The sequence below is a fragment of the Cibotium barometz genome, unplaced genomic scaffold (genome assembly GCF_041138505.1).
Source record: "Cibotium barometz isolate CiBa-2024 unplaced genomic scaffold, ASM4113850v1 ctg461, whole genome shotgun sequence".
Lineage (NCBI taxonomy): Eukaryota > Viridiplantae > Streptophyta > Polypodiopsida > Cyatheales > Cibotiaceae > Cibotium > Cibotium barometz.
Genome location: NW_028229443.1, coordinates 145,119 through 217,207, shown reverse-complemented (window position 1 = coordinate 217,207; position 72,089 = coordinate 145,119). Strand labels below are relative to the sequence as shown.

The window sequence follows — 72,089 nt, the reverse complement described above, 5'->3', positions numbered from 1 at the left end:
TAACTTCCAAGTTCCAAGGTCTAGGGCCTAGGCTCTCACCTCTCACCTCTCCCTCAAGCCTCTTGAGTCTTCCAACTTCCAAGCCTCTAGGCTCTCTCTCTCTCTCTCTCTCTCTCTCTCTCTCTCTCATTCCTCAAGGCTCAAGAGTCAAGCGGCAAGCCATCTTCAACCATGGCATCCTCCTCACGTGCCGGGGCTTCTCGTAGAAGGACAACGGGATGGACATGGTGGGAGGAGGTAAACTACACCACATCCGTTCATGGAGGCGGTTCTCGGCCATGGGTATGCAAGCTTTGCCCGTACCGGCGAACGGGTGGCGTCGACAAAGTGCGAGCCCACCTCTTACATGAGAGTGGGCATGAGGTGAGGTTTTGCATGAATGTCACGCCCGAGAAGAGACGGAAACTTCTTGACAAGCTTAGCGTCTACGAAGCGGTTGAAGCGACAAGAAGGACACCACGAGTGGCCGTGGATCCCGCGATGATGGGGAGAGGAACTCAAGCCTCTACCATGGAGTCATGTGGTGGATCAGGATCATGCACACCATCACCTTCGCCATTAAGTCGGAATGTTACTCCATCCACGACACCGGCACCCTCCATCTCCACGGCCTCTCAATCATTACGTGGCCCACGGCGACAATCTACACTTGGGGAGAATTGGAACCCCAAGTTGAAGGAGGAGGTGGATATGGCGGTGGCCCGCTTCTTCTTCCACGACCACATTGCCTTTCAAGCGGCTAGGTAAGTGCAATCGATCATTGCCAATTCATCATTCATGTTTTCATCATCCTAGTCTCCTTCTCATTAGTAAATTACTTTCTTGAATAGGTCGGAATACTTCAAGGTAATGGTTAAGAAGATTGGGGAGTATGGCTCAACCTATACGCCCCCCTCATCCGAGAGCTTGCGCACTACATTGCTCGACAAGGAGAAGCACATTGTAGAGCAAGCGGCCGACAACACAAAGCGGCAATGGGAGAGGAACGGAGTCTCCCTCATTGTGGATGGATGGAGTGACACCCGCAAGAGGAGTATTCATGGCATGGTTGCATATTCCCGTGGAGAGATGTACTTCATCTCATCTCATGATGCATCCGGCACTGGGAAGAGCGCGGATGTGCTTGCGGCGGAGTGGGCTACCACCATGGAGATCGTTGGCCCCGAGCATGTAGTGGGCTTTGTTGCGGATGGGGAGCCTTCCAATAGGGCGGCGGGAGCTATTCTCCAAAGTATGTATGGACATGTCACGGTGTCCTTTTGTATGGCTCATTGCCTAAACAACCTCCTCAAGGACATCGGGGCATTACCATGGATCAGCCCGCTCATTGAGGAGGCCAACACCATGGTCTCCTTTGTCCTCAACCACCAAAGACTTCGGCATGAGTTCAACAAGAGGTCGTGTCTCTCTCTCCTCAAATATTCTGACACCCGGTTTGCCTACAACTTTCTCATGTTGGGCCGGTTGAAGGATTGTAGTGGTGCTTTGAGGGGGCTTTTCCTTAGCGACGAGTTTGTCGCCATGCAAGAGTCCCATACAAACACTGGCCAAGAGTGTAGGCTACGGGCGGATGACGCCTCTTGGTGGGAGCGTGTGAAGACCACAGATGCTATGGTGAGGCCCATAGTCCACCTGTTGAGGATTGTAGACGCTATGCAGCCATGCATAGGCAAGGTCTACGAGGCCATGGATCGCATGATAGAGAAGTTGAAAGACTTCGTGCCTGATGAAGACAGATACGAGGAGATCCATGCCTTGTGTCTAGGAAGGTGGAATTCCTACTACTCTCCATTGCATGCAGCAGCTTATGTGGTGGACCCAGAATTCCAAGGCAACAAGCAGGAGAGCGACCGGGAGGTGAGCGTTGCATGGAGGATCATCTTGGATCGTCTTGTGCCTGATGCATGTTAGGCGCAAGATCAGGGACCAGCTTTCGATGTACAGGTCATTTCATGGCTCCTATGGCTGTCATGATGCACAGGTTGACCGCTCCAAAGTTGGTGCTGCTCTATGGTGGGAGGACTTTGGTTCAGATGGACCGAAGCTGCAGCAGCTTGCCATCCGCATACTTAGCCAGGCCGTCAGCTCCTCTTGCTTGGAGCAACTTTGGAGTACCTACAGCCACATTGCCTCTAGGAAGAGGAACCGACTCGGGGTAGAGCGTGCCAATGACCTTGTCTTCGTCAGCGCGAACTTGCGAATGCTTTGCAAGAGCGTGACCAAGAAGGCAGATTTCTTCACCGAGTGGGAGATGAGTCAACAAGAAGAGCAACGGGAGGATGAGGTGCAGGAGCAGCATGCCAGTGAGGATGAGACTGAGGATGAGCTTGATGCTTCTTTGGCAGCCGCACAAGCTACCCATGACCATGAGGCGAGCACTTCACGTGGATGATCATTCATGGATCATGATTCATGGGCCTTACTACTTAGCTCTAGCCTCTAGCCTCTAGTCTTCAGCACTTTTTTGTCATTGACTCATTTGAGTCCGTCCTTGTATTTTGCCTCCTTAAGGCTTAGTCCTGACTCCTGAGTCCTGACTCTTGAGTCATGACTCATTTTGTATCTACTTAATTATTAATATGACTCAAAATCTTAGCATTTTAGTGTAAATTTGTGCTCATTTGTAGAATAAGTGCAGAGTAGAAAAATTTAAAAAAAAAGTATTTTTTGAGTGCCGTTCCCTCCCCCGTCCCCGTTCCCTACTTATGGGCGTCCCCCGTCCCCGTCCCCGTCCCCCGTCACCGTCACCGTCACCGTCCCCCGTCCCTTGTGACTATGAACACAGCATTCATAAGCATTTACAGCATTCTAACATAGCTTGGAACAGTCCACCATCTCCTTTTCTCAGCCTTAGGTGTGCAACCCTTCCTCATGCCCTTGGGAAGAGTGCATAGGCTCGAGATCAGGTCATCGAGGTGTTTCTACAGCCGTGTACGGTTCAGCCAATCTTCGATCCTACGAGATCTTGCGTTTGGCTTATCTACAGTCCACAGTCATTCTCTCTAAAGAAATAAAGCAAATACTATCTCGTTATCGGGATAGGGGGCCCTTCAGTGGGTAATTCGAGACCCAATCTGGTGTACGGTTCTCATGTCTCTCTCTCATATCTCTTTAAAGTTTGAAGTATTAAAGTGGATTGCTAAACTCACGAAACTTAGGATTCAGAAGAGGGTGTGAGTTGTGTGACAGGATCTTCCAATGCAAAGACTTCCGCTGCATATCACATTGTGTCTCTTGTTGTGGACATGGCATATTGCAAATAGTCCTATGGGTAGGCACTGGTGGTATGGGACGCCAGTGCTGAGTGGCATGCATCTATGGAGTGGAACCTTATCCCTTGGCTCGGGGGAGGATCAAAGTACTAATCCTTTGGTTGGGTGGTGAGCATTCCTGCACGCCTTTTATTTGATTTCTCTAATCTTGTTTGGAATGTGTTTAAGAGATCTTAGTTAGACTAGCATGGGAGCCTCTTACAATTGGTATCCTAGCAACCTAGATGCGGAGTCTACAAATGCTTTCGTGTCTTTCATGGTTTATTTCATGTTGAGATTCCCAGGTATTTCGCTCAGCACCACAGTTAGTTTTTTGTCTCATAAGAGGTATGCTTTCTAGGGTCACCAGCGTGGACATTTCCAAGTATGAAAGGGGTCTACTAGATTGCAGGACGTCTAAATATTTGGAAAGTCCAAGCTTTGGGAATGGGGGATTATCCTGGAATACAAAGGACCACACTCCTAAAATTCAAGAGAGTTACTATTTTTGGCTTGACTCCGATGGAAATTCTGTTCGCGTCATTACGTCTGGAATTGATCATATCCTAATAGTTGCCAAAGTACCTATGACAAATGGGCTACCAGTTGGGATATTTTTAGAGATAAAGTTTAGGGAAGGACCCATCTCTTAGATTGGGACATGTGGCAAGAAAGTGGACAAGTAGCCTGACACTTGTTAGAAAGTGGATCAAAGTGAGACAAGAGGCCTCACACTTGTCACTTCAGCTATTGTTGGCTCTCCACCTGTCATTATAGCCTTCTCTTGCCATATTAGCTCATGGGAGTCCCAAATCTATAAATTGGAGCCCTCTCTCTTTATTAAAGGAGGCTTTCTGTTACATGCGGAAGCTCTGAGAGTCTTCTTTCAGCCCTAAACACCACTTAGAACATGCTGATGCAAAAATGTAGACAGAAGAGAGAGAGATGGCTGGAAATTCAGTATCTTCATATGGTACAAAAAGGTACATAGGTTCTTGCAGCCATGGGCTGCCTTCCATGAAAAGGTGGAAACACCCAAAACAGTCCTCAATCCTAGACCCACTCCATAAGGAAGTGAATGAATCTAACCATGAGCATTAGTGCCTAGAAGTGACTAGAGAGCTGGCCGACTACTGGTCGGCCAGCTGACTAGACATCATCATAATAAATGCAGATCCCGACCTTTTCTCCATGCAGCCGACGGCAGCTTCTTGCACTTCTACGCAGACGACAGGTCTTCCTTGTCCTTCTCCTAGTCCAACACTTGCCAAATCTGCACTTCATGCTCCAAAATCCCTGGTTCTAATCACTTTTTCTGGCTGCCCCTTCTGGACTAGCTTCAGAGAATGTCCATGGCAAATCTTGCACATGACATCCCCCTCTGCTAAACTTGATGATGGGATTCCAACGTGTTCTTGGATGATTGTCATCATCCCATTCTGTTCCCGGAGTCCCTCTGTCATCCAATCCATCTCTGGCAACCCTTTTCATTGAAAACCCGGCCTGGTCTCCAAAACCACTCAAACTCTGAATAAGATCTATGCATCTGTCCCATCCAGTCCCCAATTCGTTCTTGCCCTGTCTCTGAACATCGTCTTGGTCTTCATTCCTGAGAAATGAGTTTGCCACTCTCACTCCACCCCTTGGAGGATCATCCTCCCTTGGAACCCTTGCCCGAGAGCCTTTCCTAGCTCATAGGACTACCATCCCCTTCGGGCTTTGTGGAACACCACCAACCAACCTCCTGGGAGCTCTTCCCAGTCTTGTGTTCCTTGCCTTGGGCTTCGTACCTGCGCACTTTCCTGTACCTTGGACCTGTACACCTTCATATGGGACTGAATCAGTAACATAGTTGCTATGAACTGCGTTTCAAACTTTAGCAGACCCGGTTGAAACGTTTCAAACGTCTGGGAGTTTGAAACGCGTTTCAAACTTGGCTTTTTATTTTTTAATGTACATACTTATTACTAAATCCTGATACATCATACAAGCATGCATATATTCAACATATTATCATTTTATCAATGCTATCAATGATCCCATATATTCTGGCATATAAATATCATATATGGTATTGATTTTTCACATGCCAAGATGGGAAAGTTTGAAACGCGTTTCAAACTTCTGGGAAAGGTTTGAAACGTTTCCAAAACGTTTCAAACGCGTTTTTGAAACGCGTTTTTTGAAACGTGTCGCTACTATGATCAGTAATTAGCCTTGTTGAGCTTGATGCTCTGATACCAATGTTACATGCGGAAGCCCTGAGAGTCTTCTTTCAGCCCTAAACACCACTTACTTAGAACATGTTGATGCAAAAACGCAAACAGAAGAGAGAGAAGAGATGGCTGGAAATTCAGTATCTTCATATGGTACAAAAAGGTACATAGTTCTTGCAGCCATGGGCTGCCTTTCCATGAAAAAGTGGAAACACCTGTGACCGCTCCCTACAGGAGGCCTACAGTTCGGAAGACAATACACATATTTAGAACACTTAATTGAAGTGTTATTAAACAATGGAAACAACATCAGCAACACAAATACTAGAAATACTGAAAATACAAATGACATCAGCACTGGGGCCGGAAAGGGCCCCCCCCCCTCAATACTTCTTGTATTTCTTGGACAAGAACTATGTACAAGTATCACGGGTCAGACAGGCCAGATTTCTCCACAAGGGAGTGAAAACAACCAAATAAAATTGGTTCAAGTCGATGAAGAGGTGTTGGGCGGAGTAGCCCCAAATCACAGGCTCATTCCCACCTTCACTAGGTGGACACCTGCCTTTCACTGGTCTTCCGGGACCGTGCACCAACAGGCACGCATGTACTAACGCAGGCCAAGGGTACACCGCGGAGGGAACGTGGCCTGGTTCTCCCCAATGAGCTTTGCTCCCAAATTCCCTGGTGAGTCTAACCTTCACTGGCTCTCGGAAGCTCTGAGAGTGCGGTTAACAACACACAGGGAAATATACTAGCCACACTAGGAAGAATTTCTTGAACATGGTCAGCATATACATGCCATGCTCCTGCACTACACAACTTAAAGCATTTTCTGAATTTAAATTAGCAAATTTGAGATTTATTCAATTGAGAAAAAGAATATGAGAGCACCTGGTACGATGAGTACAATCCAGATACAACCGGTACAATTTGTAGCAGGTACAATCAAGCACATTAGGTACTTCATACGTGTGTAGGTACAACCAGCTAGGTACTATGCACGTACCTGTACTTGCAGCAGGTACAACAGGAACACAAGGGCAGCCAGCAGGTACAGCAAGTACACCAAGGCAGCCAGCAGGTACAGCAAGTACTCCAAGGCAGCCAGCAGGTACACGTGGGCAGCTTCAGGCGGGTACAACAACTGGTACAAGCGTGTACAGCAGGCGGGTACCACAGCAACGCTTACAAGCAGCGATGGAGAGTAGGCGGGTACAGCTAGCAAATTCAGGCGGGGGCAGCCGTAAGGAGGCAATAGAGAAAGACAGCAGGTGATGGAGAGAAAAGACCACCAACTTCACACGTGGGCAGTTTCCAATAATGTTCCATGCAAAAAGGCTTATCAAAGGTTATAATACCTTAATACATAATTAACATTTATGAGCACCCACATTAGAAAGTAAATGTCTAGCCCAACTTTAAATGTGTGTGAACACATTAGCTTATAAAAAATTAAGGTTTACTTTAGTTTATAGATTTTACCTTTTAAAAAGGGAAAAATGAAAATACTTACCACCTGTTCACACACCACACCACCAAGTCAGCAAATAGCATTCCACGGTACACTGGGGGCGTCCCCGTCCAGTGCACTGGCACGGCATAGCAGGCAGACACACGCAAACAAGTCATGCAAAAACAAATTTATGCATGCAGGCATAAATGCATGTGCACAAATAGTGGACGAAATCTCCCTTTCATGAAACTTGTACAAGAGGTTTCTGTCGAGCACAAAATTGGCGCAACAAATATAAATAAATATGTCCTGGTCTTCCTATGGAGTGACAGTCCCATAGGTAAGACACCATCCTGGCTATACACGGGTGGCACCAACAGGCTCCCGTCCATACAACACGAAGCAAATCACACACGGGTGACACGAAACTGGTTCCCGTCCATGTGACGCAGCACTGGTCGCACACGGGTGGCATTGATCTGACTCCCGTCCATGTGACACTATAAAACTAGCCCTTTCACATGGGACACTGGCCTGGCCCCATGTGAACATGGCACAAATCTGGCCGCTCTATTCAGTGACAGTCCCGTTGAAGTGGCTCCAGAAATGGAAATGGACCAAATGGTGACATCCCCCCGGGCTTCCAAACAGTTGACCTCAACTAAAAAGCCTCAAGATATGCTTGTAGAAGTTGAGGGTAGTCAGCAGAATAATCCTCATCTACCCACTTTGCATCAACTGGTAAATAATTTTTAAATTTCACAAGGTATCTCCTGGAAAGCTTCCCGTGTGGTAACTTTCTCTCCTTGTGAAATACAATCTGCTCTGGCTGAAGGATCTCCTCAAGCTCATCAACTTCTGGCGGATCTTCTGTGAGAGGCTCCTTTGGATCTAGCCCCATATACTTCCGCAAAAGACTCACATGAAAAGCCATGTGAATCTCCCAATGGCAGTGACCAGCCATCAAATCAGTCCATAGATGGCAAAAATCAGTATCCAACTGTCACAAATCTTACATGGCAGATAAATCCCCATGAGAGGCCACTGAAATTGCAGCCACATAAGGCCTCCTGGATAATGCATCTGCCACCACATTTTTCTTTCCCGAAGTATGTACAATCTGAAAATGAAACATGGAAAGGAAGTTTGCCATTCTCATCTTTTTCTCCGAAAGCTTTGTTTGAGATAGAAAGTATCTCAAGCTTTGATGATCTATCTTGACTACAAATTCAGCCCCAAGAAGATAATGTTTCCATATCTTTAAGGCATGAATTACAGCCAAGAGCTCTTTCTCATAGATGTCCATATGAAGCTTGGCATCATGCAATCGACGGCTCTCATATGCAACTGCATGACCTTCTTGATTTAGGACAGTCCCTATACAATCGCCACAAGCATCACATTCCACTATGAATGACCTTTGCAAGTCGGGAACAATCAATACGGGTCCACATATGATAGCATTGTTGAGTTGCAAGAAGGCATCCTGCTCCTTTGGAGTCCATTTAAAAGTGGCTTTCTTCTTCATGAGATCATGTAGAGGGGTGGCAATCATAGCAAAATGCCTTATGAAGCGCCTGTAATATGAACATAACCCCAGAAAACTACGTACTTGATGTACATTTTGTAAGTCTGGCCAATTCCGAATGGTTTCAATCTTGGCAGGATCCATTCTTACACCATCCTTGGATACAATGTGACCCAAATAATGTATCTCTGAAAGGAAGAACTCACTTTTCTTGGCATTAATGAAGAGTTTATGCTTTCGCAACTCTTCAAACACTGTGGCCAAATGAGTCCTATGCTCCTGCTCATTCTTGGAGAAAACCAAGATGTCATCAAAGAATACGCCTGTGAATTTTCGATGGGGTTGGAATATTCTATCCATCATACGATTGAATGTGGCTGGGGCATTGGTGAGGCCAAAAGGCATCACCAAAAATTCATACAATCGAAAAGCTGTCTTGAATGCAGTTTTGTGGACATCCTGTGGCACCACTCGTATCTGGTGATAACCACTCTTCAAATCAATACGGCTGAAACAAGCCGAGCCATCAAGCTTATCCAAAATGTCATCAATATGCGGGATTGGAAATCTATTCTTGATGGTGAGCTTATTTAGAGCTCTATAATCCACACACATGCGGAATGATCCATCTTTCTTTGAACAAGAAGCACGGGAGAGCAATAAGGTGAGGGACTTGGCTGAACCAAACCTTTTTCCAAAAGCTCATTAACCTGCTTCATGATCTCTTCTTGTTGTGTGGCACTCACACGATATGCGGGTTTGCTAGGTGGAGAACTACCTGGCACAAGATCTATGCGATGATCCTTGGGCCTTTGAGGAGGTAGTTCACCTGGCAATGCATCAGCAAAACAATCTTTATATGCATGAAGAAAATTCAGCCTATCTTGAGTCAAAACATCCACATTTTGATGACTTGGTTCAATGCTATCACGAACAAAAACCAAGTACGCAGAAAGACTCTTTTTCATTGCTTTATTAATCTGGATGTGAGATACAACTGGGATAGAATCCCCTTCCTTGCCAGCATCAATAACATGCATGCGGCCTCTATGCATAAAGGAAATCCTGTTTGTCTTGTACTCTTTGCAGGGCTCAAGCCTATGATGCCATGGCTTGCCAAGCAATACATCACATCCATTAAGTGGTGCAACCAAGAAATGCTCATGATCAAGGTAACCCTGGATATGTATGCGCAACTTCCCAATAAGTGGGGTAACCTGCACCTCTTTACCAACAAAGGCAGCTTCTGCTTCAATTTGAGGCCCCATGTCCTCTCAATACCCAAGGTGGCTGCCATATGAATAGAGATGAAGTTATCTGTTGCACAATCATCAAACATGAATAGAGCGGGTTGATCCTTGATTTGATCCCATGCTTTGCATACCATCCTCTCTTTTCCATCATGCTTTGTGTTTCCCTGCACATTGGGAACTGCATGCACATTTGCCTTGGTTTGCTTGTCCTCATGCTTTGGTTTGCGGTTAGGGCATTGTCTAAACGTATGCTCTTTGCTGCCACAAGAAAAGCATTTCCCCTCCTTTGCATATTGCTCCCTTTGTTCAGGGGTCAAGCCAAATTTGTTCTTCTTTGGCCCATGATCCTTGGATGAGGTATTTTCAGCTTTACCTCCCTTCTGGACCTCCCGGAAGCTCTTTTTAGGTGGCTGTCCACCTTTTTGCAAGTTTGGGACAGCCTTCTCTTTTCCCTTAGAACCCCCTTGATCTTGCTTAATTTTGAGCACCAATTGCTCTGTAGCAAGAGCAGAGGCTATAAGCTGTTGCAGAGTGTGTTTCGGGTGCAATTCAATGCCCGAACGATAAGCTGGTTGCAATCCAGAGCGAAACTTCCTCTTTCTTTCATCCTCGGAGATTTGAATAAAGGGAGTTACCTCAAGCAACACTTTCCAAATCTTATTGACATACTGGTGCACACTTTCATTATCTTTTTGCTCAAGTCTATCCCACTTTTGGGTGAGAGTTTACTCCGCATTAGGAGGCAAGAATTGGGCATAAAATCTGTCCTTAAACTCTTTCCAAGTGCAAATGGGGGCTTTGGTGGTCTTTTCAGTGATCCACCAATGGGCAGCTGTCCCCTTCAAGAACATGCTTGCATGACGAATTTTGGACTTCTCAGTGAAGTCCTCATCACTAAAAGCAATATCAAACTGTGCCACAAAAGCTAGCACCTTAGAGGCATCATACTCCCCATGAAAGGCATCAAATTTCACGGTCTTGTCCCTTGCCTTGAACTCCTTGAGCTTCTTGGGATGTGGTACATGTTCTTCTCTTTTTCTCTTCCCCTTATCCAATGGGGCAGCTCTCTTTGCAGGAGCTTCATGGGCAATGATGGGTGTTCCACTAGCCAAAGTGACATGGGTCTTTGATTCTTGTGGCCCCACTGCATGTGACCTTACTGAGAAATGCCTTGTCTCGCCACGAGACAACTCAATAGGCAAGGTCTTTTGGCTTGCATGCCGACCATTGTCTCCATGATGTACATATCTAGAATCCAAATGGCCTTGAGCATGCATAAATCTGTTTCCTCCTGTGCCATGAGGAGTGGATGCATGGCGAGGGGTGACCGATACTTCTTCTTTATGCAAGTATGATCTCAACCTTTGAGAGGCTGGGTCTCCATGTTGCAAACGGGGTGGATTCTTGAACATAAGTTGTCCATCCTCTCCCTCTTTAAGGTCATCCTTGCGGATAAGATAAGAGAGTGCCATCTCCCTTTGCTTCTTACCCACTTCTCGAGCCATAGACTCAAAAGTCATGTCCACCATAGCATTAGCTTTCCTGGCTTCTATGACACTTTGTACATGGGGGTCCTCATGCAAGAATTTCAATGCATTGGGCTCTTCCTCGTGCATGGGTTCTTTACCACGTGATGGCTGTCCCATGTAAGTATGATCTCAACCTTTGAGAGGCTGGGTCTCCATGTTGCAAACGGGGTGGATTCTTGAACATAAGTTGTCCATCCTCTCCCTCTTTAAGGTCATCCTTGCGGATAAGATAAGAGAGTGCCATCTCCCTTGGCTTCTTACCCACTTCTCGAGCCATAGACTCAAAAGTCATGTCCACCATAGCATTAGCTTTCCTGGCTTCTATGACACTTTGTACATGGGGGTCCTCATGCAAGAATTTCAGCTCTTGCTCTTTTGCCTGCAAGAGCCACTTCATGTGCTCCAACTCAGCCCTCAATGCATTGGGCTCTTCCTCGTGCATGGGTTCTTTACCACGTGATGGCTGTCCCATGTATGCACTGTCATAGACTCTCTCAGGAGGCTTATGCCTTCCATGCAATGCATGGGAATCCCGTGAAGCACTTGATTGGCCCCTCGAATTCGGCACTTCCAATGGGTGTTCGTGCTTGCTTCCGATCTAAAAACTCCGTGTCTCCTCTTGAGAAAGAGAGACGACCAAGCTCTGATACCAATGTGACCGCTCCCTACAGGAGGCCTACAGATCGGAAGACAATATACACATATTTAGAACACTTAATTTAACCATTATTAAACAATGGAAACAACATTAGCAACACAAATATTGGAAATACTAAAAATACAAATGACACCAGCACTGGGGCCGGAAAGGCTCCCCCCCCTCCTCCCCCTCCCAATACTTTTTTGTATTTCTTGGAGTATTTATATTTGTACAAGTGTCACGGGCCAGACAGGCCAGATTTCTCCACAAGGGAGTGAAAACAACCAAATAAAACTGGTTCAAGTCGATGAAGAGGTGTTGGGCGGAGTAGCCCCAAATCAGAGTCTCATTCCCACCTTCACTGGGTGGACACCTGTCTTTCACTGGTCTTCCGGGACCGTGCAACAATAGGCACGCCCGTACTAACGCAGGCCAAGGGTACACCGCGAAGGGAACGTGGCCTGGTTCTCCCCAATGAGCTTTGCTCCCAAATTCCCTAGTGAGTCTAACCTTCACTGGCTCTCGGAAGCTCTGAGAGCGTGGTTAACAACACCACACAGGGAAATATACTAGCCACACCAGGAAGAATTTCTTGAACATGGTCAGCATATACATGCCATGCTCCTGCACTACACAACTTAAAGCATTTTCTGAATTTAAATTAGCAAATTTGAGATTTATTCAAATGAGAAAAAGAATATGATAGCACCTGGTACGGTGAGTACAATCCAGATACAACTGGTACAATTTGTAGCCGGTACAATCAAGCACATTAGGTACTTCACACGTGTGCAGGTACAACTAGCTAGGTACTATGCAGGTACCTGTACTTGCAGCAGGTACAACAGGAACACAAGGGCAGCCAGCAGGTATAGCAAGTACACGAGGGCAGCCCGCAGGTACAGCAAGTACTACAAGGCAGCCAACAGGTACACGTGGGCAACTTCAGGCGGGTACAACAGCTGGTACAAGCGTGTACAGCAGACGGGTACAGCAGGCGGGTACCACAACAACGCTTACAACAAGCGATGGAGAGTAGGCGGGTACAGCTAGCAAATTCAGGCGGGGGCAGCCGTAAGGAGGCAATAGAGAAAGACAGCAGGTGATGGAGAGAAAAGACCACCAACTTCACACGTGGGCAGTTTCCAATAATGTTCCATGTAAAAAGGCTTATCAAAGGTTATAATACCTTAATACATAATTAACATTTATGGGCACCCACATTAGAAACTAAATGTCTAGCCCAACTTTAAATGTGTGTGAACACATTAGCTTATAAAAAATTAAGGTTTACTCTAGTTTATAGATTTTACCTTTTAAAAAGGGAAAAATGAAAATACTTACCACTTGTTCACACACCACACCACCAAGTCAGCAAACAACATTCCACGGTACACTAGGGCGTCCTCGTCTAGTGTACTGGCATGGCATAATAGGCAGACACGCAAACAAGTCATGCAAAAACAAATTTATGCATGCAGGCATAAATGTATGTGCACAAATAGTGGACGAAATCTCCCTTTCATGAAACTTGTACAAGAGGTTCCTGTCGGGCACAAAGCTGGCGCGACAAATATAAATAAATATGTCCTGGTCTTTCTATGGAGTGACAGTCCCATAGGTAAGACACCATCTTGGCTATACACGGGTGGCACCAACAGGCTCCTGTCCATACAGCACGAAACAAATCACACACGAGTGACACGAAACTGGTTCCCGTCCATGTGACGTAGCATTGGTCGCACACGGGTGGCACTGATCTGGCTCTCGTCCACATAAAACTAGCCCTTTCACATGGGACACTGGCGTGGCCCCATGTGAACATGGCACAAATCTGGCCACTCTATGGAGTGATAGTCCCATAGAAGTGGCTCTAGAAATGGAGATGGACCAAATGGTGACATCCCAAAACAGTCCTCAATCCTAGACCCACTCCATAAGGGAGTGAATGAATCTAACCATGAGCATTAGTGCCTTTATATAGGCCCTTGAAGTGACTAGAGAGCTGGCTGACTGCTGGTTGGCCAGCCGACTGGACATTCATAATAAATGTTGATCCCCGACTTGTTCTCCATCATAGCCACAAGGGACGGAGGACGGTGACGGGGGATGGCCATAAATAGGGAACGGGGACGGGGGAGGGAACGGCACTCAGAAAATACTTTTTTTAAAAAAGTTTTTCTACTCTACACTTATTCTACTTTGGAAGTACATCAAAATGAGCACAAATTTACACTAAAATGGTAAGCTAGAAGAAGCTTGAAAGTTGAGGGAGAGAGACTAGAGAGAGTAGATACACTCATAGAGTGTGGCTTGAGGCTTGAAAGTTGAGAGAGAGAGCTGCTTGAACTTTGAGGCCTTGAAGCCTTGAAAGTTGAAGGGGTGTGTGTGTGCTTGTAGCCGTGTAGAGGCTTGTTCTTATATAGATATTACATAGGCAAGAGAGAGAGGCAAGCCTCAAGGGCAAGAGAGAGAGAGAGTGTCACATGCACTCTGCACTCAGTGCATGGTGACAAACTGGCTCATCATCAGCAGTGCAACATTTGTACATTATTAGAACCCAATAGGATGATATTAGTCGAACGCCGTGACCCCATTCTACATCCTCAATCCAGGATAAGTCAGGCATGAGCTACGTAGGTCATTCCTCAGCCTTAGCGGGTCAGTCAGTCAATCAAGTCCCTTAACCGACTTGGAGAGAATCATTCATGCATATAGAGTCAGGAGAAGCCTTAGGGTTTGCATCAGAAAGCACTCTGCATCTTGCATAACATGCATTCATATGCCTGTGCATCATTTAGAACATCATAGAAGCCTTACGAAATTTCCTAGGATTTATCTGGTATTTTTCAATATTTTATGGTATTTATTTAGCATTTAATGTCATTTATAAATATAAACTTTATTAAATAAATGACCAGCCAACTTGACCAGCCCCTAGTTAGTATAAATAGGCTTGCATAGGGCTTAGTTCTCCCATTCAGTCTTCAGTAAGCTAGGCGCCTCATATCCTCAGCCCTCGGAGCATCCCCGCCTGCAGCCATAGTCTCATCCAACCCTTGGAGTACTTGCGTTTTTCTTCAGCCAACCCTAGTTCTCCAACGCAGCAGTTCAGCAGTCCCTACAACCATCAGGCGTAGCCATTCAGTACTTCCATAGGCCCCAAATCAGCAAACACATCTGCGTTTTCTGCATATATCACAGCCGGCCTGTGTACAGTTCACTACAGCTCTGCGTTTTCAGTCCTACAGCAGTCCAGGGCTGCGTTTTCAGTCCTACAGCAGTCCTACAGCAGTCTACATCCTTCTATGCATCATCCACACATGCTCCAGCCATCTGGTGAAGGTAACACAGCATTCATAAGCATTTTCAGCATACTTTCATAGCTTAGAACAATCCACCGCAGTCTTTTCTCAGCCTGAGGTGTGCAGCCCTTCCTCATGCCCTTGGGAAGAGTGCATAGGCTCGAGATCAGTTCGTTGAGGTGTTTCTACAGGCGTGTACAGTTCAGCCAGGCTTCAGATCCTCCCAGATCTTGCGTTTGGCTTATCTACAGTCCACAGTCATTCTCTCTAAAGTAATAAAGCAAATACTATCTCGTTATCGGGATAGGGGACCCTTCAGTGGGTAATTCGGGACCCAATGTGGTGTACAGTTCTCATATCTCTCTCTCATATCTCTTTAGAGTTTGAAGTATTAAAGTGGATCGCTAAACTCACGAAACTCAGGATACAGAAGACGGTGTGAGGCTTGAGCAGTTGTGTGACAGGATCCTTCCAATACAAAGACTTCCGCTGCATATCACATTGGTATGAGATTCAGCTTGTCCACACACACCGTATCCTAGCGTGGAGGCATCCTTGGATGGTTGGATTGCGTTCCGGCACAACCACCGATTTCAGCATCATGTCTACAGAAGAGAGTACTCATCAGCCGGAAGACGACTCCCCCGAAGGAGAGGAGCAAAGATAGTATCAGTCAGAAAAAAGATGTTTTTTCTGTCACATCGTAGGGCATGGTAAGAAGGATTGTCCAAAAAGGCAAGCGGAGCAAGCCTCCAGAGAGCCTTTTGCCACAGTTGCCGCAGTATCCCCCGCTCCTCCAGTCCCGCCTGCTACCACCAATGCGGTTCAGATCTTACCTTCTATGCATTCCATGCCATCCGTGGTACTTGATGCTAAGCAGGAGGGTGAGGCAACAACCACATAGAAAAGCCTAATCCGAGCTTATGGCTCTGCTAAGAGCCGACAGTTCATAATCCTTTTTGACATGGGTAGTTCTGAGGACGCCATCTCTCCCCAGTTGGCTACCAACATGAGATGTACCTTAGTGCCCTATCATTTGGAGGTAGACGGGTTTACACCTGGTCTCTGCACCCACATTTCCCAGAAGGCACAACAATTTGCCTTTGAAGTTCAAAAGGCCTCATCTCATTGAGATGTCATTGTTGCTCCTCTTTTGGGATGTGACATGATCTTAGGAATCCAGTGGTTTCGTCAGTATGAACCTATTCCCAATTGGGGGCAGGACACCTTTATCATCTCTAAAGGTTTTTTTGAGCCTGTCATGATTCAGGGAGATAGGAGCATTCTTGGCGTTCCTATGATTTCTCATCTCCAGGCCCGACAAGCTATGTGCAAGGGAGCAGAAGAAGCATTGATTTATGCTCAGACAGCTTCTATCTCATTGATAATCGTTGTCTCATCATCTTCAGTCCCTCAGTTGGCAGATCTCCTTTCTCATTCAGACATTTTTAAGGATGATCTCCCACCCAGTATTCCACAGTTAGCAGAACCTCCTAGTTTCCCTCTTGTCTCTCCAAGACTTTCAAGGGCAAGCTAGAACAGTAGTCAGTTCTCAAACATTTGAAACATGTTCCTTATGGACACATTTTCACAGTCACCACAGACTACCAAGCACTTAAGTGGCTCCTGATGATGCGAAGTGCTCAGCACACTAGACAAGGTCAGCTCTTCCAACAGGTTGGAGGAATGATCAAGTACATCCCTGGTCAGCATAACCCAGTAGCAGATGTTCTTAGTAGAAAGACCTGTATCCAGACCAGTCAGGAGTCTACCATTCTCAACATCTCTAGAAAAGACTTAGAAGATCAGTATGTCGATTCCACAGAGTTTGGTACTCAACCCAGTTTGGCCCTCAATATTAAGCTTGGCCTTTATTCAGTTCACAGACAGGTAAAAAAGTTTAGACGAGATATCCACTTCAAGAAAGGGGACTGGGTCTATTTGCGTATCATGAAACAGAGATTGAAACAAGTGGGCAAACATTGTCCCAAGCTTTCATTCCATAGTTTTGGCCCTTTTCCAATAGTCTAAAAGTTAAGAGATGTATCCATGAAGTTAAAATTGCCTACCAATTGGACAATGCATGATGTTTTCCATGTTTCTTGGCTAAAACCATATGTTGGTCTAGAAGTGTTTGATGTTATAATAGTCCATATAGCATCATTTCCATGTGCCGATTTCGGAAGATCCATAATGAAATCTATAGCAATGCTTTCCCATGATTCCTGTGGAGTGGGTAAAGGCTGAAGCAAACCAGGTGTCTTGTGTCTGTCAAACTTGACTTTCTGACACACTATGCACTCTCGCACATAAGCTTCAATATCCTTGCGTAGAGCTGGCCAAAAGAAATATCTTTCCAAAGCCTGAAAACCCATCTCTAATCGAATAAGATGGGACAGTAGTACCATGATTCAAATCAGCCCAAATAAGCTGAAAATCAGTGTCCAAAGGATACATATCTGGCATCCCTAATAAGTCCTGGTGGTAGGCGGTAGTTACGGCATGCACTTGTGGCCTACTGTCCATACTTGGTTCATGTCACCATTTGGTCTTTCACTGTCACGTGCATCCCGCACTTGGATGCCACGTAGACATTTCTGTACAGAAGGTGCAGGGCCTGGGATGGTGAACTGGTCCCATGTGAGCCCAGTCCGGGACGAGTCAGCCAGGGATCCATCTCAGTCGTCCGAGGTCAGGTGTGCATTGTCCTGCACGAGTCCAAGGTCAGGTGTGCACTGTCCTGCACATGAAACAGTGCCAGTCCGCGCTGTGAGTCTCCCTCTGGAATGATGTCAGATGTTCTGTGTATCTAGTTTGCAACTGGATGCCAGACCTCTGTGGGCATGTAGGTTTGCATATAGAGATGGGGCTACAGACATGTTCCAGCAGATGATGCGAGCAATCGCAGACCAGACAACCAAGTTGGATGAGCAGAAGGCGCGGATTTTGGCTCTGGAGGAGCGTTCTCGCTCTCCAGCGTCGCGTTTTCCATCTCCTCCTCCCTCTCCTTCTGTATCCCAGATACCAGATCCTCGTCACAGGGACCCTCTCGCGGGGTCACAGCCGCAACCAAGCTCCTTGCTTGAGATGCAGATGCGTGCATTGGAGATTTGACAACGAGAAGACGACGCCATGCGACGAGTGGAACACGAGCGTTACCTCAGAGCTTTGGACGCCAGATTGACACCGGCAGCGCCCTCGAATCATTTTCCCGAGAAAATGAATTTCACTAAGTATAATGGTAAACTCGATCCCACTACTCTTTATTCATGGTTACATCAATTTGAAGCTAACTTTGCCGCAGTTAGGAAAACAGATACTAACAAAGTGATCTTAGCTAGTTGGTACTTGGAAGGTGAGGCCATTCCTTGGTGGACTCAGTGGGCTCATGCCCACACCAGAGCAGGTATGGCAGCTTATGTGTGGGACGAGTTCGTCCGCGACCTTAAGCAGCGGTTTCTACCGCCCCACTACCTTGAGCGAAGACGAGTTCAGGGGAGCGCGTCAGAACGCGCAAGCAGTCCTTCAGTTTGCCAATAAAATTTCGACCTTGTGTCTGCAATTAGGCTTATCTGATACGGACAAGAGAGGGCAGTTTTTGTATGGCCTGGACACGCAAATCCAATGGGAGGTGCGTATGTTTAGGCCAGCCACCTTTGAGGACGCACTCTCGCTTGCGCAGAGTGCAGAAATGAAACACAATGGTGGCAAGCCCAAGACTTCCCAGCCGGCTTCTCCCAAGGCTAACGCCTCGGGGGGCAAAAGCCAGAACCAGACGGGGTCTTCCCCAGGACAGAGCCCGGGAGCCTCTGGCTCCAAGAATTCGAACAATGCGTCTAAGCTTACTCCAGACCAGAAAGCGGAGGCAAGCAAGACAGGTGGCAAGTTGAGTGCTGAGGAGCTTTCTCAGTACAAGGAGGGTAGATGTTTCTTTTGTCACACAAAAGGACATACTTCTCGGGATTGTCCGAAGAAGCCTCCAAAGGCCGCCGCCGCCTCCACAGCTTCCGTGGTGAGCACAGCTCCCACACAGACCCCAGCGGCTACCCCTAGTTCTTCAACCCCCGATGCTTCAGAAGGAGCAATTATTAGCCGGGAGCTCGAAGATAAGCAGAAGGGCGCCCATGACCAGGAGTATGAGCGCAACGAATTGCTCAAGTTCTTTGGCTACATAGGTGGCCAGAGAGTCGTTGTCTTGTTTGACAGCGGCAGCACGGAGGATGTGATCACGGAACAGGCCGCTAGGCGTGCCCATTTCGAGCTGACTCCGGTGGACAAACAAGTTGAGGGTTTTAGCACAGGTATGACAACGAGCGTCAAGTATGAAGCTCTAGGTGCTAAGTTAGTGATTCAGGGCATAGAGTTTGTGCGTGACTTTATGGTTGCCCCTCTTGTAGGAGCAGACATAATTTTGGGTATCCAGTGGTTTCACAAGTTTCTTCCTGATGTCAAGTGGGACAAGCACACGTTCCAGATCGATCGGAATGTGTCAAACACCCCGGTGACCATTAAGTGTGAGCCAGGTATTCCAAACTTCCCGCTCATAAGCCACTTGCAGGCTAAGCGAGCAGTCAGGAAAGGCGCACAGTGTGCGATGATTTACATCCAGACAGCCCAGACGGTGGCCAGTGCTTCCGAGAAGTACTCGGTTCTCCATGAAAAGTTCCAGAAGATTTTTCTTCGGGACAGTCTCCCTCCCCAGCTCCCCCCGTCCAGACCGGAGGATCACAAGATTGACCTCCTCCCAGGCTCGGAACCCCCGAGCAAGTTTCCGTATCGCCTTTCTAAGGCAATGGAATCGGAGTTGGACCGCCAACTCCAAGAATTGTTGCAAGCTGGCTTCATCCGCCCCAGCGTGTCGCCATTTGCAGCACCGATCTTGTTTGTCAAGAAGAAAGATGGGTCTTCTCGGTTGTGTGTCGATTATCGTGCACTCAACAAGCTGACTATCAAGAGCAGATTCCCGATGCCTCGAATTGACTATATTCTCGAGAGGCTGAATGGAGCTAAGGTGTTCTCCAAACTGGATTTAAAGAGTGGGTACCACCAGGTACGGATTGTAGAGGGGGACATCCCCAAGACAGCCTTCCGTACAGAACGGGCCCACTATGAATTTGTGGTTATGCCATTTGGATTGACGAACGCCCCAGCTACTTTTAACCGCATGATGATGCGTATTTTCCGGGAGTTGATTGGAGAGTGTGTGTTCATATTTCTGGACGATATACTCATATTTTCAGCTACAGTTGAGCAGCATGACATTGATGTGGAGAAAGTCCTTAAGTTGCTGGAAAGCAACAAGCTCTATGTCAATGAAAAGAAGTCAGAATTTTATCTGTTCCAGGTACATTACTTGGGATATATAATTAGTGCTGAAGGCATTTGACTTGATCCGGCTAAAGTGGCCGAGATTGTTATCTGGGAAGTACCTCAGACCGCTTATGACATTAGATCATTTGTGGGTATATGCCAGGCATATTCCACCCACATTGACAAGCTTTCTGATCTCTCGGCAGACCTCACCGATCTGCTAAAGGGAGTGAAAACAAGAAGGCAAAAGATTCGAATGACTCCACGAGCGTTGGAGGCATTCCAGAACCTCAAGGTGGCTTTGTTAGAAGCGCCTTGTTTAGCCCTTGCCTCGTGGGACAAACCATTTCAAGTGATCACCGATGCGAGTAACATCGCAATTGGAGGTGTATTGCAACAGAATGGTCATCCGGTAGCTTACATGTCTCGTAAGTTACTGCCCGCCGAAAAGAACTACTCAGTCTATGATCGTGAACTCCTAGCAGTTATACAGGCCTTGAAACATTGGAAACATTTCCTGTATGGCCGTGACTTCGAGGTTCGCACTGACCATCAGGCATTGCGCTGGATTCAGACGATGCCAAGTGCACAGTGGAGTGATCGACAACACCGCTGGAGTCAGATATTCCAGCAGTTCGGTGGTATGATTGAGTACCTTCCAGGAAAGGCCAATCCAGTGGCCGATGCTTTGAGCAGGAAGGGACAAGTATCTGCGATTCAGACCACTAGACTTGACCTTGTTGGTACAGGACTAGAAGACATGAAGCACACGTACGCGGATTCCGAGGAATTCGGTACACAGTGGGAACAAGCATTGGATGCCACAGGACCATGCCATTTTCTGATACGTGATGGTTGGCTTTTCTACAAAGGCCGACTATGTGTCATGAAGTCATTCCGGGCAGCTCTTCTCCATGATGCCCATGACGCCATTACAGGTGGTCATAGGGGCATGAATTCGACTCTGGAGAAATTAGAACGGCAATACTATTGGCCAAAGATGAGGCGTGATGTGTTTACATATGTACAACGCTGTGACATTTGTCAGAAGGTGAAAGCGCCTTGTGGAAAGAAGATAGGGTTGTTACAGCCCTTGCCAATTCCTGAGGGTCCTTTCCAAGACATTTCGATGGACTTTGTCACGAATTTGCCTCCCAGTCCGAGTAAGCGTAATACGCAGTGCTTAACTATTGTTGATAGGTTTAGCAAATTTGTTATGCTTATTCCTTGCAGGGCCAATGTGACCGCCGAGGATGTTGCCCAGTTGTTCATTCGGCATTGGTACCCGATTGGCGGGATTTCTAGGACCATAGTGTCAGACCGAGATGCCAAGTTTACCAGTCATTTTTGGAGGGCATTGTTTGATAATTTTGGTACTAAGTTGAATTTTTCCAGTGGATTCCACCCACAGACGGATGGCCAGACAGAGATATACAACCAGTTGGCCTTTGATGTGCTGAAGTGTTATGTCCACGATCAGCAAGGTAAGTGGAAATCGTATTTACCTTTAGTTCAAGCTGTTTTGAATGACTCTTTTTCTTCAGCTATTGGCAGGACTCCATATGAGGCAGCGTTTGGAAGACCTTTCCACTTGTTTGTTAACCAGGACTTTGTCTTCAATACCGGAGGCAAACAGGGTGACGGAGTCTTACCAGGAGATTTTAGAGTCAGTAAAAGATAGATTGGCTAAAGCGCAAGAGGCCTACACTTGACAGGCCAACAAAGACTGAAGGGATATGAAGTTTTCAGAAGGGGATTGGGTGTATCTTCGGATTATGAAGCAAAGATTGAAAAACAGGTGGGCAAATGATGCCCAAAGTTGTCTTTCAGGAGCTTCAGACCTTTTCCCATCAAGAAAAAGATTAACGAGGTGTCTATGCACTTAAAGCTACCTCCGAGTTGGACTATGCACGATGTATTTCATGTCAGTTGGTTAAATCCATATGCAGGTCAACCCCTTCAAAGGTCAAAGACGATACCCAAAGTTGTCTTTCAGGAGCTTCGGACCATTTACCATCCGGAAAAAGATTAAAGCTAACATCTTTTTTTATGAGCATAGACTAGAAAGAGAAAGAGAGGACGCCCTCCTCTAGTGGTGGATAAGGAGCGGCTCGCTTTGGAAGAGAGAAACTGTGAGATTTGTAACCGGTATGTATGTTATGTATTTATATGTATGCTACACTTAATGAATTCCAAAAAGCTAAATAACATTGTGAGATTGGGAATTGTAGGTTTTTAGACTGTAAACCATGGAAAAAATTTATCAAGGGGTTCCATGAACAGAAGTTGGAGTTGCACAGAAACGTGGATTGGTCCCTTGTGGACATTGAATAGGAAATGTCCTGGGAGGTGTTTCAGGCTTCAGCTGGGTTTGGAGTAAGTACTTGTGAACTTGTGTGTGGAATGGGTGTGACGGTTTTCCTAACTTCTTCATGTGTTGAATGGTTGCAGATTCAGTTTACTAGAGTATGACAAAGCTTTTGCAAATAGCATTTCCTATGGCAGCCTGTACATTTGGGGCTTGTCCGCGGACAGATTCAGAAAATCAAAAGTTTTGAATACGTTGTTTTACAATAGGAATTGGGATATCGTCGATATATTTTTAGTGCCTGTTCTCTATGAGTATGACCATTTACTTCTATTGAAAGTGCAGATGTAGAATATACAAATGTATTTAATGTTGCGAGTCATAAACATACAGGAAACATTTCAGCTTAGTGCTGGTGACTGGCTTGCTGTCAAAGAAAATATGTGTCTATCACTTGGATTCTACTTCAATGCACACAAGAAATAAAACCCTTAAGGAGTGAGTTTGTTTTATCATGATTTACTCTCTATTTAGCAACAATTGTTTCGGGAATAAAATGTTTTTTGTAATGGCAGATTGATTTTGATGATATTCAGTTCGACTGACCACTGCTCTTTGAAAAATGTGCCCTCTAAGTGGAGAAACGTAAAAGTGCCACAACAAAAAGATGGTGTCTCATGCGGATGGCATACACTCGCCAATTTGAATACATGCCTCACAGCGTTGCATGATGGAAAACGGGTATAATTGGCCTATCTTGCTACACTGTTGAGTTTGTCTTTAAAGTGTTTTAGTTGCCTAGTTTAGGAGTTAAGATAATGTAAGATTCTCTCTTTTTTGTTAATTTTAGGAGTTAAGGTAATGTAAGATTCTGTCTTTTTGTTAATTTTTTGTTTTGTTTTTAGCTAATTAAATGTTTTACTTTTGCAGTAGAATGTTTTTGGTTAAGTTTAATACGCTAATAGTAGACTCATTCTTGTCATAATGAATAATCGTTTAGAACATTCTTTGTTTTGATATACACATGCTTGCAATTTTTTCTAAACTTGTGATGTCAGATCGCTGAGGAGATTTTTCCACGTACTGTGAACAAGAGGGAATGGCACCATAAGTTAATGGTTCAGCTTAGCAAGACTTTTGGCCTAGCTGGGGATTTGCAATAAAAGTTTTTGTAGTTGGCATGATCCACCGAGTATTTTCCTTTTTATGGCAGTTTGCTGACAGCTTCGACGCATGTATTAGAGCAATACAGCTTAAAAACATGGAACTAAGTGAGATTGATGCATGGATGTGGAAAATTAAATGTGACACAACAAGTTTTCGAAGGTAAGGCTGGAGTGAAATGTGGTATTTAGTAGGAGGGTGAAGGCAAGGTTAATAATGAATGACATTGGGGAAGCTAGCATCAAAGTTTCAACCTACTTCTACCTCGTATGGAAATTGAACTACTGGAGAGGTTCTCTACCCTGCTGCTATTGAAGAATGTCAACCAATGTACTGAATCTCTGTTAATCAATCGCCGCGTGTGCAAGGGTGTCCGTATCTAGTGTACTGTGTTACTTTGTAATATTGTCTTGTGTATTGACATGTGTTTGAGTCTAATTTAATCTGCACAGAGAGAGAGAGAGAGAGAGAGAGAGAGAGAGAGAGAGAGAGAGAGAGTTGTAATTGGCAATATCACAAGAAGTTTCGGATGTTTTAATCACTTTGTGAATTACGACAACATCATGAGCTTATGCATGCAAGGTGTAGCATAAATAACTAGGTGCGGTGGTGGTGGTGGGGGATAGGGGTTGTGGGGCTGCTGGCCGCCGCCGCAACAATTCCACAACTAGCTAGGTATCTGGAAGCTAGTTATGCGGAGGTCACATACCTAACTAGTTGTGGGGCTACCAGCCCCCCTTGCCCTATCATCGTGGAGCCTTGTCTGCACAAGCTCATGATGTTGACACTATAGAGGCACATATGGGAAAGGGATATTTCTCACAATGCCCTAGAGGACTCATGGTGGGAAGGATATGGATGCCCTAGAGGACTCATAGGAGGGATATGGATGCCCTAGAGGACTCATAGGAGGTCTATGGTGGGAAGGATATGGATAATGGATGCCCTAGAGGACTCATGGGAGGGATATGGATGCCCTAGAGGACTCATAGGACGATATGCCCTAGAGGACTCATAGGAGGGATATGGATGCCCTAGGACAATATGGATGTTAGGGTAAAGGCATAATGCCCACCCTTATAGTGTGTACAAGCCCATAAGTTATAGTACATAGTACACTTAGTACTTTTAATGTACTAAGTGCACTATGTGTACTAGTGCAATATACATGTGTGATAGGGGAGTCACACACTCATGATGCCTCATGAGTTGACTTATCCCCACAACTCTCTCTCTCTCTCTCTCTCTCCCTTGCTTCTCTGTGTATGTCTCCCATAAATGAACTCTAAACCCTAATTCAGGTTTCTCCCCATCAACTGGTATCAGAGCCATTCGGTGCAAGCAGATTCTTCCCTGGTCCTTTGTTGTCTTCAGAGTCTCCAGTCAAGCTAGAAGCGACCAGACAGGCTGGGCGAGCTCGTGGCACAAGGCAGCATTCGCAGGCGGATAGGCGTCAACGGCAGGCTTGGCGAATACGTGTAGTGCTATCCATTAGGTGGCGGGCGTTGCATCACACGCAGGCGAAGGCGCCTACAGCAGTCTAGCGTGGCGTCAAGCGTGGAGGCGAGCGAGTGACGAAGGGCGTGTTAACCACTGAAGCGAGCGTAGATGCGCTAGGCGAAGCTAGGCGAAAGCAACAGTAGGCGTCAAAGGCAGGCGTTGGCGCTCAGTAGCGAGTGAACCAAGCGAAGCGGGTGGCCCTTCAGCGTGAGCAGCGAGCGAAGTCGCCGGAAGCATAGCCCCCTCCTTAGGCCCTTCGCCCTTGACCTTGGCTGCCCAGGACAACCCACGCAGCCAGCCTACGTGGCTGCCCAGGCTGCCCAACCAGCACAACTGGCTGCCCACAGCCAAGTGGGGCTGCCCAGCTGCTTCAGAAACTACCCAGCATCGAAGTCGCCGCCACCACCGCCTCCGTCTCAACCTGCAAGTCAAGAAACTCAGAAAGATCAGAAATTTCAGAGGTATTTGCCTTCAATTTTTTGCGAATTTCTTATCAATTCAAGCAATTGAGCAGGTACAGGTGCCCAATTGCTCAATTTTTGAGCAAAATTGGCAAAATTGGGTGACATTGGTCACAATCAGGATCAATTTGCAGGAAATTGGTCAAATCAGGATCAATTTGCAGGAAATTGGTCAAATCAGGATCAATTTGCAGGAAATTGGATGTCGAAATTTGGGGCTTTTGATGTAATTGTGCAATTAAGCACTCATACATGCTGTATGATGTGAAAAATCGCACATTTGGGCAAAATTGCAGCAAATTGCAGCAAATTACAGTGCAAATCAAGGGGCTTTTGTGCCGATTTGGTCGATTTGTTTGCAGGCAATCGCATATGATGCTGTGGATAATGTGTTGATGGAATACAAGCACTCAATGTGCCTGTAAATCAAGGAGCTTTCATGTATTTGATGTATATGTGGCCAGGGGGAAGCATCGTGAACACTCTGGATGCCTTCATGTGCGTCAATGTACCATGCATGATCAGAAATTGATCTCAAATCAAGGGGCTTTTCAAGTTTGTATGCTTGTTGAGCTTGGCAAAGCAGCAGGCAAGACATTTATGCCTTGAATCCTCAGAAATCAGCTTGCAATCAAGGGGCTTTTGCCCAATTTCTGTTAGGGACTGTTGTATGCAGTGTACAGGACTGTAAAAGTCTGATTTTTACTCATTTGGACAGCCAGGAGAGCATTTATTGCTATTGTACCTGCTGGTACAGTTTTGGTACAGATTTGTACATGTTTTGGCATGGCTGTACACTGTTTTGAGTGATCAAAAGGTTCAAATTCAGCTGCTGAAATTGCCGGTACAGGTTTGGTACATCATTGGTGAGCACTTGGTACTGCTGTACAGTACTTTGGAAGGGCAAAAGAGCACATTTAAGGTGCTGTCCAAAATCTGCAGCAACCAGATTTTGGTGTTTTCATCACATAAAGTGGGAGAAAAGTTGCATTCTTGCTTCCGCAGTGGGAGATAAAGCTTGGGAGAACATTTGTAAGCACTTTGTGTGCTTTGGGTGCAGTGTTTGCACATCTTTTGGTGCAGTGTTTGCACATTTGCAGGGAGTCAGGCATTTACAGGTTGCATATTGCTATGGCAACCACAGGTGAGAGCTCTTCATTGCTTCACATCAAGAAGCTTGAAGGCTTGCATAATTATGATATTTGGCAAACCCAGTGCTACAATGTGTTGCTCCAGAAAAAGCAGCACAAGCCTATCAAAGAAAGGGGTGTGATGCCCGCTTCTCTTACTGCTGAAGAGTGGGAAGATATGGATGAGCTGGCAAGATCTACTATCATGTTGTCTGTGTCAGACTCATTACTTTTCAGCATTCGTGAAGAGAAGACAGCTTGGGGAATGTGGCAGAGATTGCAGGACTTGTATGCCCAACAAAGTGCCTCAAGCAAAGTGTATTGGTTGAAGAAACTCATAGGTCTTCAGATGAAGGAAGGGGCATCTATGACAGCCCATCTCAATGAGTTTAATGGTATTGTCAGCCAGGTCATCAATCAAAAGTTGGCAATGGACGATGAGTTCAAAGCCACTTTTTTGTTATGCACTTTGCCAGAGAGTTGGGACACATTCAGGACAGCCACTAGCAATTCGAATGCTATGCTGTCATATGCAGATGTTGAGGGTGCTCTTCTTCAAGAAGAGATGAACAGGAAGAACAACTCTGTTGGAAAGTCCAATGCAATGAATGCACGTGGGAGATCCCAGCAAAGGGGGAAAAGCCAAGAAAGGGGAAGGAGCAAGTCTCGCTCCAGAAAGGATTTGGAATGCCATTATTGTGGCAAGAAGGGACACATTAAAAAGCAATGCTACAAATGGAAAAATGATCAAAAAGAAAAGGGAAAAGGCAAAGACAAAGAGAAGGATGAAGCCAAAGATGTAAAGCCAAAGGGCAAAAGTGGAGTCAAGATCGAAGAAATCAATGTGTCACATGCAGGTGGCAGTGAGGATGAGGTCCTCTTTACGTCTTCACTTGATGCCCATTCACTTCTTACAGGTGGTCATGGTATGCACTCATGGATCATTGATTCAGGTGCCTCCTTTCATGTCACAGGTTGCAGAGACTTGTTTGTCAGGTACACTGCTGGCAATGAAGGAGTGGTTTATTTGGGTGATAACCATGCATGCAAAATTCTTGGCAGAGGTGATGTGAGGCTTGTATTTTCAGATGGCTCACAGCTTATGCTCCATGATGTCAGGCATGTGCCTGAGATCAAGAAGAACCTGCTTTCTACTGGACAGCTTGATGATGCTGATTATGTTACCACATTTGGTAGTGGAAAGTGGAAAATTAGTAAGGGCTCACTGGTTGTTGCCAGAGGCTCTAAGGTGGACACTCTTTACTTTATGCATGCAGGTGTTTGTCACCATGCTAATGTAAATGCAACCGAGCTGCCGGAAATTTCTATGTGGCATAGCCGGTTGGGACACATGAGTGTCAAGGGAATGGAGCAATTGTCTCGTTTGGGTTACTTGCCTTCTCTAAAGTTTTCAAGTTTTCAGTTTTGTGAGCATTGTATATATGGTAGGCAACTACAGTGCCCCCACAAGAAAGCTCTTGGACAGAAAGATGCTCAGTTAGAGCTTGTGCATTTAGATGTATGTGAGATGCCTCAGCTTTCTTTGGGAGGGGCAAAATATTTTGTGTCTTTTATAGATGATGCCACACGCAAGGTGTGGGTTTATCCTCTTCGTTTGAAGAGTGATACATTCTCAGTGTTTGAGAAGTTTGTTGCTCTTGTTGAGAATCAAACTGGCAAAACACTGAAAGCTTTGCGTTCCGACAATGGTGGAGAGTACATGTCCAAACAGTTTCAGGACTTTTGTGATGCTAAAGGCATCAAGAGGGAGCTCTCTACTCCTTATGATCCTCCACAAAACGGGACAGCAGAGAGGATGAACAGGACCATACAGGAGAAGGTCCGTTCTATGTTGTCACATGCTGCATTACCTCATGGTTTTTGGGCTGAAGCTGTTATGACAGCCGTTCACCTTATAAACAGGTCACCTAACACGAGGCTTGGTGGGAAAGTGCCAGAAGAAGTATGGACAGGGAAGCCTCCGTCATACAAGCACTTGAGAGTGTTTGGTTGCGTTGCGTACGTGCACATACGCAGGGAAATGCGCACCAAACTTGATCCTAAGTCTCACAAATGCATATTCCTAGGATATGGTGACAGAGGTGAAATGGGGTATAGACTTTGGGATCCCACAAATAGAAAGATCATACGCAGCAATGATGTCATTTTTGATGAAACATGCATGTATAAGGAGCCTGCAAGGCAACAGGAGCCTGGCAGAGTCATCTTTGATGATGATGGACATCATGGACAACAACAAAGGGCTGTAAATCAGCCATTACAGCAGGAAAACCAGCCCTTAAATGGTGCTGAAAATGGTCCAAATGGACAGCCAGATATGGCAGAAGATATCCCTATGGATATACCACAGTTAGAGGAGATACCGGGCATGATTTTTCAGCCTTATGGCATGGAACAGGAGCCACCAATGGGTGATATGCAGGCTGGACAGCAACCTGCAAATGATGGTCATTGGGTACGGAGGTCCACTAGACCCTCCAGAGCCCCTGACAGGTTTGTTCCAGGGGTTGACTACTTGATGCTTACTGACTGTGGGGAGCCCTCGTGTTATAAAGAGGCTTTACAGAGGGCAGACAAAGCTCTATGGGAGCGTGCCATGAAGTCAGAGATGGATTCTCTGCATAAAAATGGAACTTGGAAGTTGGTGCATTTGCCTGCAGGCAAGAAGGTTTTGCCATGCAAGTGGGTATACAGGCTCAAAGTTGCATCAGATGCTAAGCCAAGATACAAAGCCAGGTTAGTGGCTAAGGGCTTCAAGCAGGAATATGGTGTGGACTTTGATGAGATCTTCTCTCCAGTGGTCAAAATGACCACACTTAGAGCTGTATTAGCTTTGGTTGCACATGATGATCTGGACTTGATTCAGATGGATGTGAAGACTGCTTTTCTTCACGGTGATCTCCATGAGGAGATATATATGCAGCAGCCAGAGGGTTATGCAGTGAGTGGAAAGGAGAAGCTTGTATGCAAGCTGAAAAAGAGTCTTTATGGGCTCAAACAGGCACCAAGAGAATGGTATCATAAATTTGATACATTCATGAAATCTCAGAAATTCAGGAGAAGTGACATAGATCACTGCTTGTACACCAAGAAAGCTTTGGATGGCAGTCTATTGATTCTCATTTTGTATGTTGATGATATGTTGATTGCCGGGAAATCTCGTAAAGAGATGGATGCTTTGAAGCAGAGGCTGCATCAAACCTTTGATATGAAGGATTTGGGTGATGCTAATCACATCTTGGGTATGCGGATACTTCGGGACAGAAATCAGCATGTGTTGTATTTGTCTCAGAAGGAATACATTGGCAAAGTCTTGCAGAGGTTCAATATGGACGGGGGGAAGAAAGCTAGTACTCCTTTGCCTCCATATGTGAAACTCAGTGCTATGGACAGCCCACAGTCGGATAGTGACAGGGCTGATATGGCCAAGATTCCGTATACTTCAGCTTGTGGCAGTCTCATGTATGCCATGGTTGCTACTAGGCCGGACATTGCATTTGCAGTGGGAGTGGTTTCTAGATACATGGCCAACCCTGGCAAGAAGCATTGGGAAGCAGTGAAAGGTGTCATGAGATACCTGAAGGGCACACAGGATTTGTGCATTTGCTTTGGCAAACAGGATGCATTAGTGCATGGTTACACGGATTCGGATTATGCCGGTCATCCAGATAACCGGAAGTCTACTACCGGTTATGTATTTACATTCACAGGAGGTGCTGTGTCATGGATATCCAGGATGCAGAAGTGCACAGCCTTATCTACTACAGAGGCCGAGTATATTGCAGCCACAGAGGCTTGCAAGGAGGCATTATGGCTATCTCGGTTAGTGGTTGATTTGGGTTATACAGGGGATATTCCATTGTTGCATTGTGACAGTCAGAGTGCCATCCAGTTGGCAAAGAACCCTGTCTTTCATGCAAAGACAAAGCATGTGGATGTGAAGTATCACTTCATCAGAGAGGTGATAGAGAACAAGCAAATTCAGCTTGTTAAAATTCATACGGATGACAACCCGGCTGATCTGTTGACGAAGAGTTTGCCTCCGGAGCGGTTTGCTCATTGCAGACACTTGATGGGCATTGGATGAGGCCATTTTCAGCCTTGATATGGCCTTGTATATTATCATGTACATGCTGATTTTTTCTTTTCCTTTACTTAAGGGCACTTTGCCTTTAAGTGGAAGGTTGTTGGGGTAAAGGCATAATGCCCACCCTTATAGTGTGTATAAGCCCATAAGTTATAGTACATAGTACACTTAGTACTTTTAATGTACTAAGTGCACTATGTGTACTAGTGCAATATACATGTGTGATAGGGGAGTCACACACTCATGCCTCATGAGTTGACTTATCCCCACAACTCTCTCTCTCTCTCTCTCTCCCTTGCTTCTCTGTGTATGTCTCCCATGAATGAACTCTAAACCCTAATTCAGGTTTCTCCCCATCAATGGATGCCCTAGAGGACTTATAGGACGGATATGGTGCCATTGGGATGCCCTACAAAGGAGGGATATGGTGCCATTGGGATATGGATGCCATTGGGATATGCATTCCCTAGAGGACTCATGGGAGGGATATGGATACCCCAGAGGACTCATAGGAGGGATATGGATGCCCTAGAGGACTCATAGTAGGAGGGATATGTATGCCCTAGAGGAGGGATATGGATGCCCTAGATGGATATGGCGCCATTGGGATGCCGTAGAGGACTCATGGGAGGGATATGCATGCCCTAGGGCATCCATATCCCTCCTATGAGTCCTCTAGGGCATCCATATCCCTCCTATGAGTTCTCTAGGGCATCCATATTGTCCTCTAGGGCATCCATATCCCTCGTAGGAGTCCTCTAGGGCATCCATTTCCCTCCTATGAGTCCTCTAGGGCATCCCAATGGCGCCATATCCCTCCCATGAGTCCTCTAGGGCATCCATATCGTCCTATGAGTCCTCTAGGGCATCCATATCCCTCCCATGAGTGCCATTGGGATGCCCTACAAAGGAGGGATATGGTGCCATTGGGATATGGATGCCATTGGGATATAAGGCCATATCCCTCCTATGAGTCCTCTAGGGCATACATATCTCTCCCATGAGTCCTCTAGGGCATCCATATCATCCTCAAGGGAATCCATATCCCTCCTACGAGTCCTGTAGGGGTTCCATATCCCTGCCATGCGTCCTCTAGGGCATGCATATCCGTCCCATGCGTCCTCTAGTGCATGCATATCCCTGCTATGAGTCCTCTCTAGGGCATGCATATCTCTTCCATGAGTCCTCTTGGCCATCCATATCCCTCCTATGAGTCCTCTAGGCATCTATATCCCTCCCATGAGTCCTCTAGGGCATACATATCCCTCCTATGAGTCCTCCCATGAGTCCTCTAGGGTATACATATCCCTCCTATGAGTCCTCTAGGCGTCTATATCCCTCCCATGAGTCCTCTAGGGCATACATATCCCTCCTATGTGTCCTCTAGGGCATCCCAATGGTGACATATCCCTCCTATGAGTCCTCTACGGCATCCATATCCCTTCTATGAGTCCTCTAGGGCATCCATATCATCCTCTAGGGTATACATATCCCTCCCATGAGTCGTCTAGGACATCCATATCGTCCTATGAGTCCTCTAGGACATGCATATCCCTCCTTTGAGTCCTCTACGGCATCCATATCCCTCCTATGAGTCCTCTAAGGCATCCATATCCCTCCTTTGAGTCCTCCAGGGCATCCATATCGCTCCCATGTGACCTCTAGGGCATACATATCCCTCCTTTGAGTCCTCCAGGGCATCCGTATCCCTCCTTTGAGTCCTCCAGGGCATCCGTATCCCTCCTATGAGTCCTCCAGGGCATCCATATCGTCCTATGAGGAGGGCATCCATATCCCTCCTATGAGTCCTCTAGGGCATCCATATCGTCCTCTAGGGCATCGATATCCCTCCCATGAGTCCTCTAGGGCATCCATATCCTCATCCTCTAGGGCATCCATATCCCTCCTATGAGTCCTCTAGGGCAGCCCAATGCCACCATATCCCTCCCATGAGTCCTCTAGGGCAGCCATATCCCTCCCATGAGTCCTCTAGGGCATCCATATCCCTATGACTCCTCCTATGAGTCCTCTAGGGCAGCCATATCCCTCCTATGAGTCCTCTAGGGCATCCATATCCCTCCTACGAGTCCTCCTATGAGTCTCCTCTAGGGCATCCATATGCCTCCCATGAGTCCTCCTACGAGTCCTCTAGGGCATCCATATCCCTCCCATGAGTCCTCTAGGGCATGGATATCCCTTTTATGAGTCCTCTAGGGCATGCATAAGGACTCATGGGAGGGATATGGATGCCCTAGAGGACTCATGGGTGGGATATGGATGCCCTAAAAGACTCATGGAAGGGATATGAATGCCCTAGAGGTCTCATAGGACGATAGGGATGCCCTAGAGAACTCATAGGATGGATATGGATGCCCTAGAGGTCTCATAGGACGATAGGGATGCCCTAGAGAACTCATAGGATGGATATGGATGCCCTAGAGGACTCATAGGAGGGATATGGATGCCCTAGAGGACGATATGGATGCCCTAGCATATCCCTCCCATGAGTCCTGCTCCAGGGTATCCATATCCCTTCTATGAGTCCTCCAGGGCATCCATATCGCTCCCATGAGTCCTCTAGGGCATCCATATTCCTCCCATGAGTCCTCTAGGAGGGCATCCATATCCCTCCGTACTATGAGTCCTCTAGGAGGGATATGGATGCCCTGGAGGACTCATATGATGGATATGGATGCCCTGGAGGACTCATGGGAGGGATATGGATGCCCTGGAGGACTCATATGATGGATATGGATGCCCTGGAGGACTCATAGGACGATATGAATGCCCTGGAGGACTCATGGGACGGATGTGTATGCCCTAGAGGACTCATAGGAGGGATGTGTATGCCCTAGAGGGATGTGTATGTCCTAGAGGACTCATAGGAATATGTCGCCACCTAGAGGACTCATAGGAGGGATATGGATATCCTAGAAGACTCATGGGAGGGATATGGATGCCCTAGAGGACTCATAGGACGATATGGATGCCCTAGAGGACTCATGGGAGGGATATGGATGCCCTAGAGGACTCATAAGACGTTATGGATGCCCTAGAGAACTCATAGGACGGATATGGATGCCCTAGAGGACTCATGGGGGAGGGATATGTATGCCCTAGAGGACTCATAGGAATATGTCGCCATTGGATGCCCTCTACGCCATTGGATGCCCTAGAGGACTCATGGGGGAGGGATATGTATGCCCTAGAGGACTCATAGGAATATGTCGCCATTGGATGCCCTCTACGCCATTGGATGCCCTAGAGGGCTCATAGGAGGGATATGGATGCCCTAGAGGACTCATAGGAATATGTCGCCATTGGATGCCCTCTACGCCATTGGATGCCCTAGAGGACTCATAGGAGGGATATGGATGCCCTAGAGGACTCATAGGACGATATGGATGCCGTAGAGGACTCAAAGGAGGGATATGCATGTCCTAGAGGACTCATAGGACGATATGGATGCCCTAGACGACTTATGGGAGGGATATGTATACCCTAGAGGATGATATGGATGCCCTAGAGGACTCATAGGAGGGATATGGATGCCGTAGAGGACTCATGGGAGGGATATGGATGCCCTAGAGGACTCATAGGAGGGATATGTCACCATTGGGATGCCCTAGAGGACACATAGGAGGGATATGTATGCCCTAGAGTACTCATGGGAGGGATATAGACGCCTAGAGGACTCATAGGAGGGATATGTATGCCCTAGAGGACTCATGGGAGGACTCATAGGAGGGATATGTATGCCCTAGAGGACTCATGGGAGGGATATGGATGGCCAAGAGGACTCATGAGAGGGATATGCATGCCCTCGAGGACACATGGGAGGGATATGCATGCCCTAGAGAGGACTCATAGCAGGGATATGCATGCCCTAGAGGACTCATAGCAGGGATATGCATGCTTTAGGGGACTCATAGCAGGGATATGGATGTCCTAGAGGACTCGTAGGAGGGATATGGATTCCCTTGAGGATGATATGGATGCCCTAGAGGACTCATGGGAGGGATATGGATTCCCTAGAGGACTCATAGGAGGGATATGGCCTTATATCCCAATGGCACCATATCCCTCCTTTGTAGGGCATCCCAATGGCACTCATGGGAGGGATATGGATGCCCTAGAGGACTCATAGGACGATATGGATGCCCTAGAGCACTCATAGGAGGGATATGGATAACCTAGAGGACTCATGGGAGGGATATGGCGCCATTGGGATGCCCTACAGGACTCATAGGAGGGAAATGGATGCCCTAGAGGACTCCTAGGAGGGATATGGATGCCCTAGAGAACTCCTAGTAGGAGGGATATGGATGCCCTAGAGGACAATATGGATGCCCTAGAGAACTCATAGGAGGGATATGGATGCCCTAGAGGACTCATAGGAGGGATATGGATGCCCTAGGGCATGCATATCCCTCCCATGAGTCCTCTACGGCATCCCAATGGCGCCATATCCATCTAGGGCATCTATATCCCTCCTCTAGGGCATACATATCCCTCCTACTATGAGTCCTCTAGGGTATCCATATCCCTCCCATGAGTCCTCTGGGACATCCATATCCCTCCCATGAGTCCTCTAGGGCATTCATATACCTCCCATGAGTCCTCTAGGGAATGCATATTCCAATGGCATCCATATCCCAATGGCACCATATCCGTCCTATAAGTCCTCTAGGGCATCCATATCGTCCTAGGGCATCCATATCCCTCATATGAGTCCTCTAGGGCATCCATATCGTCCTATGAGTCTTCTAGGGCATCCATATGCCTCCCATGAGTCCTCTAGGGCATCCATATCCTTCCCACCATAGACCTCCTATGAGTCCTCTAGGGCATCCATATCCCTCCTATGAGTCCTCTAGGACATCCATCCTACTATGAGTCCTCTAGGGCATCCATATCCTTCCCACCATGAGTCCTCTAGGGCATTGTGAGAAATATCCCTTTCCCATATGTGCCTCTATAGTGTCAACATCATGAGCTTGTGCAGACAAGGCTCCACGATGATAGGGCAAGGGGGGCTGGTATCCTTCCCTCCTATGAGTCCTCTAGGGCATCCATATCCTTCCCACCATGAGTCCTCTAGGGCATTGTGAGAAATATCCCTTTCCCATATGTGCCTCTATAGTGTCAACATCATGAGCTTGTGCAGACAAGGCCCCACGATGATAGGGCAAGGGGGGCTGGTAGTCCCACAACTAGTTAGGTATGTGGCCTCCGCATAACTAGCTTCCAGATACCTAGCTAGTTGTGGGGTTGTTGCGGCGGCGGCCAGCAGCCCCACAACCCCTATCCCCCACCACCACCACGGCACCTAGTTATTTATGCTACACCTTGCATGCATAAGCTCATGATGTTGTCGTAATTCACAAAGTGATTAAAACATCCGAAACTTCTTGTGATATTGCCAATTACAACTCTCTCTCTCTCTCTCTCTCTCTCTCTCTCTCTCTCTCTGTGTGCAGATTAAATTAGACTCAAACACATGTCAATACACAAGACAATATTACAAAGTAACACAGTACACTAGATGCGGACACCCTTGCACGCGCGGCGATTGATTAACAGAGATTCAGTACATTGGTTGACATTCTTCAATAGCAGCAGGGTAGAGAACCTCTCCAGTAGTTCAATTTCCATACGAGGTAGAAGTAGGTTGAAACTTTGATGCTAGCTTCCCCAATGTCATTCATTATTAACCTTGCCTTCATCCTCCTACTAAATACCACATTTCACTCCAGCCTTACCTTCGAAAACTTGTTGTGTCACATTTAATTTTCCACATCCATGCATCAATCTCACTTAGTTCCATGTTTTTGAGCTGTATTGCTCTAATACATGCGTCGAAGCTGTCAGCAAACTGCCATAAAAAGGAAAATACTCGGTGGATCATGCCAACTACAAAAACTTTTATTGCAAATTTCCAGCTAGGCCAAAAGTCTTGCTAAGCTGAACCATTAACTTATGGTGCCATTCCCTCTTGTTCACAGTACGTGGAAAAATCTCCTCAGCGATCTGACATCACAAGTTTAGAAAAAATTGCAAGCATGTGTATATCAAAACAAAGAATGTTCTAAACGATTATTCATTATGACAAGAATGAGTCTACTATCAGCGTATTAAACTTAACCAAAAACATTCTACTGCAAAAGTAAAACATTTAATTAGCTAAAAATAGAACAAAAAATTAACAAAAAGAGAGAATCTTACATTACCTTAACTCCTAAAATTAACAAAAAAGAGAGAATCTTACATTACCTTAACTCCTAAACTAGGCAACTAAAACACTTTAAAGACAAACTCTTGTACGAAAAAGCTCAACAGTGTAGTAAGATAGGCCAATTATACATGTTTTCCATCATGCAACGCTCTGAGGCATGTATTCAAATTGGCGAGTGTATGCCATCCGCATGAGACACCATCTTTTTGTTGTGGCACTTTTACGTTTCTCCACTTAGAGGGCACGTTTTTCAAAGAGCAGTGGTCAGTCGAACTGAATATCATCAAAATCAATCTGCCATTACAAAAAACATTTTATTCCCGAAACAATTGTTGCTAAATAGAGGGTAAATCATGATAAAACAAACTCACTCCTTAAGGCTTTTATTTCTTGTGTGCATTGAAGTAGAATCCAAGTGATAGACACATATTTTCTTTGACAGCAAGCCAGTCACCAGCACTAAGCTGAAATGTTTCCTGTATGTTTATGACTCGCAACATTAAATACATTTGTATATTCTACATCTGCACTTTCAATAGAAGTAAATGGTCATACTCATAGAGAACATGCACTAAAAATATATCGACGATATCCCAATTCCTATTGTAAATCAACGTATTCAAAACTTTTGATTTTCTGAATCTGTCCGCGGACAAGCCCCAAATGTACAAGCTGCCATAGGAAATGCTATTTGCAAAAGCTTTGTCATACTCTAGTAAACTGAATCTGCAACCATTCAACACATGAAGTTAGGAAAACCGTCACACCCATTCCACACACAAGTTCACAAGTACTTACTCCAAACCCAGCTGAAGCCTGAAACACCTCCCAGGACATTTCCTGTTCAATGTCCACAAGGGACCAATCCACGTTTCTGTGCAACTCCAACTTCTGTTCATGGAACCCCTTGATAAATTTTTTCCATGGTTTACAGTCTAAAAACCTACAATTCCCAATCTCACAATGTTATTTAGCTTTTTGGACTTCATTAAGTGTAGCATACATATAAATACATAACATACATACCGGTTACAAATCTCACAGTTTCGCTCTTCCAAAGCGAGCCGCTCCTTATCCACCACTAGAGGAGGGCGTCCTCTCTTTCTCTTTCTAGTCTATGCTCATAAAAAAAGATGTTAGCTCCTCAAAAAGATTAATGAGGTGTCTATGCAGTTAAAGCTACCTCCGAGTTGGACTATGCACGATGTATTTCATGTCAGTTGGTTAAAGCCATATGCAGGTCCATCCCCTTCCCACCCCCTTCAGAGGTCAAAGACGAAGCAGAACCAGACATTATTGATGAAGCAGAAGTAATGGTTCTAGAACAGATCCTTCTGCACCGTTTCAAGCATGGCTCATGCCGAAGACTACGACAGTTCCTCACGAAGTTTCAGGACCGAGGAACTCATAAAGCGGTATGGCTCGACAAAGAATTTTTCGAAGACTATCCGGCATTATTGACGGATTATTTGGAGGCTATGCAGCTTCCGTCAAGTTAAGTAGAAGGGGATGTTACGTGCATCCCGCACTTGGATGCCACGTAGACATTTCTGTACATAAGGTGCAGGACCTAAGATGGTGAACTGGTCCCATGTGAGCCCAGTCCGGGACGAGTCAGCCAGGGATCCATCTCAGTCGTCCGAGGTCAGGTGTGCATTGTCCTGCACATGAGTCCAAGGTCAGGTGTGCACTGTCCTGCACATGAAATAGTGCCAGTCTGCGCTGTGAGTCTCCCTCTGGAATGATGTCAGATGTTCTGTGTATCTAGTTTGCAACTGGATGCCAGACCTCTGTGGGCATGTAGGTTTGCATATAGAGATGGGGCCAGCCCATAGGGCTACCCCAGTGCGAAGATTTGCACCCTTAGTGTGGGCATGGGGGGAGATGTAGAACCACTCTCAAGGGGCCAGGAGGGCCCAGGCTGTGCCCACCAGCCATGGCATGGGCTGGAAGGGCTGTCGGCCAGCCCTAGTGCTTTTGGACAGGCAGCCGACAGGGCTAAAAGCTCTACCCAGCAGGTCGGCCAGGTGTGGGGGGCAGTCCCACACCCATGCACAGGGCTGCCCAGCAGCCTGGCACTGTCCCAGCAGGCATGCGCAGAGTGGCCAGCAGGCTGTATAGTGTGAAAGCACAATATTGCTAAAGACATGGTCGTGAGGCTTTATAAAGCTGGCCGACTGGATTATAAGGGGAGTATAAATACTCCAGCCAAGAAACAATGAAGGCATCTCATAATTCACCAAGTGCTCAAGCAAAAAAGGGCCAGGACAGCCAAGAAGTTGCTAACGCAAAGGGGTGAAGGACTGAAGGTCAAGGGCAGGATTCTCCAGCCAAGAAAAGGTCAAGTTTCTGTATTTGTTTTCAGATTTACATCATTCTAATAAAGCAAATACACCATCCGTGGTGGGGGCCCTACAGAGGGTAATTGGGACCCAATACTGTGTCCTCTCCATCTCCCCCCTTCTCTCTCTATTTTCTGCACATCTCCTTTCAGTTTGTGCGTTAATTCCGTCGCGAAAAGAGTGCTGATTTCTGAGTTTTGAAGTACCGATCCTTCTCCGAAGCTTCCGCATATTACATTCACCCGTCTCGACCGGTGTTTTATACACTAGGTGGAACCAAGGTGTGAACGGGGATTTTTACACAGAAGCAGCAAAGCCACAGGATGGAAGACCCCTGTGTAAAGCCAAGTCTTGTCGCAGAACATGTGTGAAGGCTTATCTGGCATATTTCTATCTGAAGGCGAATTACAGGACACAAGTTTACAGAATTTAACTCACTTATATGGTTTATAAGGATTTTTGTTCACACTTATTTATAAGTGGGTGGACATGCGGGGATTTGGTCAAGGAATATATATATTAGGTGGACCTGATCTTTTAAACCTTGTGTGAACACCTTAAATGGGTGCCTGTTTTTAACTCCCAAAAAGAGGGGTTTGTGGTATTTTTGGAGGGTCTACCACTTTTAATGATGGGTAAAGCAAGCATAGGCTGGAGATAGAGGAGGGGGTTGACTCTATGTAGGGGAAAGTGATGCACAGATGGGAGGAGCAGATCGGGCAGTCATCTTTTTGGCATATGTGCTCGCATCCCTCAACAGGCGACCAGTTCTATATAGATATATATCTCTTTGCTGCGCTTATCTGTCCGTATAGCAGTGTTGTACAACTGCCGCCTCCAGGGGAATAAACCATACTGTCTACAGCTCTGCACCCTCTCCTCTTTGCTGGCCGTACGCAACGGGCAGGGGCTGTCGAATCTCGTTCTCCCTGACTATATAGTGGGCAGTCAACTGGGTATTTGTCTTCTCTCTCTCCTGACTCTGGCCGTACAGAGGAATCGCAAGCAGAGCAGCATACTTGCTCTATCTTTTTTTCCCTTTCCACGCCGACTGAACCTACCCATACAGCTGTACGGGTACCGTGCCACTTCACACGTGTGGAGGGTGGCTGTGTGCAGGCTATACAACGAATTGGTGGTGTCAGAGGTCCGTTTATCTCTTGCATATCTGGTTGATCGTGGAGTTGAGATTTGGGACTGTTTTGAGGACTGTTTTGGAGGAATCCGGGACAGTTTTGAGGCTCAGTTTTGGCACAAAGTTCGGGGTAGCTCTTGGCTCCATACCGGGCTGATTTATGGATGGTTTATGAGCTGATTTGGGGACTGTTTTGTGACAGTTTTGGACAGCTTCTAGAGGTGTTTGCATCTTGACACCGGATAGATTATTTGAACAAGATTTGTGTTGATGCTTTGTGGAAAGATTTGGTGTTGTTCACACCCGCACCTTGGTATCTTGTAAAAGCTTCTATGTGAATAGAGAAGTTCCTATGGGGGGTTGGCCGTTCCGGCTCAGTGTTGTGTTCCTTTTAGCATAGTTTATGGTCATTTCCGCTGCGTTTTCATATCTTTGTTGGGCATCTGAAGTGTCTGTACATCGCTCCGGGTTCCCGTCTGGTTACAGTTCACCCTTCGTGGTGCATCAAACTATTGTGCCCTTTGACCATATGGCTGCTTGGACATTAGGTATTCAGCTTTACACCTGTTTTGACTGTTCTAGAATATTCCTGACTATGTCTGGCACCCATCTCTTGCCCAATAATTGTCCTGGACATTTGGTCAATGAATAATCAAGTGTATTGTATAAAATACATAGGACAGTGCATGACCTGACACGTCAATGAGCTAGACCTAAATGGCAACTGGTTACAACATGCTCTATGTTCATCCAAAAGTTAACTTATTGGTGTGTTCATGCCCATTTATGCCGACGTGGCACCCTAGTACAATGGGTGTTCGTGACAGTGAGGCAACCTACAACTATGGTGTGGCTTATAGTAAGGATCTTTTTTTTTTCCCCCGAGAAAAGATCCTTTCATTAGTTATATAAAAACGCCCGAAGGGCTACAAAAGATCTCTCCTGCTCCTAAGAGAGATAGAGCAGCGAATACATCATGGCAGCCCGGGAGACTCTCCCTAGGTGCTGCAAAATACAAGCATCAGTACAAAGAACTGAGCGGCTAAATCATAAAGAGCCAAACAGGTGGCCTGTAGTGCCAACGGGGGGATCCCGTGTGTAAGGTGTAGAAAGGGCCACAGCGCCAAGTGGTGTGAAAGGCCTGGCGCCGTAAGATCGCCTCATCCGAGTCTCCCCGGATGCGGTCGTACTGTCCTCGCAGGGTGTATATCAACTCCTGCCAAATCCCTTGTACAGTCTCTGCTGGTGGCTCCAATCTCCCCTCAAAGGCCGTAAAGCACCGGGCCCTCCAGGTGAACCAGATGGTGAGGTTGCTGAGGAGCTCCCATCGTAAATCCCTCTCCTGTGTCCAGCTGGCGGACGAGAAATCCGGTGCCGAAACCAGGCGAGGCTGGCCCCTAATAAATCTGATGGCCTGACTGCCCTGCTCCATCTCATAGCCCATAGCAGGCCCTGACGAAGTCGACCAAGCAGCGGCACCCCACGTAAACATACCCTCTGGAGAGAGGGGGGCCAGAATACGCAGCATCCGTAGCCAAATCTGCTGTGCCTGAGGGCAGTCCCAAAGGCAATGTCTTTGTGTCTCCATAGGGTGGCCGCATCGGACGCAGGCCGCCAGAAGACCGCTGTAAACAAGCCAAGTGCCAACTGCTGAGCCCCTGTGGGCGACCAGCCCCCACTGAAAAGCCGAGATCCTGCGGGCCTGCCGACTAGCCCAGAGCCGAGCCCAGAAATCCTCCAGGAACTCCTATGAGAGTCCCTGTAGTCGCCAATGCCTCACTGCCGCTGGAGAAACCGTCCTCCTCGCCGTCAAAATATGCCGCCCCAGCCGAACAGTATACTGGAAAAAGGTGATCTCTGTGGCCTCAAGGGATGCATAAGGATCATGCCACTCGTACTCCCCGGGGTCCCACTGTAGCCGGGCCAAGGGGCGCGTTGCATATGCCCATATGCGCCAATTCGGGAGCACATCAGCAGGGTCGGGGTCAATATGCCACTTCCGAGAAGCGGTGACCACTACCCGAATCCTCTGAAAGGTGCACTCTGCAACCAAAGGCGACTCCACCTCCACTCTCTGGAGTCTGCTCTCATCCTGAATCTCATAGTAGAGGCATTTGCCATCCTCAGTGCTAGCTCTGACAGCAATCAGGATCTCCAATTGTGTAAAGGCTCCCATCCACCGTGGGACCACTGGCTCGAGAGGCGTGAACCACTCCTCTGTGAGTGCCTCCTGTATATCATCCCTCATAATCAAGCCCCCTCTGAAGTGACTCAGCCTCTCCACCTGGATCTCCTTTGGTAGACTGCAGAAAGCCTGCCAGTCTCCAAAACTACGAGCTGGGCCTGCCGCTAAAGGTCCCCAGGCTAGACGAGGCCGAGAACCCAGCATATGACCCTGCTCCGTGCGAACTGCTGGGCTCCAGATGAGCGGCTGTCTGGCCCGCTCCTCAACACAAGAAGGAGGCCGCTAAGAGAGCCCCGGTCTCAGCAGCTCCCAAGCTCTCAGGATACTCAAAGCAAATCTGTCCTCCCATCCTCTACTGAGGCCTGTCCTCCTCATCTCTATGAAGATCCAGCGAATCTCTGGTGCCCAAGTACCCCCTGCTGGGGGCGCCCGAGCCTGCAGTCACTGCAAGAGGAGCTCTTTCCAAGGCTCAGCGCCTGGAAGCAACCCCCGAACAATAAGCTTCCCCAATAAGGCTCTACTCTGATCGACTGGATCTATAATGCCCAAACCGCCCTGAGCCAGCGGAAGTGTAATAACTGCCCATGCAACCTTTGCCCGAGCGGGCTGACCGTCCCTCCCGGACCACAGAAAGTTCCTGATCAGCCTCTGTACCTGGCTGATGCAAGAGCTCGAGAAAATCCAGCACGACGTAATGTACCACATGGTCGCTAATAACACCTGATTTGCCACCACCACCCTCCCAGCCAAGGATAGTCGAGCTGTACTCCAATACAATAGCTTCTTCCGAATGCTCAGAAGAAGCGGGGCAATCTGCTGCTCAGGTGACAAATCTAGGCCAATCTGGCATCCCAAATACCGCACTGCTGTGCCTGGAGGAATCCATCTAAAACCGGGGTCCGGACTCCATGCCGGAGTGGGAGCGCTACTGATCCAAAAGGCCACTGTCTTGCGCCAATTGATCAGTGCTCCCGAAGCTGCACTAAAAACCTGGAGCGACTGCTCAGCCCGAATAAGATTGGCCTCATGGCCATGCAAAAATAAGCCCGTGTCGTCTGCAAACTCAGCATCAAGCAGGTCCTCCCCCCGGACTGGGAGCTGCAGTCCTCGCAAACCAACCTCTTCTGCCGTCAAATACATACTCATAGCCTCCGCAAAGAAGAGAAAAAGGAAAGGGGCGAGAGGACACCCCTGACGGACTGATCTGGTCAGCTCAAAACTCGGCCCCCGTCCTCCTGCAATCAGCACCTGGCTGCGAGCTGTGGAGTACAGAGCTGCCACCCCTCTGATCCATCCTGGCTCAAAGCCCAGGCGAGCAGCATAGTGCTCTCTAAGAAACCCCAATCAACTCTATCGTATGCCTTCTCAAAATCGAGAAGCATCACGACCAAGTCCTCACCAAGAAATCTAGCTCGGGCCGTCGCCTCCCAGAAAGTAAAGATGTTGTCAAGGATACTGCGCTCCTTGACAAATCCTGTCTGAGTAGCATGAATCAACTCCCCCAGGAAGGGCTGGATCCTCAAACTCAAGGCCTTTGCTAAGACCTTGTAGACAGTATTGAGGATTGTAATAGGCCTCCAATGCCGAATGTCATCTGATACTCCCTCCCCCTTGGGGATAAGATAGATCAAGCCCTCTGAAAAGCTCTACGGCATCACCCCAGTGTCCGAAACATGCTGAAAGCCCCTGCGGAGGCCTGGCCCCAAAAGGTCCCAATAGCGCATAAAAAAGGCCGGCGTCAGTCTGTCCTCCCCTGGGCAACTATGTCGCGGCAGGACCCTCAAGGCCTCGGCAAGCTCAATCTCTGACAGAGGCGCACCTAGAACTGTACGCATATGGTCTGTGACCCTCCTCTGCACATGGGCCCACACAGTCTGTCTGCAAACATCTCGATCCTCAGTGGCTGGCTCCGCTGAAAGCAGGTCACTATAAAATGCAGTAGCAATGGCTCTGATCTTCCCGAGCTCAGTAGCTACCGATCCATCCGGTCTACCTAGCTGGCGGACTCCTGCTCGCGCATGACGGGGTCCAGTGATCTCAAAAAACTCTCCAGTCACTCTATCACCAAGCTGCGTCCACTGAGAGGCCTGACGACGATAGTAAAACTCATGTCTCTGCTCCTCTACCTCTCTAACCTCCTGGCGTGCCTGGCTCAGCTGGGATGCCACCCACTCACATGCAGGCTGCTGCTCCTGAAGGCGCTATAGCGAAGCAAGGCTGCGTCTCAGTCGTTGCTCCCGCTCGCGAATCTCTCCCAGTCGAGTCAAAGCTGCAGCGTGTAGAAAAGAGCTAAGATCAATGAGTCCCTGGGCACACTGGCCCGCTGCATCCTGGTCAGAGCACTGACTATCATGCCAGATCCTCTCAATGTCCTCAGCGAGACTGGGATCTGTAAGTACCCTCTCTGGGATCCTCAAGTGCAAGCTGGGCTCCCGTGTCCCCTCCTCCAATGTCAATATAACTGGCGCATGATCTGAAAATGAGGTGCCAGCGAGAATGCCGACGGAGCCTCCTCGCTCCCCTAACCAGTTGCCCACATAAAAGCGATCAATCCGTGATAGATTAGTCCCTCCCTGCCGGCGATCCGACCGAGAGAAACTAAGACCGTCCTGAGACCGGGAAAAAGCCCTATGCTGCCATGCATCAGTGATCCTCAGTGACATGCAAAACCGGTCCCAAGCTGCAAGCTCCGTGCCGTGCACTGTAACATGACTGCCTCCCACCCTATCTGCCGGGTCCTCAAGCATGTTGAAGTCTCCCCCAACACACCAATGTGCGGCCTCTGGCAATGCATGTGTAACCTGAGTCCAGAACTCTGCTCTGGCACTAGCATGATTGGGCGCATAGATGTTGAGCACACCCAATAGCTCATCATGCATCCTCAAAATGACATACTGTGCTCTACCAGGCACAATGATCCCTCGATCCACAATGGCGTGTCGCCATACATCTGCAATAACCATGCATACTCCTCCCTGTCCACCCAAAGGACCAAACCCTGCAGACCAAAAAGTGTCCCATCTACCAGGCATCACCGAATCATATCTCCGGATCCTGCTCTCACCCAAGTGGTGCTCCTGCATCATCAAAATATCAATGCTGCCACCAACCAAGCATCTCTGAAGCTCCTGCCTCAAGCAACCTCGATAGCATATAAAGTGTGCTCCGCCAAGGCCCTGTACATTCCATGAGATGATCCTCATGGATGCCCTGCTGAGGTGGATGCTGTCTCAGCCGTTCGGCGGGCCTTCGCAAGCGGCTTGGATGGAGAGTAGTCCCCATCCGAACGGCTGCGAATCTGCCCACCCGGTGTACTGCAAGAATCCCGGATCAGGCGCCAGTGGCTGTGGCCAATGGCGACTGCCTCCTGTTCTGACAGAGCTACCTCGTGTATACTCACATATCCAGGGTCGCGTGCCAAGTCTGCCACTATACGCACGACCAAATGCCGAATCCCTGAGGTATCCACACTCTCGGGATCCAAGAAAAAATGAGCCAACTCCCAAAGTCGGCCTATCACATCTGTCACCTCCAGATCGCTCATGTGATGAGAAAACTCAACTGCCTGAGTCTTCAAAGTGCTGAGAGTGAGCTCTAGAGTCCACTCCCGGTCAAAAGGTCCACATAGAGGGAACGAGAAGGCCACCGCTGAGTCTAGTGCCTCCTCCCCGCGGGCCGGAGGTATCACTACATGAACTCGGATGGGTGCTGGCTCATGGGGGCCCTCTGCTCCAAAAAGCCGTGTGAAGGTATAATCAAAAGCCTCCGAGCGCTGTCTAATGCCAAGGCGACTCAGCCGACTGCAGATAGATGAAATCCGTGAGGCCCTAATCGGCATAGGTCTCCTCTGTGATGCTCGAGCGAGGTCAGTGCTCAGCGCTCTCCGGACTGCAGGTGAGCGCAAGGGAACTGCCAGGGCCTCCCGGGAAGGTGAGGCGGGCGGAGGGGGAGGAGGGGGAGGCGAGGGAGGTGGAGAGGGAGCTGCTGCCGAAACCGGAGCGGAGACGGGAGGAGGCGAAGGTGGAAGCGAGGCGGTGGGAGGGGACGGGGGTGGGGGGGGGTGAAGGAGGGGGTGCTGGCATCTCCTGGTCCTCAGTCGCTGCAGGGGTCTCCTCCTGAAGGGGAGCAAAGCTGTTCCTCACGGGAACCCAGTGAGGCTGAGACTGTGGCTGCTGCTGCAGCGGTCTCTGGGCGTGCTGCTGTGGCTGTCTCCCTCGGCGGCGCCCCTGTCCAGGCTGCCACTCCGAGGTCTCTGTGGCCTGAGCAGGTGTCCCGGAGGCAGCCTGCCGAGCCGAATCTGTGGGCGGGCCATCAGTAGCCTGCTCTGCTGTGGTGAGGGTCGAGGTCTCCTGCGAGGGCAGGCCTTGGCCAGATGACCGACCTGCCTGCAAATGAAGCACTGGTTCGGGAGCCCGGAGAACTCCACTCTCTGATCTATCCACCCCCCCCCTATCCTAGGTAGCTGAATGACCTTAGGAAGGGAGGAGATGTCAGACACCAACACTCTGACCGAAGGTAGCCCAACTGCTCTGGCCACCACTGAAGCTGCTGAGGGGCCCGTCTCTAGTACCGAGCCCACCAATGCTCCGAGCCTGGAGAGGAGCGGAAGATACTCCCGGCGGAGACCAGGGAAACAAACTGTAATATGGAAGAGGCGCTCTCCCTGCTCCGCCGCTGCTGGGTCAAAGGTACAGCCATTTGCACCTCAGTTTTGAGAAAGAATGGAGACATCCAATAGAAGATTTGCAAAAACATACTCAGAATGCATCGAATACCCTAAACTACTGATGCATATCACAAAGAAATTAAGAAGAGAGATTCTACTAGAGAACATACAGCTTGCTGCAACTGCTTTGTGGGAGGAAAACAGCAAATCCCTAAATCTCATTGTGGAGGTCAAATGCTGTCAAACTTTACTCAAGTTGCTTGCAGGAGATGCACTCCTGCTGATCCCTGGGGCTGAGTGTATAAACTGAGAGTGGTGGTACATTTAAATAGTCCCGAAACTGGCCCATGCGCTGTTTGGCCTGGTCAGGCCACAGACTTCTACACCTAGGCACCCAAATTTGCTGCACGGCCACACCCAGCTGGATATCTGGCCACCCATAAATGTTGTCCAGCCTTGTGCTGCTGCTGTAGGCAGTCTGCCTACCTTCTGAAGCAGGTCCTCAACCCTGTTGTATGGGTTGGATGTGAAACGTACACATGAGGAATTAGGGTTTCTGACCTAAACCTGATGTGCATAAAGAGGGTCTTTGAACCTGCTTTAGCCTGTAATTATTGCAACAGTACAACCTAGATAAATCCAAGACCTCAAGGTTGGATCAAAGCGTACGTACGGATCCAATCCGTACCGTACATCCGTACAGTTCGGGGATCCGTACGTACGGATCGATCCGTACGTGTGGGGTTTTTTTTTTTTTTTGGGTGGGGTTTTCGTTGTTCGCCTGCGACAAAGTTTTTTTTTTGGGGGGGGGTTTCGCATTCTTTTGGGTTTCGCCGATCCGTACTGCCGCCAGCGACGATAGCACCTGGACTCGTCGCTCCGTACAGTCGCCAGCGCTCGCACACCTTCCGGTACAGTCTCTCTCTCTCTCTCTCTCTCTCTCTCTCTCTCTCTCTCTCCGAGTCTCCAAGCCTTCCCTTTGCTTCACCTTCCGGTACTCTCTCCAGGCCTTCCCTTTGCTTCTGTGTTCTTCTGCTCTCGCCCCCCTTTGTTGCCACCGCCCTCCCGAGTCCCTTTGCTCAGCCATGTTCTGTGGTGTTGTATCTTCTGTGTTCTTCTCCTCTCGCTCCCCTTTGTTGCCACCGCCCTCCCGAGTCCCTTTGCTCAGCCATGTTCTGTGGTGTTGTATCTTCTGTGTTCTTCTCCTCTCGCTCCCCTTCCCCCACCCACCCTCCCTTGCTCAGGCCCCCAAGGCAGCAACATAACTCTCTCTCTCTCTCTCTCTCTCTCTCTCTCTCTCTCTCTCTCAGAGCCTTAGGCCACCATCTGTGGACCATGCACTTAGCTCTCAGTCTCTCTCTCCCTCTCCCTCTCCCTCTCCCTCTCCCTCTCACTCTCACTCTTACCTGAGCTGCCCACTAAATATTATGCATTGCACGATTGCTGAATCCTGATTGAAATTGTATGGCATTGTGCATTGAATTTGTCAGAGCAATCATGCCGAAGCGAGAGAACCCATACTGGAAGGAGCACACAAACGTCATTCGCATTGTGACTACTCCAGGGCAGGCAGGTAGTGGCACTCGACAATGGCAGTGCAAGTACTGCAATTTCACCCTCACGAGTACAATTACTCGTGTCATCAAGCACCTCACAGGCATTGGCACCACCAACAATTGTGCAGGGTGCAAGAGAGTGCCACAAGCATTGAGAGATCAGTTGATTGCTGAAAATTTCCCTGCAATGGGGGCAGCTGGAAGAGGAAGAGGCACACAAGAGACACAGGATGCGCTTCATGATGCTCTTCTTGGGGACTTGGCTGGTCCATCCACGCAGGTTGATGAATCTCAGCCTGCCTCTTCTGAGCAGGCATCGTGTGCCAGAAAGAGGCCTTCTGTCATGCAAGATGAGAATGAGGGTGATACATATACGGAAAGGCAAACCACCTTGCCTTCTCGTGTGCATGCACAGTCTTGGGTCAAAGAAAGGCAAAAGGTGGCTGAGATGGAGATTGCTCGCACTCTCATAGAGTGCAATATCTCCTTCAATGTTTTGAGGACTGACCAATGGAAGAGGATGGTCAGAGCTATAGCCCAGGTTGGACACACGGAGTCATGGTCAGGGCTTGAGTACAAAAAGATGCGCACCACGATGCTTGATGAGCAAAAGGCCTTGATAGACAAGGCATTGGTGCCAGTGAAAGCAGGTTGGCAACAATTTGGTTGCACTATCATTTCAGATGGCTGGAGTGACACACGGCGACGACACATCATCAATATTCTTGTCTCTTCATGTCTTGGTACGTATTTCTTACGCGCTGTGGATGCTGGGAAGGCAGGCGAACGCATCACTGCTGAGAGTATCTATGAGCATATTCGCCAGGCAATTGTTGAAGTTGGTCCAGAGAATGTGGTGTAAGTTGTAACAGACAATGCTGCTAATTGCAAGGCAATGGGAGACATGGTGGAGGCGGAGTTTCCTCGCATTGTGTGGACTCCCTGTGCAGCCCATTGCCTTGATTTGCTTATGGAGGACATAGGCAAGCTGAGTTGGGTGCAACCCACAGTTTCTGATGCCACGAAGATCACTACATTCTTCAGAAAGAAGCAGCAGGCATTGGCTATCTTTAGGAGCCACAGCAACCTAGATATGGTGCGGCCATCCAAGACAAGATTTGCCTATATGTATTTGGTGCTACACAGGCTTTTCAAATTGAGAGATCCACTATTACAGACAGTTGTGGATCCAAAGTGGAGAGATATGTATCATTCACAGACAGAGCCCACCAAATACATATAGAGACGGATACTGGATGAGACCCTCTGGACGGATGTGCAAACTCTCTTGGTGGCTTTGCAGCCAGCATTTGTACTTCTGCGAGTCACAGACATGGAGGGCTCCACTTTGGGCTTAGTGTACCACCTCTTCATGCAGATGAAGAGTCATATTGCAGCCTGTACGTCCCTGACACAGAATTGGTAAGTAAAATCTTGATTCTTGATGGCCGATTACAAAATCTTGATTCTTGAGTCTTGACTTACTAATTGCTCTACTTCTCTGTTTATTTTACTCTTGCAGCCGAGATGATATATTGGCTATTGTGGATTATCGATGGGGGTATATGAGTTGCCCCATTCATGGGATGGCTGCATTCCTCCATCCTTTCTACAAGACGCCACTTCTCTTTCATGATAGGGAGCTGCTCACCTTACGAGATAGGTACATTAATAGTATGTATGATGTGGAGCAGCAATTGGAGATTGATGCGGAGCTCTGCAGTTGGGTCAACAACTTGGGATCCTCATTTGCTAGAGTTGTTGCTCTTAGACCAGAGGCCACCAAGCTTCCTCTTACTTGGTGGCAAAACTATGGAAGACAAGGTCTTCCACAGCTTACAGATATAGCTCTGCGAGTGCTATCTCAGGTATGTATATCATGTATGTACTATGGACTATGAACTAGTCTTGTGAAGCTTATTGGGAATTGCTGAGCTCACATGAATGAAGCACTTTTTTTGAATTGGAGTGCAGGATTGTTCAGCAGGTGCTTGTGAGCGCAACTGGAGCGCTTACTCGCTCATACATACAAAGATACGCAATCGTTTGAGCACCTCTCAACTAGAGAGACTGGTCTATTGTAGGGCCAACATGAAGCTCGTACGAGCATATCATGCTTTGGGCATCCCAAAACAGGTGAGTTTATCCTATTCATTCTCTTGTGGGGATTGGCCTCCCATTTACATAGCTTTTATACTATAGTATACAAAAAGTTGAGTCGTTGACACTCCGCATTCTCTTTGGTTTTACGTTGAATAGGTGGATCCAACACGTGTCAAGCTGGTCCCAGATCCTACCACCATTGATGAGGCAGAGCAACGGTTGAGAGATGAGCAGGACGAGATTCTTTGCCTCCTGCATAGAGAGCTGGAGAGCGTAGACAGGCGGGTGACGAGATCGAGAGCCCGAGCTTATAAAATTCAGCTACATGAGGGACCTGCAGATGCAGAGAGTTCTGGCCGGAGAGGCGCGCGGAGAGGGAAGCTGCCTATTCAGACTCCTCGAGCACGTGCGAATGAGGCCGTTCGCCTCATTCACACTACCCAGCAGGATGATGCAGAGACAGGGACAGGGACATCTGAGGCAGCCCACCCACCTGTGCCCATGATGACAGGGCCTGAGTATGATGACGAGGGCAATGTCATCACGGAGGATTATATGCTTGATTGTCCAGGATCATCATCCTCATCGGATGATGAGTTTTGATTTGGATTACCTTAGTTTTGATTTGGTGTTGTATGGACATGGCACATTTTGTCATTATTCATAGACTCATTTTCAAATTTCATCATTTCTTGATGTGAATTGTGAGTTGTCACGACTCACTTGTGACAATGTGACTTGTCTTAAGTAATAAGTATTAAGTATTAAGTACGATTAACTTATTAAGTATGATTGACGACTTTGTGATTCTAATTTCTCACTTTTGAATTAGTAGGTTTTTGACCTTGTTGTGTCTCTATTTCGAAAGTTTTATATGTCAATGTGGACATGGACTGAAATTTAATGTAGGTGGCTGAAATTTTTGAGATTTTATGTATTTTTATGTATTTTTACCAATAGTACGTATTTTCACGTACCTTAAAATTTTTTTCCGTACCAAACAACGTACAGTACGTACGGATCCGTACAGTACATAACGTTTGGAACCACCTTGCAAGACCTCATGAGGAGGGGGCTAGCTCACGCCACAGCTTCTCTTGGGATTGAGGCCAGTCCAACACCTAGCCATGATTTCTCACCAAAGTTAACTTGTCCTGTACCCACGGAACCTGCCCTCCAGGTGTTAGAGCCTGGCAATGGATTTTTCCAGGTCTCGACTTCCCTTGGGTGGTTTCTCACCAAAGTTAACTTGTCCTGTACCCACGGAACCCGCCCTCCAGGTGTTAGAGCCTGGCAATGGATTTTTCCAGGTCTCGACTTCCCTTGGGTTATCCCAATTTATGAAAGTCCCCCATTAGTGAGCTCCTTCACTTACTTTTATAACCCCATTAACGTGTCACTGTTTAGCCTTATCATTGAAGATAAATTAGTTGTCCTTTGGGGACATGACAATGTGTGTCCCGCCTCACAAGATTTTACTCATTGTTGCATGGATTTCAGGCTATTTAAGCCATCAAGTGCCCAGCTTCCAGCACAGCAGTTGTGCAATTCAGCTTAAACGCAGACGTTTTCTGCCGCCTTCTGTTTTCTTTTAGCCTCCCATTAGATGGTCACTGAAAACTGTAGTCCACCAAGCGGTTGCAGCTGAACTTAATTTTTTATTAGCATGTGTTTGCCCAATTGACTGAATTCTGTGTCCAAACAACAGTTGCCTATGCAAGGCAGAATCTTAGCTTTGGCCCTCTTTTATTCCCCTTCTTATTTTTTTGTATTGATTAGTTAATCAAGTTTTCGGTTCCTATTATTCCAATAAATTTTGTTTTAGTTTTTGCAATCACAATGCATTTAAATGATAAAAAGAAAAGCTATTGTATATTCAGGTAAGATGTTGAGGAGCGACGTTTGCAGAGAAACCTTCATGTGGAAGGAGGGCGAGATGTCACATTATAGATAAAACTTTCATCTCCCTTATTCAACTCTTATCTTAATGGCATGATTCAACTCTTATCTTAATGGCATGGCTTTCCATCTAAAGTTCCTTTTTAAAAACTTTACATTAGTCTTGTAATTGAGAGTGGCTTAAAGTTGATTCATGAAATTTGGGGGGAAAAAAAAAGGCAATTAACTTCGAATTCCATGAACTTGTTGAGAATGTGTAGCTAGCATGCATCGACCTATGGTATAAGTTTTGAAAAGTAAATTCACTATTACTAAAATTACGAAGATTAACATAAAAATATTGTAATAGCTCTATCTCAAAGAGATGTGTACAAAAAAAAGGTCTCTTTAGTTGATGGAAGGTGCGACTAAATATATGTAGGAGATTTTTTTGTATTGCATTTGTAGTGTCCCAAAAAGTTAATTTCAAAGTGAAATTTTGAATCTTCTTTGCAAAAAGCATCTAAATGATGATCATAAAAGATAAAATTTTGAAAAGTATGTTGGCACTCAATATGTGTTTTTTCAACTATTATCTTGTGTTGAGAGTATTTTACTAATAGGAATTTCTTTGAAAGAAAAAACTTAAAAGAGAAATGAAATTTCTACAAAAGTCTCTAAAGCCCACAAAAGTAAGTTTTTTCTTTACAAGACTAGTGTTATCATTAATCTTGTAGAAAAAAACCTATTTTGTGGCTTTAGCAAGTTTGACATATGTTTCATTTTGTCTCATGATGGAATAATCTCATATGTGATCCGAACTTTAGTGCCCTTTACAATTCCATAAACTTCGCAATCTATCACTTGGTCTAGATAATCACATTATCATTAGCATCTTCAAAACTAAAATCAATGCTTGCAAGTCTTAAGTAAATTATATTTCATCCATTGAGTTTTTGACAGAAGTGCATGTACATTTACTCTTTGATTACCAAATTTTTGCTTTCATTGGGCACTTAAACTTTTCTCCTACGATGTCTTTATTAATGTCTTTATGTAGCAAGCAAATACTATCTTATATATATATATATATATATAAAGTTGATGGTTTAGTTTATTATTAAAACGTACCATATTAATGTTTTTTATTTTTCAATGACTATGTTACTGAAACTTTTCTACGTGTTATAATTATTATATACTATGGTTGAACTTAGTTCTTGTATATAGCCTTGGTAAGACTTAGTGTTATTTTTATACTTTATGGGTTGAAGTCATGCATATAACTATCACTAAAACTAAAATTTTGGGTAATAAGGCTAAATGTATCTTTGCATTTTTTTTTTGTTTGATTTAGGAAAAGAATTTGTAAGCAACAAGGTAGTATGAAGACACACTAAGATTCATGCTTTTTTTTTCTTTTGGAGGGTTTCTTTTGCCATGGCTCGTTTAGGTTATCACTTGATCCAAGGATTAGTTTAGTAATTATTATTAGGAGTGAAATTTACTTTGAAAGCATGAGCATTGAGCTCCATTAAGATGAATCGGTGTGTTTTTGCCCATGCATTTCATAAATGTTTCATGCATTGTGGAATTGGTAGATTGGAATGGAAGGATGCTAAATCATCAAAAAATAATAAAAAACCACTTAATTGCTCACAACGCAATCTTTAAGTAGGATTAGTATCATTAATCATACCTCATCAAGTCTAAAAAATCATAAAAACCATAAAAAAAAAAATAGGACAAACTAGCTCTCGAGTAGCAGACATGAGTCCACAGTCCCATGCAAAAAGACGTGAGGCTTGACATGTGAGCCGTGAGCCTGGATATGTGAGCTTGCAGCCACCATGAGGCTAGAGATGTGAGTCTAGAGATAGGTATACCTAATATAGTATGGACCAATTCTTACTACATAAAGACTTGTATGGACACACTTACCCATGTCCTTAGAAGATTTTCTTATCATATAATTTGTACCAACTACAAATTCAAAAAATTCTTATCCTTTACAATTATTGGAGAATTAAGTACACTTATTGTCCAATAATTGCACACACCCTATCATAGGCGCAATTCCTAGATTTTTCGTGTCCCCAAGAAGGCTCATTTCATATAAGGGAAGTACGCGAGCCAAATTTATACAAAAAAACGCGAGCTTACAGATGTGAGTCTAGAGGCATGAACATACATACATGAACTTAGACACGCGATCTTGCAGATGAGACTTGGAGACGTGAGTCTAAAGGCGTGAACCTGGACACGTAAGCTAAGAGACGTGAGCTTGCATACGTGAGCTTGGATAGGTGATTAAGAAAAAAAGAGATCAATTTTAAAAAAAACTTCTTTGAAACCAATTTAAAACTTGCACCAGAAACACCATGGGCCTTTGATGCAAACCCGATCTAGACTAATTATTGAAAACGATCAAATCACACTTTCTTAAACCCACCAAGCTTTCGATCCCTTCATAAGACATGTCCTCATCCACCACAACGAGCCTCCAACCTCAAGGCTAGGTGGTTGGTAGAGGATAAGTGCCATTCGAAACCACACATGCCAAACCCTACGAGACAAGAGATCCCATACCTTGAAACATAGGGTTTCTTGCAACCACTCCCTTATGTTCCACCAACCACCACATAAATACACAGATTACATTTTGAGGTTGGTGTTTGAAAAGGGAAAGGGGTTTGCGAGAAACATAGGACCTAGCGGCTCAAAGTTGGGTAAAATCAAGCCAATCCACATCTCAAGAATGATGACCGAATCTGATGGAACTGTAGATCCTATTTAATACCTAGAAAAGTTTGATCAAATGTGTGAGGCCATGGGAAGGATTGATGATCCCACCAAGATCTATTCATTCAGACTTTGCCTTGAAGGCAAAGCTGGCTAATGGTTTATATCACTAAACCCGCATGAAAAGGCCAACTACAAGGTCTTGGAACACATTCTCATCATGGGATCATGAACCAATGGTGGAGCCAGATGAGGCTCTATTGCATAGATCTATAACCTTAAACAGAAGGAGAGGAAAACCATGTGGGACTACATTGCTAGAACCAAGTATCTCCACATGAGACACAACACTCGCGAAAGACTAGATGATTTATCACTCATCGATCGATTTATGATTAATCTCAAGAGAAAGAGGCTTTAGGATCCTCTCTAGCCAGTGCGCCAAAGCAGCCATTTGCGCTACCACCCATACTAAATATCGATGCATAACCCAATGCTCATTTACCAGAACACTAGGCATATACAGACCACCACTAATGCCATAACTACCTTTGGTATTACTACCCCAATTGGTTTCTCCTAGAATTGCACTAGTACAACAGTACTCAGTGACATTGCCAACTGACTCCAAAAGTCCAAAACATGAGCTCTATGACTCGTATGAGTAATATGATTCATATGGATATCCAGATCATCCTCCTGCCAGACTATACCTTTGTGTTCGAAGCCATGGTGCAACAAAAAGCGAGAGATCTCAACAATATGGCACTAGGCAAATGTTTCCGTTGTAAGGGCTAACATCGTGTTACCAACAATGAGTCCTCATAGAACCATCGTACCCTTCCAGTGCCCTAACTCCACCCCCGAATCCAATACCAAATGCCAATGTCATTCCATATGGAGGCACATGTTACAAGTGTGGATTTGAACATGCCTTTAAGGATTATCCTAACAAAGTCACAAATACCCCAGTGACAAGATCATCAACCACTTCGACGAGCCTTAACTTGTTAAGGATTTATTTATATAGTCCCCTTAATTCCATCACAAGGCTCCAAACCAAGTCCAGGGTAGTTGCAAGGAAACAACCAAGACAACGAAAGCAGAAAGCTCAAGATTTAACCTAGAAGCGAGTAGTCCTAGAGTGTCACGTAGGCTTTAATGCGTGTGACCGACGGCAGACCGGATGGCCATGTCCGGGGTTCAGTGGGAGAGGACGCCCGTGCGGAGTCATGGGCGGCCAGGCTAGTGTGGACGGCAAGCCACACACTATATAGCCTAGGGGATGAGGGGCAATCCTCATTCTTCCTCTATGGCTGGGTGGTGAGCCAGAGGCCGTCCCCTCTTGTGGTAACGCCCGTAGCGGCGTTACGGATATCTAACACTGGTATCAGAGCATGGTTCGAGGGGGATCGTGAGAGTCCGCGCGTGAACGGGGGACCGGAGCCCACTCGATGGTTTTCAACCATTCATCTTCTCACCTTATCTCCACAAGGGAGTGTGTGGAGGGAGGCGGCCAAGATTTTGAAGGGAAGAACTCTTTCTCTCTCTCTCTCTCTCTCTCTCTCTCTCTCTCTCTCTCTCTCTCTCTCTCTCTCTCTCTCTCTCTCTCTCTCTCCCGGTCACACACAGCAAGTCTCCACTCCACGCAGGTAAGCAAAGCAATTTTCGTTTTGTTTTGTTTTTTTCTCTGCGTTGAATGGCTGCGAAGGAATCGTTGAATCCTCTCTGTGGAAGGGGGGGGCACAGACTGGCCCCATGAAAGCTTTGAAACACACGACTGTGTGTGGGGGTGGGGCGGCAAAAACCAGCCCAAACTCGGGGCTGAAAAGCTAAATTAACTCTACATTGTGTGGGGGGGCGAAGACCAGCCCCACGAAACGCCACCAGCAACATGCTAATGTCCGGCAAGAGCAGCTCACGCGGAATGTCCAGGCGGCAGCACACAGCACCAACATAGTGAAGCTCCACAAGGAGAGCATAGGTGTCCAGCAAGAGCAGCGCGGAGCTCGTGTGTAAGGGGGCGAAGGCCAGCCCAAGCCCGGCGACCTGTGTAGAGAGCGGGGGGCGCCTTTGCCTATGCGACCTGGCTTGCGTAGCCAGCCAGGCCAGCCAGCCAGGCCAGCCGGCGCGGCGACCAACCAGCCAGGCCAGCTAGGCCAGCCAGCGGGCGGGCGACGGCCAGCCATGGGCGGGCGACCCCAACGGCGGCGGCGGCCAAAGCAGCCACAACGGCCAGCCACGACCAGCCAACCAACTAGCATGCGGCCACCAGCGCCGCCAGAAGAAATTAAAAAAAACCATTTATTTTTTTAAAAAATATATTTTTATTATTCATTTTTATGAAATTAAAAATGATAAAATTTAAACGGATCCTCTCTCTTGGCTGGGGAGGAGGGATAATCCCCGCAAGAAATAATCCCGGCAAGGCACAGCCTCTCGATAATTTTAATTTTGTTATGAGTTGCAGGCATTATTTTTTTTCTCTCGGATCGGAGAATCCCGGAGTAGCGTCCTTGTAGAGGCTCGCAGCGCAACACAAATCGACAAACAACCGTAAAGGGGGGTGACTATTATTCTCTCACCACCACTGCTCATTTTTATTAGCGTTTTTTTTAGTAATTTCCGAGTTCTCGCATTGTTTTTTTGGCAAGAATTAAAGATGTCTGCTAGGCGTAGTGTGTCCCCACCGCCTTCTACTTCTCTAGGTTTTTCCAGTCTCTTGTCCTCGGTCGTGGGTTTGACCCCGACCGAATTGTCAGGTCGAACACGCGTGATCCGCCAGCGCCCTCCTCGTCTATTGACCCCGCCTTAGGGCCCAGCGAGCCCGCAACGGCCGCATTGGCTGATGACCCCTTTCTGGCCAATGAGCCAGAGGACATGAACACTGACGTCGCCGAGGGGAGCGAGGAGGACCTCTTGGATTATGACGACGACGACTATGACCTATTGGACCCTGCTGATGTCCTAACAGAGACGGAGCTCTCTAGTGGACTATTTAAATATCTTAATGCCAAATTGAACACTATGGGTAAAGTCCATGCTGATTTAGTAACGATGCTACAGAGCATCTCCACACGGTTAGATGCACTGACAGCCGCCTCGCCGACTGCTCGTGGTAGCCGAGCTCCTGCGGCACGGGTGAGCAACTTTACAAAAATAGACCTGAGATCTGGGTATCATCAGGTTAGAATTAAAGCAGAAGATGTTGCGAAGACAGCATTTCGGACCCGTTTCGGGCATTTTGAGTTTTTGGTCATGCCATTTGGGCTAACCAATGCTCCAGCGACGTTTATGACGCTAATGGATAGCATTTTACATCCATATCTGGGAAAATTCGTAGTAGTTTTCCTAGATGATATTCTTGTGTACAGTAAGACACAGAAAGAACACATAGAGCATTTGCGTCTAGTGTTCGAATTGTTGCGAGAGCACAAACTATTTGCGAAGAAGAGCAAATGTGAATTTTTTGAAACAAAAATTCACTATCTTGGCCATATTATATCCGCCGATGGTACGCGGATGGAGCCAGAAAAAGTAGAGGCTATTCTTAAATGGCCAGCACCGAAGAATCTCGAGGAACTGCAGATTTTTCTTGGCATGTCGGGGTTCTACCGACAGTATGTGAAGGACTACGCGAAGATCGCAGTCCCGTTGACTGACTAGTTACGGTCAAAAACAAAAAACATTAGTTGGGGGGAAGCCCAATAGAAAAGCTTTGATAAGCTTAAGGTGACCGTAGCAGCTGCACCTGTTTTGACTATTGTGGATCCAAATGAGCCGTTTGTTTTGGAAACAGACGCTAGTAATGAGGCCATTGGGGCCGTACTAATGCAAAGGGGACGCCCAATTGCATTTGAGAGTAAAAAGTTAGATCGTGTTCAGCGTAACTACTCGGCTTACGAGCGAGAGTTACTAGCGATAGTTCATGCACTGAAAAAGTGAAGACACTATTTATATGGTGCTACTTTTGAGGTCCGGACGGACCATGAAAGTCTGAAATGGCTTTCAAGTCAAAATGAACTGAAGGGTAGAAAAGCTCGGTGGGCGGAGATTCTACAGGAGTTTGACCTTCAGATACGTTACCAGAAAGGTAAGTATAACATGGTGGCAGATGCACTTAGTCGCATGCCACAGATTAATGAACTTAGTTTCACAGTCTTCAAGAATGATTTCTTGGAGTCCCTACGTGGTTTATGTGAGCACGATCCATCTTTTACAGAGGTCTGGCGCGCTGTACGCGTACGCACTTCTTCACAGACGCGACCACCTCCCTCGTTGGCACGTATTGCTAGTCCGGAGAGACTGGCCGAAGGTGCAACGGGAAAGGAAGCGAGAGTTAGTCCGGAGAGACTAGCTGTGTCTTCTGGGTATAGTTTGGAGCCGGAGAGTTCTGACGTAGGCCCTTCATCACCTTTGACTGCCACGGCTTCAAAAGGGAGTGATAAACTTCGTCGGGGGGAGAAATATGCTAATTACTCCATTGACGACGGGTACTTACTCTACAAGGGTAGAATATGTGTACCAACTATTGGTGACTTTCGGGCCCAAATTCTTAAAGAAAGTCATGATAGTCCAAGTGCGGGTCATCCTAGGATTCAGAAGACCTATGCACTAGTAAAAAGACAGTTTTATTGGCCTAGTTTGTTTAAGGACGTCCAAACTTATGTGCTGAAATGCAGTAAGTGCCAGGTCAATAAACATGAACGTCTTAAGGTTGGAGGACTACTCCATCCGCTGGAGATTCCTTGAGGGAAATGGGAAAGCATTTCCATGGATTTCATTACCGGTTTACCCAAGACGAGTCGAGGGAATGACTCGGTGTGGGTGGTAGTGGACAGGTTAACTAAAATGGCAAAGTTTATTGCCACGAAGAAAACTGTTAAAATGCCAGAGTTGGCAAAACTCTTTATTGAACATCTCTACAAGCTATATGGCCTGCCCGCAGATATAGTGTCGGATAGAGATAGAAAGTTCAACAGTCATTTTTGGAGGGAAGTCTTCAAAAAGTTGGATACTACTCTGAGTATGAGTACGGCAGATCATCCGGAGTTTGATGGTCAAACTGAAAGAGTTAACCAAATTCTAGAGGATATGTTGCGTTCTTATGTTAGTAAGAAGCAATCTAATTGGGAAGAGTACTTGCCCTTACTGGAGTTTGCATATAATAGCTCCAAACACTCAGTGACTTGATTTACACCATTCATGTTAATGTATGGATTCCAGCCGAGATCTCCGATGGCTGTAGGCCTAGAAAAGGAGAAGATTCAATCTGTCAAGGATTTCCTTGAAGATATGAATGATATGCTCAGAGCCGCATGTGAGAGCATTCGTAGCGCTCAGGATTGCGCTAAAACTTATGCGGATAAAGGACGTATAAAGGTGACCTTTGCAGAAGGTGACTTTGTATTCCTAGGTTCCTGCGCAGTCAGAAACCATGAAAACGGGAAAGTGTGATAAACTTTCTCTGAGATATTGTGGTCCTTTTAAAATCCTTAAGAAGATTGGGGACGTAGCATATAAACTTGAGTTACCGGAGAGTTCTCAAGTCCATCCTGTCTTCCATGTCAGTAAACTGAAGAAATCAGTTCACGGGTTAGAGAACACAGTTTCTCTAGAGATTTTGGTGGACTTGATAGAGCCACCAAAGATACCACATGAACCTGAAAAGATTCTAGAGTATCGTGAAAGTGCAATTTCCAAAAGGTTTCCCCAGTTTGTTTTCGAGGACGAAAACTCTTCTTAAGGGGGGGGTAATGTCACGTAGGCTGTAATGCCTGTGATGACCGACGGCAGACCGGATGGCCATGTCCCAGGTTCAGTGGGAGAGGACACCCGTGCGGAGTCATGGGCGGCCAGGCTAGTGTGGGGACAGCAGGCCACACACTATATAGCCTGGGGGATGAGGGGCAATCCTCATTCTTCCTCTATGGCTGGGTGGTGAGCCAGAGGCCGTCCCCTCTTGTGGTAACGCCCGTAGTGGCGTTACGGATATCTAACATAGAGCTAGAGACACAAGCCCCAAAGCTATAATACCCCTAAAAAGGCTAATGAACCAGGACCATGGGGGGTCAAGAAGAAGAAATCCTTGAAGAGCATGTGGAAACGCAATGCACGATTAGTTGGACAATGATGTCTTGACCATTGAAAGTGATACGGACAATAGCTCCAAAGTTACCTCCCTCATGAAGACAACGAGTGATTCTCCTATTTAAATCAGCTCTTTCCTAATAGAAAATAATTAATGATTACACAAACCCTCTAGAGAAACTTAAGGATTACTTGAAACTCAAGGAATACCCAAACCCCGAGCTAGAGAAAGAGAAAATGGAACAAGTCTAGGAGCTTGTAAGGAATGTGGAGGCTATAAGAAGGAAGGTATAGGTTGAACTGGAGTCGGCGGTACTTCAGGAAGTAGACGAATACACTGACGTGGCCTGAGCAGATCCACCCAATTCCAAAGGTAATCATAGAACCAATGAGGGGACCTCGTTGCCTACTACCAAAGGCCTTGATCAAAACTGTAACCATCCTTAAGAGGCCATAAAAAAGAGCTACTTATGGAGCCTCTACCTTCAAAACAATTTCACCAGATTCTACATTGCTAGATAGAGTGAAGGAGGACATAATTGGAGGTGAAAGTTGGCCTTCCATGGGTCATCATAGTTACCACAATATTTTCTCTGATGTGATACATGATGACTTCATTTTGACCTCATCAAAGGTACCACCTCCTAGGGAAGGATCAGTGCACATCCCCTACACATTGGTAGGTACAAGCCCAAGAAATAAAATTTATTGATTTTATTTTGTACGGATTCATCCATCTTATGAGTCATCCCATTTCCTTGTGGTATCCCTCCAACTATACGATCATCATCTTTGTTGTACCAATGTCGCGGCTGGCACTGATCTATTTAAATAAGAAACTATGAGATATATACCAATGATTCTTGAACTAGACAACCTTTTGCCATGCTCCCTTCAGGCCTTGCACTTTGTCTTACAAAACCCTTTAGGGTCTTCATAAATCTTTCCAAAAAGAACATCCATCGACTATAGATAGTATGTGCTATTGCAACCTCATCTGCCACATGTACCAATAAGTTCATTTTGATTGTGAGCACTCTCATTGCATACCTAAGACAAAAAAAAAAAGCCAAAATTACCCATGAATAAGCTAGGGCCCTACTTTAAAAAAGATGAAATGAATGCCATATTCCCTATCGTTTATAAAGGAACAACGGTCTCCACGCAATATTAGATGGTGGTGCTAGTATTAACAAAATCACCAACAAGGATTGCTAGGAGACTGGTGAAGCCCGCCACTCATAGGCACAATTTTCATTGGTCAAGCTTTGCTAATAGGGCCACTTCAAGATAAAAAGATTAAGATCTTTGGGCTAAGCTTCCACCACACATTCGTGGTGATATATTTTTCAGAGGGTCATACACCATGATCCTCTAAAGGCCTTATATGAGAGATGCAAGGCTAGTTCACAATTGGAAAATCAATCATATCTATACATGCAAGGGTTTAACTAGTCCTTGCAAATAAACTTGAAAATAGGGAAGTCTCATCGCATGGGTCAAGGCATCCCCGCCAATGAGTCTGACACAATTTCTCGGACCGCTTCAGTCTTGATATTTGCAAAGCATACACTGTAGCTCACACCACATTGATTGATATCTATAGAGCTTATAACAAGATGTTGGATGGTGAAGATAAGGACCAAGAATACGAGCTCGTTCCAAAGTTTTCCGACTCCAAGAATCGGTTTCATGTTCTCATAACCATGGACACTCTTTCACAGAAGCTTGAGATAAGGTTTGCATGAATAGAGGGTGCCGCGAACATCCGTGTTCGTGTCCAACACATTCAAAACATAAATAGCACTGGAAGAAGCTCACCTCTAGAGTTAAAGCTCCCCCAAAAAGATCATCTAGCTACATGGCCTACCTTAGTTGACACTAAGGTGTAGCCACAACGTGTTTTCTTTGGGGACATGGAGCTCACTAGACCACCCACCCCTCACACCATTTGTAATACCCATTACCCGTTGTAAACAATTCCTAATCCATGATTGTTGGTTGTTTTGAAGTACAGCATCATGCAAGTTTTATGTAACCCCTGTAGGTACAAGTTTTATTGGATCCAAGCCTACGGCATCATGCAAGTTTTATGTAATCCCCATAGGTATAATGAAAGAGAGCATCGTCCTTGGGAGGGGATGGATCATGGCCACGGATTGCATTGTAAGCTAGCAAAGAAGGACTGCAATGCTCGAGCTCCCCTTTGGAATGATTACCATACCCGTGGTGGATGAGGTAGCCCCAAACCTATCAATATCCCAAGCCTTGTCCTCTACTTACAAGCCACCACCTGAGGTAACCTCTAACACTACAAAACACTCCCACCTCACCAAATCAAGACCAACCCCTCAAACCATTATGGAGATCCTAAACCTAGATGGCAAAGACAAATACCACCCCCTAAACCTCAACCTCAGTAACCCTTCGTAGAGGTCACCAAGAAAGAATGGGTAGTACCTAAGAGTACCTTGGCTAGCCAGGGAAAGTAGGATGCCCATGCAAGGACCTGGAAACACCACCATTTGGACCAAAGCCTAACCACACAAGTGAAGATTTTTCAAGTGGGAGCCCCATGCGACAATGTTCTACCCAAACTCTCTACCTGGTTGGATCCCCATCAATCTGTTAGAATCCCATAGTTTCTATGAAGGAACATCATCCATTTGGATCCTAAAAATCTCACCATTTGTACAACCCCAAAAGCCAAAAGATCCAAGGGATGGTACCACCTCAAAAGTTGACGCTTTATTGGACCCCGATAAAACTACTAGAAGCACATGGATTATGCAAAAGTTTGGCATGATGACAAAAGAAATGAGTTTAGCCTTAGTATTTTTGCAAGCGCTCAACTATTGAAGTTAGGGACCGACTATTGTGTTTACAAGGGGCTACTAAAATATGGCAATCCTTACTCAATAGTGGACACTTCGTGTCATGGTGAATACTGTCACCATGACACTTCGTGTCATGGTGAATACTGTCAGTATCATACTACTACTATGCAACGTAAATATAAATTGAAATGAGGGGAGCTTAATGGCTGGAACTTGAGGATTGGGTTATCTTTTCTACAAAAACCAAAAGGCTTTCAAGGCATGAGAGGCGTTTTTAATAGTGTTGTTTTAGCAAACTAGAGAAACCAGTGATGCATATATCTCTGAAAGGCTTACAAACTATTTTGGAGCAATGTAGAGAAGGTGACAACCGAATATCAATATCAAGGAATTAGATATCTTGCAAGTCTAGCTGATGATGGAAACAATGAGAATGTGGATCCAAAGTCACCCTTGAAAGCAGTCGAGGGTGACATTGGATCCAAAGTCACCCTCAAAAGTAGCCAAATGTGGATCCAAAGTCACCCTTGAAAGCAATTGAATAAGAAGTCAAAAGTGGATCCAGAGTTACCCTCAAAATCAAATAAGCAGTCGAATGTGGATCAAAGCAATCAACTAAGTAACAAAATGGAAATCGGTAGGGGCACCTGTAGAAAAGGAAATCAGATAAAAGGGAAAAGCTTACATCTTCCTAGTAGCTCAGAAAGAACAAGAGTACAAAATGTGTTGATCAACATGGCTTGGTTGAGCTTGACCTTGAGGAACCTGATGATGACGATGTATTAACCTCATTTTGTGTTAACTAGGCACTCTCCACATAGAACGGAGTAGCACAATTAGTGTCATAAAACGGCACTATATAAATCGATGTAATATTATGAGAACAACTGGCCAGTGTCCACGAATTTAAGTAACTTTTTAAGTTTTGGGATGAATAAGGCCAATTGTATACAAGTTACTTTTCTCATAATGATAGACACAATCCCCCCTTTGTGCTAATAGAGTCTTGCTCTTCTCTACTTGCTCTCTTGTCTACATGTGTGTGTTGAGAGATTTGAGAGTAAATAGTGTTTGATTCTTGGTGCATGTTCCTTATCCTCTGTGTAAGAGAGAGTGAGAGGTGAGAATCCTTGCAGGAAGTGGGGCACCCTCCTTGGTGACATATTGGAAGAGAGTGCAATGGAGCTAGGAGCTGGAAACCACCAGTTGAGCATAGTTGACTATGAAGACTTGACCTTAGAAGCATGGTAAGATCCCTAATGATGGTTGTAGCCTTCTTCTCTTTCTTCTAGGTTGTGGGAATGTGGAAGAGGGTGGAATGGGACGCAACATTTTTGGCTTCCTCCATGATCACATTAGCAGTGGCTCCTTCTTGTGAGTACCATTTTATCAGCTCCTAGATTTTTGCACCCAGATAGGCCTATTTCACACCACAAAAGAAGTATGTTACCTGAGATCATACCTACATATGTGAATTTGGACACATGAACCTACATACATGAGCTAAAAGACGAGAGCCCAGACACGTGAACCTACATATGTGAGCCTAAGACATAAGTCTAGAGGCATAAACGTGAACACGTGAGCCTAGAGACATGAACTTGCATACATGCGCCCAGACACATGAACCTACATAAGTGAGCCTATAGGTCAGAGCTGTGAATCGTGAGTCGCGACACTCGAGCCTAGTAGAAAACAAAAAAAAAACATTCATTAAGAAAATAAAAAAAACTTATCTAAAATAATTCCTAGACATAATCTAGAAGTAACCGCCGAGAGATGCAAACTTGATGTGGACAAATTGTGGAAATGTTAATACAATCCAATCGCACATCGGATCTAATCTAGAAGTAACCGAGACCTTTGATGCAAATTCAATATGGATTAATTGTTGGAAATGATAATACAATGGAATCACACATTGAAATGATAATACAACCGAATCGCACATCAAACCACACCTCCTCAAACCCACCAATCCCTTGGTCCCAGCTAAACGACTAACACTCAGCAGAAAGCTCCCTAGTTTAATAAGGCTAGACTCATTTGGATCCCCCTCAAGTGGGAAGAAATGAGCCGACATAACACAAAAGTGAGTGGAGAAATAATGGAACACCTGGAAAGTAGGAGCCACCACAGTCCTCGAAAATCCAGATTCACCAATTGGCTTTGTGAACAATGCTTTAAATTTTATGAAGAAGGCATTTATGATAAATGTGATAGGTTTCTTTTATTGTACCACTAGGGAAAAAGTTCCATAATACACACAACAACAACAAGCACCCACATCGTAAGAAAGAGTCCTGCTCTCTACATGACTCCATTATAGAAGTGCCTTTACAACAAAACCAAGTTCCAGTTCTTCTCCGTTTGGATAAACAACATGGAATGTAGGGGAGAAGCCAATGTCAGGGACTACCTCATCACAAGGGACCATAAGGGACTACCTCATCACAAGGGACCATAAGGGACTACCACATCATAGGGGACCATACGGGCATTCACATACAAGGGACCATAAGGGACTACCACATCATAGGGGACCATAAGGGACTACCACATCATAGGGGACCATACGGGACTACCACATCATAGGGGACCATACGGGCATTCACATAACATGTCCTCACCTAAGGTTGCAGTAGCCTATAGCCTCAAAGCTATACGGGCATTCGCATAACATGTCCTCACCTAAGGTTGCAGTAGCCTATAGCCTCAAAGCTAGGCTGGTAGAGGACAAAAGCTATACGGGCATTCACATAACATGTCCTCACCTAAGGTTGCAGTAGCCTATAGCCTCAAAGCTAGGTTGGTAGAGGACAAGTGCCATTGGAAATTGCATAGCCTAATCCCATAGGGAAAGAGATTCCATACCCTAAAATAGAGGGACCATAAGGGATTTCACAGAACATGTCCTCACCCAAGGCTGCAGTAGCCTATAGCCTCAAAGCTAGGCTGGTAGAGGACAAGTGCCATTGGAAATTATATAGCCTAATCCCATAGGCCAAGAGATTACATACCCTAAAATAGAGGGTTTATGTAACCACCTCCTTATGTTCCACCACTAGGTAAACCCTAAACCCTAAACCCTAAAATATAGAGGGTTCATGTAACCACCTCCTTATGTTCCACCACTAGGTGAATACGCAGAGGATATGCTAAGGATGGCATTCGAAATGGGAAGACGGATTACGACCAACACACCACCTAGAGACTCAGAGTTGAGCCTCTAGCTGCTAATAAAAACCAAGCCAATCCACATCCCATGAATGATGACCTAGTTTGATAGAACTGGAGATTCCATTTAGTACCTAGAGAAGTTTGATTAAATTTGTGAGGCCATGGGATGGATTCATGATCCCCCCAAGATTTGCTCATTTTACCTTGAAGGCAAAGGAAGGCAATGGTTTAGGTCTCTAAACCCACTTGAAAAGGCCAACTTACGAGGTCTTAAGACACACATTCATTGTGGGATTCTTAGCCATTGGAGCTAGATGAAGCCCTATTGCCACACAGATCTATAGCCTCAAGCAGAAGGAGGGTGAAACAATGCGGGACTATATTACTAGAACCAAACATGAAATGTGAAAAAGACTGGATGCTTTATTGCTCTCATCAATTGACTTATGATCCATCTTAAGAGTAAGAGGATTTACGACCATCTCTACAAGTCTAGGCACTACATCTTTGATAAGTGTTTCCTATGAGGTAATAAACTTGGTAGACAATCTCCAAGACAAGGATGTAGAAGTCGTCCACCCAAACCAAGAGATAGGGGATGCACCATCCAAAGCCTCATCATTAGCCAAGGGTGCCTAGCACTAGGCTAGAGTTATAGTCAAGGACATGAGCATAGATGAGTTGACATAGAATCTGTCAACCATTTAGGGCAGCAGTGAGAAGGGATAGTCCTAAGGGTAACCTCAGGCCCAACCCTAGTCACAGCACCTCAAGCAGGACACCCACACCTCTTACTACTATGAAGAGATATGGTTTGGAGCACAGTTTGTCACACGTATCATACAAGTATAAAGTGCCCATTGTTGAGGCTTGGACAACAACAATTTTATGCTCACTACCAACATCACACGAGAACCATGACATAACACATTGTTGGTCCTAGGGAAACCCAACACCACAACCTATCCTCCAAGTGCTAAAGCAACCACTAGCCCTACCACCCATACCAAATGCTTCTTAACTGATGCATAATCCATCATCAAATCCCCATACCATGAGGTATGTATAAACCACCACCAATGCCATACCCACCTTCAATGTTTCCACCTCGATGGTGGTCTCGCTTGGAACCACACTAATATCGTGTACAAGAATAGTTGATGACTTTGCCAGTGCACTCAAAGAATCCAAAATAGGATACCTATAAGTCATATGAGTAATATAATTCATATGGATATCCAGAGCAACCCCCATTAACTATACCTCTCTATTTGAGGCCATGGTGTAACAAAGAGCAAGGAACTCAACAATACAGCATGCATGCCACCTCTTTTAGTGTTTCCATTGTAAGGGCCCACATAAAGTTGCTGCATGCTCGCATAAAACCATCACACCTAGTGCCCTAGCTCCATCCCCAAACCCAGTGCCAAACCCTAAATCTAAACTTTCATGATGCAAGTTTAGATCTAATTAGAAACTCCACTTCAAAAGAACTAATGGTCATAGATTGGGAATTGTTTACCTTGGTTGGTTCTAGAGGAAGAGACTCTGAAAGATTGGCTCTTCATAGCCTCTTTAGGATGGTTATAGTCCCTATCAAGGCCCTTAGTAGACACTGATTCTAAGATTGGCTCTCGGATAGGGTCATGGGGTTTGTAATAGACCACTTGTGCAAGTGTTGGCTTTACTTCAGCCTATACTTTCCTTACAAGCTCTTGGGCTTGTTTCATTCACTCTTTTTCCAACATGGATTTGGGGTCCTCCTTGAGTTTCTTTGAAAGGTTTTTATAGTCAATGGGTTTCTTCTCTTTGGGAAGAGATGGATTGAAAGGGAGATTGCTTGTTGTCTCACCAAGGGAGGCAGCTTCGGAGCTATTGTCTATTGAACCACTTTTAATGGTCACAATGTTGTTGCCCTTGACAATTGATTGTGCTTTTGCATGATCTTTAAGCTCTTCTTCTCGACCGCTAGTTCAATACATTTTTCTTTTTAGGGGCTGATGTTGTCTTTAGGGCTTACGCCTCTAGCCTTTGGGCTATTGGCTTTAAGGACAAAGCTTGTGCTTTCTACTTATTTATTACCTTGGTGTTTTGGCAACTACCCACATTGTAAGCTTAATAAGTGAAGGCTCGTCAAAGAGGCTGATGCTCCTACCATGTCACTTGGTTGGGACAATCCTTGAAAGCATGTACTTGTAATATGTGCCTTTATATGGAATGACATTGGGGTTTAGAACTTGTCACATGTGCCTTTGTATGGAATGGCATTGGATTCAAGGGTGGAGTTGGGAAACTAGGTGTGATGGTTGTATGAAGTCCACATTGTAAGCTTAATAAGTGAAGGCTCGTCAAAGAGGCTGATGCTCCTACCATTGTCACTTGGTTGGGACAATCCTTGAAAGCATGTACTTGTAATATGTGCCTTTATATGGAATGACATTGGGGTTTGGAACTTGTCACATGTGCCTTTGTATGGAATGGCATTGGATTCAGGGGTGGAGTTGGGAAACTAGGTGTGATGGTTGTATAAGGACACTTGGCAATATGACATGGGCCCTTATAATAAAAACATTAAATCAATGGAATGTATGCCATATTGTTAAGGTCTCTAGCAACTTGTTGAACCATGGCCTTGAATAGAGAGGTATAGTCTAAAGCTGCAGGTTTCTTTGGATATCCATATGAATCATATTGCTAATATGATGGATATAGCTCTCCTATTCTAGAATCTCAAAGTCCAAAGTCATCGAGTACTATTGTACTATGTAGTTCGGAGAGGAATTGGTTTTGGCAATAATATCATAGATGGGTATGGCATTGGTGGCGGCATGTACATACTTGTAGTAAGGGATTTTGATGAACGGGTGCTGAATTATGCACCAATTGAGAATCATTTAGTTGGTATAGGCAATAGGGCTAGTTGTTGCTTTGGCACTAAGAGCATAGGTTGTGATGGTGCCAAGTTTCCTTGGTACAATAATGAGATGTGTCATGGTTCCTGTGGCTCTAAGAATGAGCACAATATTGTTGTTGTGTAGGCCACAACATTGGACACTTTGTACTTATATGATTTTGGTGACAAATTGCACACTAAACTATATCTCTTTGTGGGAATAGATATGGGTGTCTTGCTTGAGGTGTTGGCCATAGGCATCACTACCTCAATCCTGTAGGTGAGACAAAAAGGAGTTTTCCCTATAGCTATCTTATAGGAAATCCTTACAAAGTCTCAACGGGGCAAACATTATTCAAACTAGTTTATGGGCTGGAGGCAGTAGTGCCCATGAAATTTGTGGTGCCTAGTTTGAGAGTGGCAATCCAAGAAAAGCTACGAATGAAAGAATCCCAGGACCACATAATACAGGAGCTCCAAGACTTAGAAGAAGTAAGATAACTTAGCTCTCTACAGGCAGAGATAGTGCAGTGGAGAAGAAAAGTTTGGATTGACATGCATCTTAAGCACATAATTATCAAGCAAGAATACCTTGTATTGGTCTACAACTCCAAGTTAAGATCGCACCCCAAAAAATTCAAAATTCGATGGATAGGACCATCATGGTAAAAAACCTGGTTAGTCAGAATATCTTCACATTAGAAAGCCTGCAATGACGCAAAAAATCCAAAAAGAAACAGAGCTATGAAAGAATTCCGCAGGGGTGGCCAGTTCGTAGAAGAATAGGACAACAAAGAAGCAAGCGACCAAGTGTACGCAGCCAAGTCCATATTAACAATGCAAATTGATGCAATGTGGACATAAGTAACCATATGAAGGACATTAAAATTACACATGCAACGATAAGATGGGGAGGCGACGAGAAAACTTTAATCCCTTTACACCAGGATGGCAGGGATGATACAAATTAGGAGTGAAATCACAATGTAAATTGACGCAATGTGGACATAAGTAACCATATGAAGGACATTAAAATTGCACATGCAACGATAAGATGGGGAGGCGACGAGAAAACTTTAATCCCTTTA

The 72,089-nt window shown here is 46.1% G+C and overlaps 1 long non-coding RNA gene and 1 pseudogene across 2 annotated transcripts; one reads left to right on the top strand and one right to left on the bottom strand.

Annotated features, from left to right (window-relative positions):
- Nucleotides 1–37,865: 37,865 nt before the first annotated feature.
- LOC147602575 (uncharacterized) lies at nt 37,866–38,744 on the bottom strand. Its single transcript, XR_015265784.1, has 3 exons — nt 38,421–38,744; nt 38,193–38,337; nt 37,866–38,120 (listed from the first exon to the last, which is right to left on the bottom strand). It is a non-coding gene; the product is annotated as an uncharacterized LOC147602575 (long non-coding RNA).
- Nucleotides 38,745–49,115: 10,371 nt separating this feature from the next.
- Nucleotides 49,116–51,258, top strand: LOC147602574 (uncharacterized; annotated as a pseudogene). Its single transcript, XR_015265781.1, has 2 exons — nt 49,116–50,700; nt 50,801–51,258. The product of XR_015265781.1 is annotated as an uncharacterized LOC147602574 (transcript).
- The last annotated feature ends 20,831 nt before the right edge of the window (nt 51,259–72,089 follow it).